The 72,089-nt window shown below is 37.8% G+C and overlaps 2 protein-coding genes across 4 annotated transcripts; both read left to right on the top strand.

Annotated features, from left to right (window-relative positions):
* Window positions 1-33,439: 33,439 nt before the first annotated feature.
* On the top strand, window positions 33,440-49,462 carry LOC122052551 (LMBR1 domain-containing protein 2 homolog A-like). Of its 3 annotated transcripts, XR_006132052.1 has the most exons (15): window positions 33,440-33,768; window positions 34,727-34,803; window positions 35,460-35,618; window positions 41,998-42,211; window positions 42,317-42,403; window positions 42,497-42,636; window positions 42,898-42,978; window positions 43,253-43,317; window positions 43,730-43,905; window positions 44,655-44,785; window positions 44,861-44,948; window positions 47,121-47,157; window positions 47,255-47,334; window positions 48,196-48,302; window positions 48,650-48,719. XR_006132052.1 is itself a non-coding variant. In XM_042614126.1 (14 exons), the coding sequence occupies exons 1-14, from the start codon at window positions 33,601-33,603 to the stop codon at window positions 49,157-49,159; spliced, it is 2,217 nt and encodes a 738-aa protein (XP_042470060.1). In that variant the 5' UTR covers window positions 33,440-33,600; the 3' UTR covers window positions 49,160-49,462. The 3 variants fall into 3 exon arrangements, 2 of the variants coding, with proteins under 2 accessions (XP_042470060.1, XP_042470061.1); XM_042614126.1 differs by having other exon boundaries at window positions 47,121-47,334; window positions 48,650-49,462; XM_042614127.1 differs by having other exon boundaries at window positions 33,704-33,768; window positions 35,482-35,618; window positions 47,121-47,334; window positions 48,650-49,462.
* Window positions 49,463-53,231: 3,769 nt separating this feature from the next.
* LOC122054078 (putative clathrin assembly protein At4g40080) lies at window positions 53,232-54,448 on the top strand. Its single transcript, XM_042615920.1, has one exon. It carries the CDS (start codon window positions 53,313-53,315, stop codon window positions 54,324-54,326), a length of 1,014 nt encoding a protein of 337 aa, XP_042471854.1. The 5' UTR covers window positions 53,232-53,312; the 3' UTR covers window positions 54,327-54,448.
* Window positions 54,449-72,089: the final 17,641 nt, after the last annotated feature.

Here is a 72,089-nt window from a genome sequence, read left to right as displayed (position 1 = left end):
AATTAATATCTAACTACTCTACTCAACTTTATTGTCATGTCAGACTAGGTCCACCTGTAGGGTTTAACATGACAATCCTTATGAGCTCCTCTTGGGGACATTCTCAACCTAGATAACTAGGACACAGATTCCTTCTATAATCAACAATACACACTATAAGTAATATCATTTCCCAACTTATCGGACATATTGATTTATCGAGCTAAACCTCACCCTTTGATAAGTCAAAGAAATAAATATTAAATATATGTGCTTGTTATTATATTAGGATTAAGAGCACACACTTCCATAATAACTAAGGTCTAGTTCTTTTACTAAGTCAGCACAAAAAGAACATACCTAAATGATCCTACTCAATATACTTAAAGTGTATCAGTGTAATTTATTAGTCAAGATAAACTAATACTTAATTACACTACGACTATTATGATCGTTTTGTTTCTTTCCATCTTAATCGCGAGCAACTGTTTATAATTTATAGAGAACCGACAACATGATCTTCTGAGTGTGACACCACACTCCATGTTATCTACTATATAAATTAATTGAACAATTACATTTAACAAATAAATACAAATGCTGACTAATGTGATTCTTTTATTTTAACAAATAAATGTTTACAAAAGCTAGGCTTTTAGTATACACTCTAACACCTCCCTCCACAACGGATGAGTTTGTTACAGATCACTAGATCAAATTTCCTTAATGGATGGTTATAGGAAATTATTTAGGAGCGTGTGATCTTCTCCAACTGAAGGGGCACAATCCTATTTAATGGACTTAGTATCATGTAATGGTATACACTTAGACGCATTCAATAGTATCCTCCCTAACGGAGTTACTACTATTGTATTGTGTGACCAAAGTGAAACCAACTATTAATTTTATTTGTCATAAAGTTAGGATGACAAGATAATAAAATTAATGGGCCACACCCTCCTCTTACAAATGTTGAATTTGTATACGCCCACACTAACGTGGCATGCAATGTTCACGGTGATTTAAGGTGTTGGTTAATTTAAAATAGTATTGTTTGAGGAATCAATATTATTCTAAATTTAGAGTCTTGACCAAAGTTTATTTTATGATTCTTAGGATGACTTTCAACCCACTGGCCATTATACTGAAAGAGAACAAACTTACTGGACCCAACTATATAGATTGGAAAAGGAACCTAGACATTGTTCTTACTGCCGAGAGCTATAAGTTTGTACTAACTGAGGTTTGCCCTGATGCACCTAACGGTGACTCTACCCCAGAGGAGATTGAGTATCATAGGAAATGGGTAAAAGCAGATGAGATGATGCGGTGTTACATTTTGGCTTCAATGTCAAATGTATTGCAACATCAGCATCAAGATTTACCAACAGCTTATGATATAATGAACAATCTCAAAGAACTCTTTGGGCACCAGAGTCGGACTACTAGGCAAGAGGCAATGAGAAAGCCAATGATAGCCACCATGTCTGAGGGGACACCCGTAAGGGATCATATCATCAAAATGATGGCTTATCTGAATGAAATACAAGTCCTTGGAGGAGAAATCGATGGGGAAACCCAGGTCGATATAATTCTCCAAACGCTACCCAGAAGTTTTGAGCAGTTCCGCCTGAACTATAATAAGAACAAAAGAGAGTATATGTTGGTGGAACTTCTGACAGAACTACAGGCAGTAGAAGGAATATTTCGTCACAGTTCTCAAATTCACTATGCTGAAAATGGTTCTACTTCTAAATCAAAAAGGCAAGAAGAAGAAGAAACAGGTCTTTCCAGCAAAGAAGGTGAATAAACCTCAGGGTACATGACAGAAAGCTGGAATGAAGAAGCCAAAGGGCAAGTGCTTCATCTACAACCAGTCTGGACATTGGAAAGCGAACTGTCCTCGTAGGAACCAGAACAATAAAGGTATATCTCATACTCTAGTAGTTGAAACATGTTTAACGGTGTTATCTACCAGCACCTGGTGTGTAGATACTGGAGCCACTGATCATGTCTGTAATTCTTTGCAGGGGTTCTAGGAAACCCGGCGACTATTTGATGGAGAGATAACTGTCTACATGGGTAATGCTACTAAAGTGGCGGCTGTTGCAGTGGGAGACGTCTACTTATCATTTGATAGGATTAGAAATTTGATTTTAAGAAATTGTCTTTATGTACCCAGTTTTAGAAAGAATTTAATTTCAGTTTCTAAACTGTATTTGGATGGATATTCAGTTTCCTTTAGTAACAATGTCGTTATAAAGAGAAATAAGGTGATTATCTGTTCTGGTGCATTGGTTGATAATTTATACACTTTAAATCCAATTTCTCCCACAAAGCAAAATATGGAAATTAATAACATATCTTCTAACTCTAATAAGAGAAAAGAACCTTCAGAAATGAATCAAACGTATCTTTGGCATCTAAGGCTTGGACATATTAACTTAAATAGGATTCAAAGGCTTGAAGAAGATGGACTCTTAGGTTCATTAGAGTTGGAAAACTTTCCAACATGTGAATCTTGCTTGGAAGGAAAAATGACCAAGAGACCTTTTAAGGCCAAGGGGTATAGAGCTAAAGATGCGTTAGAACTGGTTCATTCTGATTTGTGTGGTCCTATGTCTATCCAGGCAAGAGGTGGTTATGAATACTTCGTCTCCTTTATAGACGATTATTCAAGATACGGATATATTTACCTGATGCGCCGCAAGTCTGAATGCTTTGAAAAGTTCAAAGAATATAGGGATGATGTGGAGAAATATCTTGGTAAAAGTATCAAGACACTACGGTCTGACCGTGGTGGCCGGGGGTTTCGGGGTTTCCGCAACGCAAAAAGCGGTTTTTGCGGCCCGAAAAACCCAACAGTGGTATCAGAGCCACGTGCGAAGCGAGTATGAGTTTTAATTTGTATTTTTATGAAAATTATAGATCTGTTACTTTTTGTGAAATTATGATTTTTGGTATTTTTATGGGTATTTTTCTCGTAGAAGCGAAGCACAAGTGTTTAGACACTTGTATGCTTCGACTACCGAGAAGATTTTTCCAAAACGGCAAGGTTTCGCCCCAAATCATTTTGGGACAGCCGACTAAGGCGCTGTAGGATCGCTTTGGAACACTCGCGATGGTTATATCGTGAGTAGGGGTGCTGCCCCTAACCCCGCAAGGGGCTTCGTTCCGCGATTGCGCCCGAAAATCGCTAAACGGGACCGCCGGGAATTTTTACTCATAAAAAATTGTAAAAATTGTAATAAAATTTATAGAAATTGCATAATTTAGAATTATGTATTATTTTGTGATGGTCATGGCCCAAAAAACCCAATTAGATTGAAAAATTGTGTTGTAATTCATAATATGGCCTGCGTACCATTTTGTGTTTGTGCGTGTTGTACTTGATTCGTGACCTGCGCGTCGTGTCTTCCTCTATTTTATATTTCATGTTGTAAATTAGTTTAAACTCGAATGTAACTCGAGTTTCACTTTTGTAATGTACAAAATGGATCGGTGGAAGGTCCACTCGAGACGGAGTTACGAGGAGGGCGCGAGCAACACAAGGTGGTCAAAGGGAGGAGCTTGAGAAGCTGTTGACCTTAGGTTGACCATCCGATCTTCTCATTGGCTTGAGAAGATCGTAGTAGGGCCATAACTAATCATAAAATATTTAATTAATTGCTTGTGTGTGTATATGTGATGCATGCTAGAATAAGTAATTAATTAGCGCCTTAACGATTCGATTCGATCAATCGCGTATATGATACACCTCGACGATTAGATTAGATCTAAATCACGTACATGATGCGCCCTAACGATTAGATTAGATCTAAATCGAGTATATGATACACCTCGTCGATTAGATTAGATCTTAATCGCGACAACTCGTAATGTCTACCATGCCGTGATACCTATCACTACCTCGATCACATGTAGTTGTTGAATCTGCCAAAGCAGAGCAACACATACTATCTTGGTAGGGTACGGAGGGACAATTTTGGTCCCGCCTATCAATGCATGGGTGAGTACAACTCAATTAGATTGAGTAACTAGTTAACTCAATTGGATCGAGTTTAACTATAGGCATTTTCCAATGGTTGGTATATAGGTCAAAATCACGTTTATATTAACTCTTAGGCGTATTAGCCAAAGCTAACTCGAGTTTTAATATAAATGCGGATCTTGATCCTATAAACAAGAGTTGCATAGAGATGTAATTGGTAATTAGTTACCTACCGATCATACTAAGTCTTGGGTGATTTAGCCAAAGCTAACTCAGGGCATAGTATGATGTGGATCTTGTCCCACATGAATTATAGAATTCAGTGGGAGCATCATTTAGTTAAAGGCCTAATTAAATGATTAATAGAATATGATTTTTATTTTTCTGTATTTTTTTCTGTTGTAGATTACCATGACGTCAAACACAAACACCTTCTCTCTGCGTTCTGTCCTTGACAAGGACAAGCTCAACGGAGCAAATTTCCTGGACTGGTACAGGAATCTGAGAATAGTTCTCACCCAAGAACGTAAACTGTATGTTCTAGAGCAGCCCATTCTGGAGGCTCCTCCTGCCAATGCCACGCGAGCAGACAAAGATGCTTACAAGAAGCATCAAGATGACACATTAGATGTATCATGTCTAATGCTCGCGACCATGAACTCTGAGCTTCAGAAGCAACATGAGTTAATGGGTGCTTATGATATGGTTGAACATCTTCATCAATTATATCAAGGACAAGCGCGACACGAGAGATTTGAGATCTCTAGGGCATTATTTCAGTGCAAGATGTCAGATGGGGCTCCTGTAGGTCCATATGTACTCAAGATTATTGGGTACATAGAGAATCTACAGAGATTGGGATTCCCACTTGGCCAAGAGCTGGCCACTGACCTGATCTTGCAGTCTTTGCCAGAGAGCTACAATCAGTTTGTCATGAACTACAACATGAACGAAATTGACAAGTCGCTGCCCGAACTGCTTAGCATGTTAAGAACTGCTGAGCTCAACCTTAAGAAGGTTAAGCCCAACTCCATTTTGATGGTGCAAAAGGGCAAAGGCAAGGGTAAGCCTAAAGGTAAGGGAAGGTCCCAAGCCAAGGGTAAAGGCAAGGCACTGAAACCCAAAGGAGGAGTCGCCAAGGATGCTACCTGCTTCCACTGCTGTCAGACCGGGTACTGGAAGAGGAACTGCAAGGTGTACCTGGAAGATTAGAAGAAGAGAAGTGAGACTTCCACTTCAGGTATATATCTTATAGAAGGCAATCTATCTATTTCTTAATCATGGGTATTAGATACCGGATGTGCTTCTCACATTTGTACTAATGTGCAGGCGCTGAGAAATAGTAGGGCATTGACGAAGGGCGAGGTGGACCTATGCGTAGGCAATGGAGCACGGGTTGCTGCTATTGCTGTAGGGACTTATTTTCTATCTCTGCCCTCTACGCTTGTATTAGAGTTGGATGATTGTTGTTATGTGTCTGGTTTGACTAAGAACATTATATCAGTTTCTTGTTTAGACAAGAAAGGGTTTTCATTTATAATAAAGAACAAATGTTGTTCAGTTTATTTAAATGATATGTTCTATTGTAATGCACCTCTGATGAACGGACTCTATATTATAGACCTTGAGAGCCCTATCTATAACATAAGTACCAAGAGGTTCAAGTCAAATGACATGAACCAAACCTATCTTTGGCACTGTCGCTTAGGTCATATAAATGGCAGACGCTTATCCCAGCTCCATAAAGATGGTTTGCTGGACTCATTTGATTTTGAATCATATGAGACATGCGAGTCATGCCTTCTAGGCAAGATGACCAAGACTCCCTTTAGTGGACACAGTGAGAGAGCGACTGACTTGTTAGGTCTTATACATAGTGATGTATGTGACCCTTTCAATGTCACTGCTAGAGGTGGCTATAGGTACTTCATTACATTTACTGATGACTTCAGTAGATATGGCTATGTGTATTTGATGACACATGAGTCATAATCCTTTGAAAAGTTCAAAGAATTCAAGAATGAATTACAAAACCAGCTTGGCAAGAGTATTAAGATACTTCGATCAGATTGAGGTGGTGAATACCTTAGCCATGAGTTTCGTGACTATCTAGCTGAGTGTGGGATTCTATCTCAACTCACTCCTCCTGGAACACCACAGTGGAATGGTGTATCTGAAAGGAGGAATCGTACCCTATTAGATATGGTACGGTCTATGATGAGTCATACAAATCTTCCTACATTCCTTTGGGGCTATGCTCTAGACACATCAGCCTTCATTCTCAACCGAGTTCCATCCAAGGCTGTGATAAAGACACCATATAGGATATGGACTGGGAGAGATGCCCATGTGTCTTTTATGAGGATTTGGGGTTGTGAGGCTTACGTTCGACGTCAAGTCTCAGATAAACTGGGTCCCAAATCCGACAAGTGCTATTTTATCGGATATCCCAAGGAAACTAAGGGATATTACTTCTACATTCCCAGTCAACACAAGGTAGTTGTGGCTAAGACTAGGGTATTTCTAGAAAGATATTTTGTTTCTAGAAAGACTAGTGGGAGTACGTTCGATCTTGAAGAAGTTTAAGATGCGAACAATAGCACTAAAGCCGCGATGGAAGTTGAACTGGAACCACAAAGTGTTGTGGATGATGTTGTTCCATAAGGAGTTGAGGAACAACAACCAGTTCAAGTAGACATACCTCTTCACAAGTCTGATAGGGTACGTCATCAGCTTGAGAAATACTCATTTCTCTTGTCTGACCATGATGACGTTGTGCTCATAGAGGATGAGCCCACCTCCTATCAGGAAGCTGTGATGAGACTAGATTCCGAGAAATGGCTAGATGCCATGAGATCCGAGATGGAATCCATGTACACTAACCAAGTATGGACTTTGGTTGATCCACCTGAAGGGGTCAAACCCATTGGGTGTAAGTGGGTCTTTAAGAGAAAGACTGACATGGATGGACTTATTTATAGGGGTCGCTTGGTAGCTAAAGGTTTCAAGCAGATTCATGGTATTGACTATGATGAAACCTTTTCACCAGTAGCGATGTTTAAGTCCATTCGGATCATGCTTGCTTTTGCAGCATACCATGACTATGAGATATGACAGATGGATGTCAAAACCACGTTTCTGAATGGAAACCTGCTCAAGGATGTGTACATGACACAGCCTGAGGGTTTTGTAGATCCACAGCATACTAGCAGAGTATGCAAGCTGCATAGGTCCATTTATGGACTAAAGCAAGCTTCTCGGAGCTGGAATCTTCGATTCGATGATGCAATCAAACAGTTTGGTTTCATCAAGAATGAAGATGAACCTTGTGTCTACAAGAAGGTTGTTGAGAGCACAGTTGTCTTCCTTATATTGTATGTGGATGACATACTACTCATTGGGAAAGACATCCCTGTTGGTTGCTACTCGGAAAGCCTAGAGGTTCCACTGTACAAAAATTTTGTACAAAGGTCTGAACCTTTTCCTAGCTACCATGTGTTCTTTTAAATTAAATTTTGGATCGCCTGCGGAACTTAACACGTTTGATCCAAAACTTAATCTATTTGTTCTTTTAGGTTTTGACTTGGATCTCCTGCGGAACTTAACACGTTCGACCCAAGTCACCTTAAGTGATTAATTCCATTAAATATTAATTTCCATAATTGGTTCCCAGTACTGACGTGGCGAGGCACATGACCTTCTTGGATATGGGAGGAACCACCACCGACTAGACAAAACCTTTTATAGAAAGCTAATATTTAATTTCCTAAAATAACTTTAGGTTAACCGAAAAGAACAATCAAATCACAAGGAAAAACAAACAAAAGAACACTATATCGAAAACAAATTCGAAACTCTAGAATCGTATGCCTCTTGTATTTAGTATTATTTCCAAAAATAACTAGTATGATGCGGAAAGAAAAATTACTAGTTATACCTTTTAGAAAAACCTCTTGATCTTCTACCGTATTCCTCTTCTAACCTCGGACGTTGTGTGGGCAACGATCTTCCAAGATGAGAACCACCAAGCACCTTCTTCTTCCTTGCAAATTTCGGCCATCAAAACTTCTTCTAGGATGAAGAGATTCGGCCACCACCACCATGCTCCAAGGGATGCTAGAAACAAAGCTTTCTTTCTCTCCTTCTTCTTCTTCTTCTCTAAACTTGATCCGGCCACCATATGGGTCTCCACAAGAAGGATGAGGTTCGGCCATCAAAGAGAAGAAAGGAGGAGAGGATGGCCGGCCACACCAAGGAAGAAAAAGAGGGAGAAAATAGAATAGAGTTCTTGTCATGAAGGCACCTCTACCCCGTCTTTTATAATCCTTGGTCTTGGCAAATAATGAAATTTTAATAAAAACTTCCTTAATTCCTTTGCCATGAAAAATAAATTTAATTGATATAAAATCAATTTCTCTTTTATTAATCAACATGGCCGGCCACAATAATCTAAGCAAAGGAAATTTAATTCAATCAAGAATTAAAACCTTCCTAATTTGTTTCCGAAAATTTTAAAAATAAAATTTCTCTAACAATTTATCCCTTCATGGTGATTTGTAAAAAAGGAAACTTATAAATTAAAATCTCTCTTTAAACATGTGGATGATTTATAAACAAGGATAATTTTTAATTAAAATCTTCCTTAAAAAATATCTCCACAACAAGAAAGATTAAAACTTATTCTCCTCTTAATTCCATGTGACACATCAGCAAAGTTTCTCACGTTGATATAATTTGCAAGCAAGCAAAAAAAACATGAGTTGGTTTAAAACTTCTCATGTTGACTTAGTTGTCAAGCATTTCTCACGTTGATTGCAAGCAAACTAAAAACGTGAGGCAATTTGGAGTTGCTGTTCTTGTTTTAAACAAACGGCATCTCACAGCAATCCAAGAATGAACTTGTTATTCACGTTGATCAGAACAACATGAAACACCCTTGGATAGCAACGCCAACAGCACGGACTAGTAGATGGACTTAGATGGATATAAAATTTTATATATAGAGAGGCTACGATAGGGACCGAGAGGAGGAATTGATTTTGATCTCCTGATAAAATTAAGCATCCCGTGTTCGCCCCGAACACACAACTTAATTTTATCAATAATAATTCATTCCACTAGAGAACTATTATTGAACTACCGCACCAATCCCAAATTACATTTTGGGCTCCTTCTTATTATGAGTGTGTTAGTCTCCCTGTGTTTAAGATAACAAATGTCCACTAATTAAGTAAGTTACTGACAACTCACTTAATTAATATCTAGCTCCAAAAGTAGCACCACTCAACTTCATCGTCATGTCGGACTAAGTCCACCTGGAGGGTTTAACATGACAATCCTTATGAGCTCCTCTTGGGGACATTCTCAACCTAGATTACTAGGACACAGTTTCCTTCTATAATCAACAACACACACTATAAGTGATATCATTTCCCAACTTATCGGGCTTATTGATTTATCGAACTAAATCTTACCCATTGATAAATTAAAGAAATAAATATCAAATATATGTGCTTGTTATTATATTAGGATTAAGAGCACACACTTCCATAATAACTGAGGTCTTTGTTCCTTTATAAAGTCAGTATAAAAGAAACAACCTCTAATGGTCCTACTCAATACACTCTTAGTGTACTAGTGTAATTATATAGTTAAGATAAACTAACACCTAATTACACTACGACCTTCCAATAGTTTGTTCCTTTCCATCATGGTCGTGAGCTACTGTTTATAATTTATAAGGTACTGATAACATGATCTTCTGTGTGTGACACCACACACCATGTTATCTACAATATAAATTAATTGAACAACTACATTTATCATAAATGTAGATATTTGACCAATGTGATTCTTATTTCTAGATAAATGTTTATACCAAAAGCTAGGCTTTTAGTATACACTCTAACAATCCCTTTGCTACAGTCTGTCAAGACTTGGCTAGGGACTTGTTTCTCAATGAAGGACTTAGGTGAAACATCCCGCATTCTAGGCATACAGATCTATAGAGATAGATCTAAGAGATTGCTTGGCCTAAGTCAGAGTACATACATTGACAAGGTATTACTTCGGTTTGCCATGCAGAACTCCAAGAAGGGATTTCTGCCGATGTCACATGGCATGAGTCTTTCGAAGACTCAAGGTCCCTCTTCTAGAGAGGAGAGAGATTGCATGGATCAGATCCCCTATGCCTCAGCCATAGAATCTATCATGTACGCCATGCTATGTACTCGTCCTGATGTCTCGTATGCTTTGAGCATGACGAGCAGATACCAGTCAAATCCAGGTGAAAGTCACTGGATAGCGGTCAAGAATATTCTTAAGTACTTGTAAAGGACTAAAGAATATTTCTCGATATATGGAGGCGATGATGAGCTAGCTGTAAAGGGTTACAGTGATGCCAGCTTCCAGACCGACCAGGATGATTATCGATCGCAGTCAGGGTTCGTGTTTTGCATAAATGGTGGTGTTGTGAGCTGGAAGAGTTCCAAGCAGGACACAGTCGCTGATTCTACAACAGAGGCCGAGTATATTGCTGCATCAGAGGCAGCAAAGGAGGCAGTTTGGATCCGCAAGTTCATCACTGAACTTGGGGTGGTTCCTAGCATCGCCCGATTGAGCTCTATTGTGACAACAATGGAGCAATAGCACAGGCTAAGGAACCTCGTTCACACCAGCGGACCAAACACATACTATGGCACTTCCATCTCATTCGAGATATTATCGAGAGAGGAGATGTGAAGATTTACATAGTACCGACAGAGGCTAACATCGCAGATCCCTTGACCAAGGCTTTGGCACAGAGAAAGCATGATGGTCACACTAGGTCATTAGGCCTTAGAGCCTACACTGATTGGCACTAGTGCTAGTGGGAGATTGTTAGTTAGAGTCCTAGAGCCAATCATTTGATGATTGCTGTATGGACTCATTGTATCATATTCTTCTATATATAAATAAAGGCATTTGTTTTGGATATTATACTTACTTGTATTGGTGCCAAATAACTAAGTATAATAGCGTCCTTGAGTAGAAGGTTCTTACCTATATCAATCGATTGGTTGAATCGATAGTGAGATGATATAGGGAACACTACTCTTAATCATTCCTAGTCGAGTATTAACATTCAGGGATAATGTTAATGCGACGAGACTAGCATGTAGGTCAAGTCGATGACTTGATCTCACAAGTCATGGATATGGAGATATCAAGTTGACACATGGGTATGCATTGGAGAATGTATATTGAATGACCCGCCATGAGAAAGTATCATGGATCGTTATATGGGTGTCATATACTTTCTCATGTGGCTATTAGTATGACTACTAGTCCTTGGACCTGAAGTCACCATGGCTCCCTACATAAGGAGTTACGTACTTTGGCTTCGTCAAACGTCACCCATAACTGAGTGGACTATAAAGACGATTACTGGGTATGTAACAAATTATGCGGAGGGATGTGAGTGATGTAGATGGGATCTATCCCTCCTATATGACGGGAGAGACATCGATATTCTTGATAGAGTGAGACCACTAAGTGCATGGTCATGCCCAAATGAGTCAATATGAGATATTGAGCTCATTTGATTGAGTGAGTCTACTTGGAGTTCAAGATTTAGATTAATTAGAGGATGACACGGTCTATGCCTCACATTGATCAATCTAGATGTCAAGGATAGAAGGGCACTTGTCATATATTGTGAAGAGTCACAATTAATAGTCACAAGGTGATGTTAGATCTCAACATTCTTGTAACTTGGGTAGTAATGATGTGTTGCTAGATACCGCTCATTACTTATGCTTCTAAATGAGTTTAGAAGCATTGTCAATGTTACAAGAACCTATAGGGTCACACACAAAAGATAATTAGATGGAGATTAGGTTCATTTGATGAACCTAAAGAATTATGTTCATTTGATGAACCTAAAGGATTAAGTTTATGTGATGAACCAAATTGGATTAAGAGTAATCCAAATTGTGCTAATTGAGTTGGACTCAATTTGGTTTATGTGTTAAGTGAGTCTAATTTGGACTTAGACTCATTTAATTAATTTAATTCAATGAATAGAGATTCGTTAAATTAAAATTGACTTGAACCAATGGTTAGATTAGATCAACCAAGGGAGAGAAGTGGTCAAGTTTGACTTGACTTAAGTAGGAAGATGAAGAGTCAAGTTTTGACTTGACTTTGACTTGACCAATGCCACATCATCAAGGCTGCTTCATTTGGTAAAGTTTGACTTTACCAAATGCCACCTCATGGGAGTTACAAGAGTTGTGACTCTTGATATTCCATGGGGGTTATAAGCCTTGAAGTGGCCGCCCACTTAAAGCGGAAATTTAGTGCATTTTGTGTGCTAATTGATTTCATCTTTTTCCTCCTCTCAAGCTCTCATCTTCTTCTCCCTCTCCTCCACCTCCTTGGCCGAAACTTCTAAGGGTGCTAGCACACCTTTAGTTGTTTTCTCCATCATTTGTTCGTGTGGATACACATAGAGAAGTATCTACTTTGATACTTTCGAGATCCGGCGAACCTTGGACGAGCGGGATTACGCGAAGGGCTTCGCATCAAGGGTAAACTCTTCTCCTTTGTAGATCTAGTGTAGATCTAGTGTAGATCTAGGTTAGAAAACTCATACTCAAAGTTTTACGAAATTTTATTCTTCGCACGGATCCGGTGGCCGGGGGTTTCCGCAACTCAAAAAGCAGTTTTTGCGGCCCGAAAAACCCAACAGTTTAGCGGTGTTATCTACCAGCACCTGGTGTATAGATACGGGAGCCACTGATCATGTCTACAATTCTTTGCAGGGGTTCCAGGAAATCCGGTGACTATTTAATGGAGAGATAACCGTCTACATGGACAATGCTACTAAGGTGGCGGCTGTTGCAGTGGGAGATATCTACTTATCTTTTGAAAGGAATAGAAATTTGATTTTAAGAAATTATCTTTATGTACCCAGTTTTAGAAAGAATTTAATTTCAGTTTCTAAATTGTATTTGGATGGATATTCTGTTTCCTTTAGTAACAATGTCGTTATAAAGAGAAATAAGGTGATTATCTGTTCTGGTGCATTAGTTGGCAATTTATACACTTTAAATGTAATTTCTCCCACAAAGCAAAATATAGAAATTAATAACACATCTTCTAATTCAAATAAGAGAAAAGAACCTTCGGAAATGAACCAAACGTATCTTTGGCATCTAAGGTTTGGTCATATTAACTTAAGTAGGATTCAAAGGCTTGTAGCCGATGGACTCTTGGGTTCATTAGAGTTGGAAAACTTTTCAACATGTGAATCTTGCTTGGAAGATAAAATGACCAAGAGACCTTTTAAGGCCAAGGGGTATAGAGCCAAAGATGTGTTAGAACTGGTTCATTCTGATTTGTGTGGTCCTATGTCTGTCTAGGCAAGAGGTGGTTATGCATATTTCGTCTCCTTTATAGACGATTATTCAAGATACGGATACATTTACTTGATGCGCCACAAGTCTGAATGCTTTGATAAATTCAAAGAATATAGGGCTGATGTGGAGAAACGTCTTGGTAAAAGTATCAAGACACTACGGTCTGACCGTGGTGGCGAATACCTCTTTGGAGAGTTTAGGAATTACTTATCAGAAGCCGGGATTCAATCTCAATTGTTTGCACCTGGTACACCCCAACAGAATGGTGTGGCAGAACGAAAGAATAGGACTCTTATGGAAATAGTTAGATCGATGATGAGTTATTCAGAATTATCAAATTCATTTTGGGGATATACTCTGGAAACAGCAGTGTACATTCTAAATATGGTACATTCTAAAACAGTTCCTTCTACTCCCATGGAATTATGGAATGAATGTAAATCTAGTCTGAATCATATCCGGATATGGGGTAGTCCAGTACATGTGCTGAAGGGAGATACTGACAAGTTGGAATCACGTACAGAAGTTTGTCTGTTTATGGGATATCCTAAGGGAATGAAAAGTGGTTTGTTTTATAATCCTAAAAATCAGAAGATCATTGTTAGCACCAATGCTCGATTTTTAGAAGAAGATTATGTAATGAACCATAAGCCCATGAGTGAAATAGTTCTAGAAGAAATTAGAGAGGACGCGTCTACTTTAGTACCAACAGTACAAGATGAAGTACCACAAGAAACTGCAACACGTGTCACACATGATACACAGCCAGAGACAGTGCCTCGTCGTAGTGGGAGGGTTGTGAGGCAACCTGAGAGATTCATGTTTTTGGGAGAGTCTTCGGACTTGATCCTAGGTAAACATGAACCTGATCCCCGAACATATGACGAAGCACTCCAAGATATAGATGCAGTATCTTGGCAAAAGGGAATGAATTCCGGAATAAAATCTATGTATTCTAATAAGGTCTAGGAGCTTGTAGAACCACCTGATGGTGTAAAAGTCGTTGGATGCAAGTGAATCTACAAAAGGAAAAGAGGGACAGATGGGAAGATAGAAACCTTCAAATCAAGGCTTGTTGCGAAAGGGTATACTCAGAAAGAGGGAATCGATTATGAGGAGACTTTTTCACCGGTAGCCATGCTTAAGTCTATCCAGATACTCTTATCCATTGTCGCTCATATGGATTATGAGATTTGGCAATGGATGTCAAGACAGCTTTCCTTAATGGAAGTCTTGAAGAAAACATCCATATGAAGCAACCAGAAGGGTTTATTGAAAAGGGCAAAGAGCATCTAGTGTGCAAGCTTAATCGATCCATTTATGGACTGAAGCAAACTTCAAGATCTTGGAACATCCGGTTTAACGAAGTAATCCAGTCATATGGATTTATTCAGTGTACGGATGAGTCTTGTGTATACAAGAAGTGTAACGGAAACGTGATGGTATTTCTTGTACTATACGTAGATGATATTTTGTTAATTGGCAACAATGTCAAGGTATTATCGGATGTAAGGGTATGGTTGTCCAAACAATTTGATATGAAGGACTTAGGAGAATGTGCACACATTCTTGGGATCAAAGTTATAAGGGATCGCAAGAAAAGAATGTTGTGCTTATCCCAAGCTTTATATATAGATACAATCCTTGCTCGTTTTAGCATGCAAAACTCCAAGAAAGGTTTCTTACCTTTTACGCATGGAGTAACCTTATCTAAAGAGATGTCTCCAAAGACATCAAAGGAGATAGAGGGCATGGAGTAACTCTTATTCTTTTGCTTGGAGATCTCTTGGTGGCCGGCCCCTCTCTCTTCTCCCTTTCCCTTTGCTCTCTTCTCCTTGGTGGTGGTGGTGGCCGGATTTTAGAAGAAGAGGAAGAAGCTTTTGGGTGGTGTTCATCTTGGAGGATCGTCGCTCACACGACGTCCAAGGCGAGGCGAGGAATACGGCAGAAGATCTTGAGGTCATTAGCTTACAAAGAGAAAGTATAACTAGTAATTTTCTTCCGCATCATACTAGTTATTTTCTTTGTAAGAATTCTAAATACAAGAGACAATTAGATCTAATTTATCAAATTTATTTTTCGAGTTTGTGTTTTCTTCTTTTTCGAATTTGTGATTCGATTGTTCTTTTTGGTTAACCTAGAGTTATTTAAGGAAATTAAATATTAGCTTTCCTTAAAAGGCTTTGTCTAGGCGGTGGTGGTTGCTCCCTTATCCAAGAAGGTCATGTGCCTCGCTATGCAGTCCTGGAAGACAATTTTGGAAATTAATATTTAATAGAATTAATAACATAGGTGGATTTGAATCAATAGTGTTAAGTTCCGCTTGCGATTCAAATCTAAATCATTAAGAACAGATAAGTTAAATTTGGAATCAATGATGTTAAGTTCAGTCTGCGATTCCTAATTTAACTTCTAAAGAACACAATAGGTTATTTAAGGAAAGGTTCGACACTTGTACAAAAATTTTTGTACAGTGGAACTGGTACGTTTTCCTAGGACTAACCAACAATTCCTACTTAAGTGGGGGTTGATTGAGAAATTAACTTAGGGTTTAAGTAATTAAACCCTAAGTATTAATAGAGTTAATCCCTCACTTCTGTCGAAACCTATTCTCGCGAACACCGAGCTTTTCTCCTCTTTTTATCCTTTTTTTCTCTCGCGCGACCTCTCCTTCCCTGATCTCGCTCTGCCCTCACCCACTCGCCCGAGCGTCGCGCCGCCTTAATTGTCGATCGCCGCCCGCCTTGGTGTCGCCACACCCTTCGCGTGAGGCTAGGTCATCACTACCGATTTCCCCATCTGTCGGCGCCGAGAGCCGCTCGTGCACCACCCGAACTTCCTTCCTTGTGTCATGCCCTAGACCTCTACCGTTGCACCGTCGCCATCTCTCAGATCGCCGTTGTGTCGCCGTAGTCGTTGGCTTGGTGAGAGTCGTCGTCACCCTTTCGGCAGAGCCACGCCCAGCCGATCAGTCCAGCACCTCCTCTTCGTTGGATCTTGGACCAGGGAGGTATACTGTCTTCTACTCTCCACTGGATTTTGATTCCTCTTCCTCACCAGCATAGATCGATGTCGAAGATTTGATCTCGTTATCACTTCAAAGCTTATCACCAGCATAGCTCTACATTTCTCCATCGTCGACCCAGATTCACCGTCGTCTTGTGCCCTAGTTCTCATTCTGCCGCAACAGTGGCCACCACAGCCACTCCCAAATTCTGGCTACACTCCATCATTGTCGCACCAGCATAGCCTCGCTTGGTTGTGAGTTGCTAGTACTTCACCGTGGTCTGTTACCACAATTAGCTACTGCGGGACAATCATCTGCCACCATTGCCGGTGAGAATTGGGTAACGATTTATTTAGTTGTTAATTACATTGAATTACATATTAATGGGCAGTGATTAATAAAATATGGAATAATGGTGGAATTCTTAAGGATAGGTTAATCCAAAGTAGTTGTAATTGATTGCCATCCCATTGGTTCATCATGCTTGTAGTTGATACGATGGATTGAATGATGAGTTAATTGATTATAAAATTGGATTTATTTGTACTAGATTGATTAGTGGATTGGTTGATTTAGAGGAGTACATGATTATTATCAGAATCATTAGATTGATATTGGGATTAGTGGTGATGAGTTGGAGTTATACAATTTCTTGTTGGCAGTACTGAATGAATTGTAATTAAGGATCCATGGTTGAGAGTAATCGACGTTGATCATTGATTAAGGATAATTAATGATCGATTTGAATAGGATTTCCTATGGGATTGGATATTTTGATTTAGCTAGTTGTTGCTTATTTGATTAGTTAAATTGTACAATATATGATTTGCAGGACGTCAACTGAGACGAGCGTCTTGACGTGGGATTATCTATCACGATCCATGTATAAAGGTGGGTACTTCTTGCTTTATCTCTTTAGTATTTTGACCCTAGTGCATGAGCTTTATATTCAGATAGATATTGTGTTTATCTTGACTCCACTCTTATTTTTCCTGCGTTTGATACTTCCACTCAATCTTTGAGCTACTCGTTTCAGTATCTATACAGTCTCTCATTGTTACATATGATATTTAGCAGATGCCAGACACCAGATACTAGATACTGGATTTATAGATATCGAATACCATACTTACTTGCTTTGATTGCTATTTATACATGTTTCTTATTGAGCATGTTGACTTCATGTAACATACCTGATTCTTTGTGTGTGTGTGTGTGTGTATATATATATATATATATATATATATATATATATATATATATATATATATATATGATGGCTGCTGCATTGTATGAATCACGTCATTGCATGCATGCCAACGATCATGTCTCCCTTGTGGTTGAGAGGGTCATTGGCTAGGGCCGCACGCTCGGCCACTCATGGGTAGTGGCGGCTGGAGCATGCCGCTTGTCCTGTCATGCCGCACTCGGCTACTAATGGGTAGTGGCGGCTGGAGTTGTGAGCAGCAGGGACCCTATTGCTATGTAGCTCGATAGCTACTATGTAAACTGTTTACTCGGTCACTCGAGAGTAGTGGCAGTTAGAGTGTTGTACAATTATCATTGATCCGGCCTCTCGACCATACAGGAGTCGTGATGCAGAGAGGTGGGCGAGGTGACCATCCGTGCATACACTGTTGTTATTATACTTGTGTTGCTGGCTGCTTACTTATGTTGTTGCTTATTTATGCTGTTGTTGCTTACTTATGCTGTTATGCTGACATAGGTTGAGATATATACCTGTTATATGTGTTTAGACACTGGCTTACCTATGGTTATTATGTATATACCTCACATGTTACCCATGTAGATATGAGCAGTACTGTAACAGGTCTTTGCTATATCTTACCTTCTACTACTAGCCTAAGATATGGTTGTAAGGGATCGGTGATCGGCTATATATATATATATATATATATATATATATATATATATGATGGCTGCTGCATTGTATGCATCACATCATTGCATGCATGCCGACGATCATGTCTCCCTTGTGGTTGAGAGGGTCGTTGGCTAGGGTCGCACGCTCGGCCACTCATGGGTAGTGGCGGCTGGAGCGTACCGCTTGTCCTGTCATGCCACACTCGGCTACTAATGGGTAGTGGCGGCTGGAATTGTGAGCAACATGGACCCTATTGCTATGTAGCTCGATAGCTACTATGCAAACTGTTTACTCGGTCACTCGAGAGTAGTGGCGGCTAGAGTGTTGTACAGTTGTCATTGATCCGGCCTCTCGACCATACAGGGGTCATGGTGCAGAGAGGTGGACGAGGTGACCATCCGTGCATACACTGTTGTTATTATACTTGTGTTGCTGGCTGCTTACTTATGTTGTTGCTTATTTATGCTGTTGTTGCTTACTTATGCTGTTATGCTGACATAGGTTGAGATATATACCTGTTATATGTGTTTAGACACTGGCTTACCTATGGTTATTATGTATATACCTCACATGTTACCCATATAGATATAAGCAGTATTGTAACAGGTCTTTGCTACACCTTACCTTCTACTAGTAGCCTAGGATATGGTTGTAAGGGATCGGTGGTCGGCTTGAAGGGGGGTTGGATAGACGGCACCCCCAAATCCTTACTTCCTACGTATGTTAGCTTGCGCAGCGGAATACAAAACAAAACAAACATGCTAAACTAAAACAAAGAAAGGAAATGCAAACCGCTAAGCCTAGCTTTTGTAAACATTTATTTGTTGAAATAAAAGAATCACATTGGTCAATATCTACATTTATTTGTTAAATGTAATTGTTCAATTAATTTATATAGTAGATAATATGGAGTGTGGTGTCACACTCAGAAGATCATGTTATCGGTTCTCTATAAATTATAAATAGTTGCTCACGACTAAAATGGAAAGGAACAAACCATCAGAATAGTCATAGTGTAATCAAGTATTAGTTTATCTTGACTAATAAATTACACTGATACACTTTAAGTGTATTGAGTAGGACCATTTAGGTAAGTTCTTTTTGTACTGACTTAGTAAAAGAACTAGACCTTAGTTATTATGGAAGTGTGTGCTCTTAATCCTAATATAATAACAAGCACATATATTTAATATTTATTTCTTTGACTTATCAAAGGGTGAGGTTTAGCTCGATAAATCAATATGCCCAATAAGTTGGGAAATGATATTACTTATAGTATGTGTTGTTGATTATAGAAGGAATTTATGTCCTAGTTATCTAGGTTGAGAATGTCCCCAAGAGGAGCTCATAAGGATTGCCATGTTAAACCCTGCAGGTAGACCTAGTTCGACATGACAATGAAGTTGAGTGGTACTACTATTGGAGCTAGATATTAATTAAGTGAGTTGTCAGTAATTTACTTAATTAGTGGGCATTCGTAATCTTAAACACAGGGAGACTAACACACTCATGATAAGAAGGAGCCCATAATATAATTTGAGATTGGTGCGGTAGTGCGGTAATAACTCTCTAGTGGAATGAGTTATTATTGATGAACTTGAGTTGTGTGTTCGAGGCGAACACGGGATACTCAAGCTCATCGGAAGGCCAAAACCAATTTCTCCTCTAGGTCCCTGTCGTAGCCTCATTAAAGCCTCAAGTCCATCCAAAGAAAGACCCGTCTTGGTGTCCAAGAAGGGGGCCGACCCATTGCTTGGTGACCAAGCAATGGCCGACCACATCTCCTTTTAATAGGGTCGCCCCTATTGCTTGGTGACCAAGCATGTAGGGGCCGGCCACAATTATTTCAAATAGGAGGGGTGTTTTGAATTTTTAAAATCTTCTCTTTGTATAAAACTATAAGTTTTAAAAGAGAGATTTTAATTTTTTTTTTAAAAAACTTTCCTTATTTGAATTAGGTCACATGTTTTAATAGAGAGTTTTAAAAGTTTTAAAACTTTCCTTTTTTTAACCATCCTCATGGTTTATGAAAAAAAAAAGGAAATAAGTTTTAAAATTAAAATTTTCTATCATCATGTTAAAAAAGGAAATTTTGTTAGAGAAGTTTTAAATTTTAAAACATGGTTTTAATTTTTAGAACTTTCCTTTTTTAACTCCTACTTTAGGAAAGAGAGCTTGTAAATTTTATAAGAGGATTTCTTCTTGTAAAATTTTAAAAAATTATATTTCCTTTATTCCCTTGATGAGGTGGCCGGACACCTTGCTTGGTGCCCAAGCAAGGGGCCGGCCATAATAAAATAAATTAAAATCATCACTAAATCAAATTTGGTGATTGATTCAATCAAAAGGAAAGAAAAGGAAAAATAAAAGGGAAAAGGAAAAACTCTTGGATGATTTTATTTTTTGTAAAAAGTTTTTCCTTATTTACCTTGGGCAAGTAATATAAAAGAAGGGGTGAGGAGGCTTCATGAGACATAATTCTTATTCTCTTGCTTGGAGATCATCAAGTGGCCAGCCCTCCCTCTCTTCTCTCTTTTCCCTTTTGCTCTCTTCTCCTTGGTGGTGTTGATGGCCGGATTTTAGAAGAAGAGGAGGAGCTCTTTTGGGTGGTGTTCATCTTGGAGGATCGTCGCCCACACGACGTCCAAGGTGAGGCGAGGAATACGGCAGAAGATCTCGAGGTTATTAGCTTACAAAGAGAAGGTATAACTAGTATTTTTCTTCCGCATCATGCTAGTTATTTTCTTTGTAAGAATTCTAAATACAAGAGGCAATTAGATCTAGTTTTTCGAATAAGTTTTTCGAGTTTGTGTTTTCTTCTTTTTCGAATTTGTGATTTGATTGTTCCTTTTGGTTAACGTAGAGTTATTTAAGGAAATAAATATTAGCTTTTCTTAAAAGGCTTTGCCTAGGCGGTGGTGGTTGCTCCTATATCCAAGAAGGTCATGTGCCTCGCCATGCAGTCCTGGAAACTAATTTTGAAAATTAATATTTATGGAATTAATAACTTAGGTAGATTTGAATCAATAGTGTTAAGTTCTGCTTGCAATTTAAATCTAAACCATTAAGAACATATAAGTTAAATTTGGAATCAATGATATTAAGTTCCGTCTGCGATTCCTAATTTAACTTCTAAAGAACATAATAGGTTATTTAAGGAAAGGTTCGACACTTGTACAAAAATTTTTGTACAGTGGAACCGGTACGTTTTCCTAGGACTAACTAACAATTGGTATCAGAGTTAGGGTTTGCCTCTATGTGTTTAGAATTCAAATAGGTTATGCACATGGCATACATAATTTAGGCAGGAAAATTATAGGATGTGCTAACTCTTTGGTTGCATGCTCCAACTATTATGGCTTATTGATATTGTGTGTGATTGGACCCTTGGACATGTCAAGGGCATTATTTGTGTGCATGATTGTATGTATAAAATACAACAGGAGCTGTATTATTTTTAGAATTTTATTTTTGTTCGATCTAGAATACATGTACATTCCCTCGTGGAATATAGGATCGATATATGTAAAATTCTATTTTTATTGCCGATCGGATTCTAGCGATGCGTGGTACTTTTGGAGCACCAGAGGCGCAGAGGAATAAGAAGCAAAATAGATGCGACAACTCGACCCGATGGCGGTGGCTAAAGATGGCAGCAGCTAGGGTTGGAGCATACTAAAGACAGCGATGGAAAAGGCCATAATAGTTGAAAAATTAATTTCCAAATTTATTACTTTTATTTACTGTGATGTTTATATGCATGTGATGTATGCTAGGATAGGTTAAAAATCCTCATTTTTAAATAACTAAGTGGGAGAGGGATTTTAATAAATCCCATGGTCTCCATTACTGGTTTGTAAGTGATGCAACAAGCTTGCGTGTTGGCTCTGAGTTCCTCCCTCCACAACGGATGGGTTTGTTGCGGATCACTAGATCAAACTTCCTTTTATGGATGGTTATAGGAAATTATTTAGGAGCGTGTGATCTTCTCCAACTGAAGGGGCACAATCCTATTTAATGGACTTAGTATCAAGTAATGGTATACACTTAGACGCATTCAATAGTATCCTCCCTAACGGAGTCACTGCTATTGTCTTGTGTGACCAAAGTGAAACCAACTATTAATTTTATTTGTCATAAAGTTAGGATGACAAGATAATAAAATTAATGGGTCATACCCTCCTCTTACAAATGATGAATTTGTATACGTTCACACTGACGTGGCATGCAATATTCACGGTGATTTGAGGTGTTGGTTAATTTAAAATAGTATTATTTGAGGAATCAATATTATTCTAAATTTAGAGTCTTGACCAAAGTTTATTTTTGTGATTCCTAGGATGACTTTCAACCCACTGGCCATTATACTGAAAGAGAACAAACTTACTGGTCCCAATTATATTGATTGGAAAAGAAACCTGGACATTGTTCTTACTGCTGAGAGCCATAAGTTTGTACTGACTGAGGCTTGCCTTGATGCACCTGACGATGACTCTACCCCAGAGGAGATTGAGTATTATAAGAAATGGGTAAAAGCTGATGAGATGGCGTGGTGTTACATTTTGACATCAATGTCAAATGTATTGCAACATCAACATCAAGATTTACCAACAGCTTATGATATAATGAACAATCTCAAAGAACTCTTTGGGCACTAGAGTCGGACTGCTAGGCAAGAGGCAATGAGAAAGCTAATGACAACCACCATGCCTGAGGGGACACCCGTAAGGGATCATATCCTCAAAATGATGGCTTTTTTGAATGAAATACAAGTCCTTGGAGGAGAAATCGATGGGGACATCCAGGTCGATATAATTCTCCAAACGCTACCCAGAAGTTTTGAGCAGTTCCGCCTGAACTATAATAAGAACAAAAGAGAGTATACGTTGGCGGAACTTCTGACAGAACTACAGGCAGCAGAAGAAATATTTTATCACAGTTCTCAAATTCACTATGCTTAAAATGGTTCTACTTCTAAGTCGAAAGGCAAGAAGAAGAAGAAACAGGTCTTTCCAACAAAGAAGGTGAATAAACCTCAGGGTACAGGACAAAAAGCTAGAATGAAGAAGCCGAAGGGCAAGTGCTTTATCTGCAAGCAGTCTGGACATTGGAAAGCGGACTGTCCTCGTAGGAACTAGAACAATAAAGGTATATCTCATACTCTAGTAGTTAAAACATGTTTAACGGTGTTATCTACCAACACCTAGTGTGTAGATACAAGAGCCACTGATCATGTCTGCAATTCTTTGCAGGGGTTCCAGGAAACCCGGTGGCTATTTGATGGAGAGATAACTGTCTACATGGGCAATGGTACTAAAGTGGCGGCTGTTGCAGTGGGAGACGTCTACTTATCATTTGATAGGAATAGAAATTTGATTTTAAGAAATTGTCTTTATGTACCCGGTTTTAGAAATAATTTAATTTCAGTTTCTAAACTGTATTTGGATGGATATTTTGTTTCCTTTAGTAACAATGTCGTTATAAAGAGAAATAAGGTGATTATCTGTTCTGGTGCATTGGTTGGCAATTTATACACTTTAAATCCAATTTCTCCCACAAAGCAAAATATGAAAATTAATAACACATCTTCTAACTCTAATAAGAGAAAAGAACCTTCGGAAATGAACCAAACGTATCTTTGGCATCTAAGGCTTGGACATATTAACTTAAGTAGGATTCAAAGGCTTGTAGCCGATGGACTCTTGAGTTCATTAGAGTTGGAAAACTTTCCAACATGTGAATCTTGCTTGGAAGGAAAAATGACCAAGAGACCTTTTAAGGCCAAGGGGTATAGAGCTAAAGATGCGTTAGAACTGGTTCATTCTGATTTGTGTGGTCCTATGTCTATCCAGGCAAGAGGTGGTTATGAATACTTCGTCTCCTTTATAGACGATTATTCAAGATACGGATATATTTACCTGATGCGCCGCAAGTTTGAATGCTTTGACAAGTTCAAAGAATATAGGGCTGAAGTGGAGAAATGTCTTGGTGAAAGTATCAAGACACTACAGTCTGACCGTGGTGGCGAATACCTCTTTGGAGAGTTTAGGAATTACTTATCAGAAGTCGGGATTTAATCCCAATTGTCTGCACCTGGTACATCCCAACAGAATGGTGTGACAGAACGAAGGAATAGGATTCTTATGGAAATGGTTAGATCGATGATGAGTTATTCAGAATTACCAAATTCGTTTTGGGGATATGCTCTAGAAACAGTAGTGTACATTCTGAATATGGTATCTTCTAAAACAGTTCCTTCTACTCCCATGGAATTATGGAATGAGCGAAAGCCTAGTCTGAATCATATCCGGATATGGGGTAGTCCAGTACATGTGCTGAAGGGAGATACTGACAAGTTGGAATCACATACAGAAGTTTGTCTGTTTGTGGGATATCCTAAGGGAACGAAAGGTGGTTTGTTTTATAATCCTAAAAATCAGAAAATCATTGTTAGCACCAATGCTCAATTTTTAGAAGAAGATTATGTAATGAACCATAAGTCCATGAGTGAAATTGTTCTAGAAGAAATTAGAGAGGACACGTCTGCTTTAGTACCAACAGTACAAGATGAAGTACCACAAGAGACTGCAACACGTGTCACACATGATACACAACCACAGACGGTGCCTCGGCGTAGTGGGAGGGTTGTAAGGCAGCCTGAGAGATTCATGTTTTTGGGAGAGTCTTCGGACTTGATCCCGGGTAAACATGAACCTAATCCCCGGACATATGATGAAGCACTCCAAGATATAGATGCAATATCTTGGCAAAAGACAATGAATTCTGAAATAGAGTCTATGTACTCTAATAAGGTCTGGGAGCTTGTAGAACTACCTGATGGTACACTCAGAAAAAGGGAATCGATTATGAGGAGATCTTTTGGCCGGTAGCTATGCTTAAGTCTATCCGGATACTCTTATCCATTGCCGCTCATATGAATTATGAGATTTGGCAAATGGATGTCAAGACAGCTTTCCTTAACAGAAGTCTTGAAGAAAACATCCTTATGAAGCAACCAGAAGGGTTCATTGAAAAGGGCAAAGAGCATCTAGTGTGTAAGCTTAATCGGTCCATTTATGGACTGAAGCAAGCTTCAAGATCTTGGAACATCCAGTTTAATGAAATAATCCAGTCATATGGATTTATTCAGTGTCCGGATGAGTCTTGTGTATACAAGAAGTGTAACGGAAATGTGGTGATATTTCTTGTACTATACATAGATGATATTTTGTTAATTGGCAACAATGTCAAGGTATTATCGGATGTAAGGGTATGGTTGTCCAAACAATTTGATATAAAGGACTTAGGAGAATGTGCACACATTCTTGGGATCAAAGTTATAAGGGATCGCAAGAAAAGAATGTTGTGTCTATCCCAAGCTTTATATATAGATATAATCCTTGCTCGTTTTAGCATGCAAAACTCCAAAAAAGTTTTCTTATCTTTTAGGCAAGGAGTAACCTTATCTAAAGAGATGTCTCCGAAGACATCAAAGGAGATTGAGGACATGAAGGCAGTTCCTTATACTTCGGCTGTAGGAAGCCTTATGTATGTAATGCTGTGTACGAGACCTGATATCTGTTTTATCGTGGGCATGGTTAGCAGATATCAGAGTAACCCTGGACAAGGACATTGGACTGCTGTGAAGCATATTTTAAAGTACCTGAGAAGGACTAGAGATTATATGCTAGTCTACCAAGCAGATGATTTTCTCCCTGTGGGTTACACGGATTCGGATTTCCAATCAGATGGGACAATAGTAAGTCTACATCAGGCTATGTGTTTACTCTAGGAGGTGGAGCCATTGCATGGAGGAGTGTTAAGCAGAAATGTGTCTCGGACTCAATTTTTGAACTACTCGTTTCAGTATCTATACAGTCTCTCGTTGTTACCTATGATATTTAGTAGATGCCAGACACCAGTTACTAGATACTTATAGGTATCGAATACCATACTTACTTGCTTTGATTGCTATTTATACATGTTTCTTATTGAGCATATTGACTTCATGTAGCATACCTGATTCTTTGTGTGTGTGTGTGTGTGTATATATATATATATATATATATATATATATAATGGATGCTGCATTGTATGCATCACGTCATTGCATGCATGCCGACGATCATGTCTCCCTTGTGGTTGAGAGGGCCATTGGCTAGGGTCGCACGCTCGGCCACTCATGGGTAGTGGCGGCTGGAGCGTACCGCTTGTCCTGTCATGCCACACTCGGCTACTAATGGGTAGTGGCGGCTGGAGTTGTGAGCAACAGGGACCCTATTGCTATGTAGCTCGATAGCTACTATGCAAACTGTTTACTCGGTCACTCGAGAGTAGTGACGGCTAGAGTGTTGTACAGTTGTCATCGATCCGGCCTCTCGACCATACATGGGTCGTGGTGCAGAGAGGTGGGCGGGGTGACCATCCATGCATACGCTATTGTTATTATACTTGTGCTGCTGCTGCTTACTTATGTTGTTGCTTATTTATGCTGCTGTTGCTTACTTATGTTGTTATGCTGACAAAGGTTGAGATATATACCTGTTATATGTGTTTAGACACTGGCTTACCTATGGTTATTATGTATATACCTCACATGTTACCCATGTAGATATGAGCAGTACTGTAACAGGTCTTTGCTACACCTTACCTTCTACTACTAGCCTAGGATATGGTTGTAAGGGATCAGTGGTCGGCTTGAAGGGGGGTTGGATAGACGGTACCCCCAAATCCTTACTTCCTACATATGTTAGCTTGCGCAGCGGAATATAAAACAAAACAAACATGCTAAACTAAAACAAAGAAAGGAAATGCAAACCGCTAAGCCTAGCTTTTGTAAACATTTATTTGTTGAAATAAAAGAATCACATTAGTCAATATCTGCATTTATTTGTTAAATGTAATTGTTCAATTAATTTATATAGTAGATAACATGGAGTGTGGTGTCACACTGAGAAGATCATGTTATCGGTTCTCTATAAATTATAAATAGTTGCTCACGACTAAAATGGAAAGGAACAAACCATCAGAATAGTCGTAGTGTAATCAAGTATTAGTTTATCTTGACTAATAAATTACACTGATACACTTTAAGTGTATTGAGTAGGACCATTTAGGTAAGTTCTTTTTGTACTGACTTAGTAAAAAAACTAGACCTTAGTTATTATGGAAGTGTGTCCTCTTAATCCTAATATAATAACAAGCACATATATTTAATATTTATTTCTTTGACTTATCAAAGGGTGAGGTTTAGCTCGATAAATTAATATGCCCGATAAGTTGGGAAATGATATTACTTATAGTGTGTGTTGTTGATTATAGAAGGAATCTGTGTCCTAGTTATCTAGGTTGAGAATGCCCCCAAGAGGAGCTCATAAGGATTGCCATGTTAAACCCTGCAGGTGGACCTAGTCTGACATGATAATGAAGTTGAGTGGTACTACTATTGGAGCTAGATATTAATTAAGTGAGTTGTCAGTAATTTACTTAATTAGTGGACATTCGTAATCTTAAACACAGGGAGACTAACACACTCATGATAAGAAGGAGCCCATAATGTAATTTGGGATTGGTGCGGTAGTGCGGTAATAACTCTCTAGTGGAATGAGTTATTATTGATGAACTTGAGTTGTGTGTTCGAGGCGAACACGGGATACTCAAGCTCATCGGAAGGCCAAAACCAATTTCTCCTCTAGGTCCCTGTCGTAGCCTCATTAAAGCCTCAAGTCCATCCAAAGAAAGGTCCGTCTTGGTGTCCAAGAAGGGGGCCGACCCATTGCTTGGTGACCAAGCAATGGCCGACCACATCTCCTTTTAATAGGGTCGCCCCTATTGCTTGGTGACCAAGCATGTAGGGGCCGACCACAATTATTTCAAATAGGAGGGGTGTTTTGAATTTTTAAAATCTTCTCTTTGTATAAAACTATAAGTTTTAAAAGAGAGATTTTATTTTTTTTAAAAAAAAAACTTTCCTTATTTGAATTAGGTCACATGTTTTAATAGAGAGTTTTAAAAGTTTTAAAATTTTCCTTTTTTAATCATCCTCATGTTTTAAGAAAAAAAAAGGAAATAAGTTTTAAAATTAAAATTTTCTATCATCATGTTAAAAAAGGAAATTTTGTTAGAGAAGTTTTAAATTTTAAAACATGGTTTTAATTTTTAGAACTTTCCTTTTTTAACTCCTACTTTAGGAAAGAGAGTTTGTAAATTTTATAAGAGGATTTCTTCTTGTAAAATTTTAAAAAATTATATTTCCTTTATTCCCTTGATGAGGTGGCCGGACACCTTGCTTGGTGCCCAAGCAAGGGGCCGGCCATAATAAAATAAATTAAAATCATCACTAAATCAAATTTGGTGATTGATTCAATCAAAAGGAAAGAAAAGGAAAAATAAAAGGGAAAAGGAAAAACTCTTGGATGATTTTATTTTTTGTAAAAAGTTTTTCCTTATTTACCTTGGGCAAGTAATATAAAAGAAGGGGTGAGGAGGCTTCATGAGACATAATTCTTATTCTCTTGCTTGGAGATCATCAAGTGGCCAGCCCTCCCTCTCTTCTCTCTTTTCCCTTTTGCTCTCTTCTCCTTGGTGGTGTTGATGGCCGGATTTTAGAAGAAGAGGAGGAGCTCTTTTGGGTGGTGTTCATCTTGGAGGATCGTCGCCCACACGACGTCCAAGGCGAGGCGAGGAATACGGCAGAAGATCTCGAGGTCATTAGCTTACAAAGAGAAGGTATAACTAGTATTTTTCTTCCGCTTCATGCTAGTTATTTTCTTTGTAAGAATTCTAAATACAAGAGGCAATTAGATCTAGTTTTTCGAATAAGTTTTTCGAGTTTGTGTTTTCTTCTTTTTCGAATTTGTGATTTGATTGTTCCTTTTGGTTAACGTAGAGTTATTTAAGGAAATAAATATTAGCTTTTCTTAAAAGGCTTTGCCTAGGCGGTGGTGGTTGCTCCCATATCCAAGAAGGCAATGTGCCTCGCCATGCAGTCCTGGAAGCCAATTTTGGAAATTAATATTTATGGAATTATTAACTTAGGTAGATTTGAATCAATAGTGTTAAGTTCCGCTTGCGATTCAAATCTAAATCATTAAGAACAGATAAGTTAAATTTGGAATCAATGATGTTAAGTTCCGTCTGCGATTCCTAATTTAACTTCTAAAGAATACAATAGGTTATTTAAGGAAAGGTTAGATACTTGTACAAAAATTTTTGTACAGTGGAACCGTTACGTTTTCCTAGGACTAACCAACATGCTACACCTTACCTTCTACTACTAGCCTAGGATATGGTTGTAAGGGATCGGTGGTCGGTTTGAAGGGGGTTGGATAGACGACACCCCCAAATCCTTACTTCCTACGTATGTTAGCTTGCACAGCGGAATACAAAATAAAACAAACATGCTAAACTAAAACAAAGAAAGGAAATGCAAACCGATAACACGTTCGTTTACGTGGTTCGGAGATAACTTGCTCCTACTCCACGACGTGTCCGTAAGGTGGGTGATCCCTCAATCCTTCGGTGGATTAGTCCCCAGCAAACTCCGGTTAGCTCAACCTCCTTGAGGGTGGAGAAACCTCACCACAACCGTCACAAGAGCTCCTTTGACGCTAGGGTAAAGGTAGACTACTAATAGAGATTAACCACCTCTATTTCGTCAACCATAACCAAGCTCCTAAGCTTTGGTTATATAGGTCGCGAGTTGAAAACCCCGCCTACCAGTCGACTGCCAAAACATGCAGTCAACTGCCCTCTATGAAAATTCGACCATTACATTCCAGCGGCTCGATACCAGTCGACTACTAAAACTAGCAGTTGACTACTCCATACTAGTTGAGCGAACAAAAGTATTCTGTTCCCTCCCAGTCGACTGCGCCAGTCGACTGATGAAACATGCAATTGACTGGAACCAGTACATTCTCTCACAGCACTCGGACTCTCACCCTTACGACTCATTTGACGCTTCCTTCGCAGCCTTGACCTTTTGCCTTCAAGTCTACTTCCTCTTTGGCTCTCGTCCCTCGGATGCATACAAGCCTGCAGCTCATCCCCAATGTCATCCTTCGCGTATGCCTCGAAGTCGCTTCCCTCAGCCCTTGTCCTTACTGCCTTATCCACGATCTCTCGGATGCTCCATCCTTCACCGGACCCGAAGCCGTCAACCTGAGTCACATGTGTATCCTGCAATCCTGCACAACTCAAGTACACATATCAAATACAAAGGTGAACTTAACTTTAACTCTTTGCCCAAACACCAAAACACATGGTCCCACGGACCATTGGGATTGTTCCAACAATGGCTTCAGGTATGAACACTTATTAGGTTATCACTGTAGTATCTGCTATTTCCCTTACTAGACTGTATACCTTTGTATCTCTAGTTCTGTATTATGTTCATGCACTATTTGTCTATTACCCACTGAGTCTTTATACTCACCACCCTGTAATTAGTTATTTCGCCAGGTAGCAGGTAAAGGATTGATGGAGTCGCTTGGAGATCCTGTCCATCAGTCCCACGTCACATTCGAGAACGTTCTTATGGTTTCGGTATTTCTTACGCTATTAGTGTTTTGATTTTGTACTTGTTCTTGTAGTTGTGTATTCTGTTATTTGGAGTATCGTTTGTGGTATCTTGTATTTGATTTGTTAATATTGTGTCAAGCCGAGCCGACTTGCAGTTAGTTGTATTTGTGGTTTTGTGATCGTTATTTGTGGTTTCCGCTGTGTTTTACTTTCAGCCATGAGGGTTGTTTAATATATATATAACTGCATGGTTGTGCTTATTTTTGTTCCAACCGAGTGGGCTGATTATATAACTGCGTGGTTGTGTATATATTCCAGCCGTATGTGGCTGATGTATTTTGTTTGTATATATGTCTCAGATAGTCACCGATACAGGGGAAATGCTGCCGGAATTTTGTCGGTAGGTACTCCTCTGGGGGCGTGACACCTCCTATTCGAGTGGAGGTACCTCAGCTGCCTTAACCAAAGACTCGCATAGAAAGGAGCGAAGGCACCTCCCATGTGGTTAGAGGCACCCTAGAGCATGGCGCGGAGGCACCTAGGAGTGCTTTGAAGGCGCGCTCGCATAGATAAAGGCAGCAGGTTGTTGAGCTTATTGAGTCTGAAGCTCAAGGGATAACTTTTGCACTTGGAGGCGCCTCGGACGAGGATTGAAGGCGCCCTTAATAGTTAATAAAATGAGAGTTCAGCCAAGCATTCAATAGAACTGGAATACAACTCTTTTACATGATCATTCAACGTTCCAACTGCTCTGACATTGTGCTACTATGATACTACTACGCCCGACTATTGTAGATAGACTGACACCAACACACAAACACTTTCATTTAAATATCTTCGTGTTGGTAACGACTATTTCAATTTGTGTTTACTTTACATACTTGCAAAAGGAAAATATAGGATTATTACACTTTCCCATTCGCTTTTTTGTATTCAATTACTCTTCTAGTATTTTTGGAAGAGAATTTAGTGGATTACCCATTGATAGGTTTGAGGGATCTGAGTCTTCGAGTAAGAGTCGCTGAAGGTTCCGAACTAAGTAAACCGATTGTGTTCTTATGTTCACTTTTTTCTTTTTGTTTTATTCCGTTGTGCACTTTATTTTTAAAAGAAGAAAAAGATAAAATTTTAAAATACACATGATTCACCTCCCCCTCTTATGTACACCAATCCTACAATTTCCGTAGCTTTCGTCATGACGCTTGCGTAATCCTCGATCTCCCTACACAACGATTAGTCTGAGAATCACCTCGAATCAATGGCGCCCCAGAGCCATGGACCACGCATAGCCAGGATTCGGGCATAGTCGAGAGTCGAGAGTCGAGAGTCGAGAGTCTGACGTACTTAAGAGTCGAGAGTTGGGTTTGGGCGTAGCCGAGTGTCGAGAGTCGGGCATAGTCAGGAGTCAAACCCGGTTGACCTATGCCTTCCATCCTAGTTTAATTATTGATCTTTTTATCCACGTGACCCTTAGTAAATATCCCTACATCAATTAATATTTTTGATTACTCTATAAATTAAATCTATAATAATTTCCTTTAAAAATTTTAAAACCATGTTCTTTGCAGTCACAACTAAACATAACAAGCACTTTTCTGTTCTTCCTCCCAACTCCTCGTTGTCTTCTCCAAATTGTGCTTTCTTTTTCTTTTTTCATCCCATGGGTCATATACAAATTGTGTTGTCGACTTATGAGCCTCTTAAATTAAGTATGATGAATCATGTAATACTCTCGTAAAATCTGATGACTCACCCCTGGAACTATGGTACATGTGTCAAATTGTCAGTAGTAAATACCAAATCATAATTGTGTATATTCCATTTAAGATTCTTAATAAATTTATTATTAGAATGTTCCTAATAAAAATAGTTTTTCTCACGTATCTCTATCAGTTTTTCAAATTAATCCTACGGGTATAAATAATTCAGAAGAGTATATAAGTGATTCCTATACATCTCTTTGGTTTATCAAGGTTCCATCTATTGATATCTTTCTATAAATAATTTAAATTTAATTTTTTATCAATGTCTTCAAATTTAAGAAACTTATGAAATTCTTTTGGGAAGGCCTCATTAAAAAACCTATAAAATCCCTGAGATTGGATTAGACTAAATCCATGTCCCTCATTTTTATCATTTCAGAACATCTTAATTTTTAATTTCTCAACTATGATATATTTATATAATTTTTTTTTCTAAATAGAGATGTGAAATCACGAGATACTAAACTTTTGACCCTCACGTCACAAGTGTTTCTCTATTTACTCTAGTAGCCGATATAAAATTTTTATGGGGCCAAATCGATCGCCCATATTTGATATTATCTTGTTAATCATTTTGTGAAATTCAACGATATATAAGACTGTGAACCCGTATCACAGTTGAGTCTCATTGTGTACTTTGACCTCTTGATCTAGTTGAACCTAACTCAATGCATAGTATAATGCACTGTGTTAATAAAAAAAAGATGATTAATCTTGTCAGGAACGTTAAATCTGGGATGACTGGGATGATCCCACGAAGATTTCCCACCACTATATTAACACATTTAAGCAAGCAGGGTATATGTGCAAATATGGAAAGTATTTGAAGTAAAATATAAGTAATTCTTTGTCTTCGTTCCGTGCTTTTCTTTTCTTTGCTCTTCCACCTTCACATCTGGTCCGCTCCTCTTTACCCACCCGTTCCACCTCTCGCGGAACGAGGAGAAGATCGAAGAGATCGCACATAGGAGGAGGAGGAGGAGGAGGAGGAGGGCAGGCATCGCCGACGACGGAGACGGAAGGGAGGAGGCGGTGGAGAGTTTGAGGTCGAGATGTGGGTGTTCTACCTGATCTCGCTCCCCCTTACCCTGGGGATGGTCACCGTCACGCTGCGCTACTTCGCAGGCCCGGACGTGCCCCGATACGTTGTCCTCACCGTTGGATACGCCTGGTTCTGCTCCCTCTCCATCATCATCCTCGTCCCCGCTGACATCTGGACCGTATGATTTCTCCTCTCTCATCTCCCTTCCCCTCCCCCTCCCCCTCCCCCTCCCATTTGGTTTTATTCCATTATTCGATACAATCAAAGTTCACGATCCGATTTGGTAGAGATCTGTTTTTTTGGATCATAACATGCTGAATACGGGTGATTTGAAATCCTCTGATTCTTTTTTTTTTTGTTCTCCTAATTATCTATCGTGTATTGTTATTTTATTATTGTTTTTAGATTTTCGCAATTGATTTAATCTGTAGAATCGGAAGCACCAAACTGTAGCTTGATGTTGTACCGAGGTCACTTTGTTGTATTTAATGTAATTTCTGTTGGTAAAAGAAATTGAATGACTTCGTAAAATTTGATATCACGGAAAAGCTGAACCTTATTGTTTTTCCGTCTTCGTGCATATTTGTGATACGAGCAATTTCAATTTCTGGTTATTCGGGCAACCGTACATGTAGACACCAACATTTTTTTGGCATTTGCAGATACATTTTAGGTTGAGCTAATTTTCCCAACTCAATTCTCTCTGCTGAATGTGCCTCAAGATTGAATATAGTCCATTCGTAATTTACATTATCTTTCTTTTTTGCCTGAATAATTCTTAATTTTAGATTGTTGAACTCTATTGGCGACACTAGAGTTACTTGTTGCATGAGGTTACAGTTCCTGGATTATTTCATCCTCAAACTTCTTTGATCATCTCGGAGATCATATCTAGTTATTCTAGTTTGAGGATGTCTGTGCCTATGGTATGACTGATGGTAGCTTAAGACAGTTCCATACATCTGTTTGCCTATTTATTTCCTCAATAAAGAAGTTACCACAGCCAGGCTATAGCAATAGTACAGAACTGTCTACTATATGTGTGTGTGTGTGTGTGTGTGTTTTTTGTAAAAGGTCTATCTTATTCTCTCTGTTTTTTTTTTTTAATTGAGAACTATAACCTCATTGATTTGCAGACAATTATTGGGCACTACAATGGAGGCATTGCTTTCTTTTGGAGTTGGTCATATTGGAGTACGTTTTTGCTGACATGGTAAGCTGCATTAAGTCATCTCATATTGGAGTTCCTTTTATGATTTGTGCAATTTCTTGTGTTTCTGTTCTGCAGTACAAATGCTTTGGACTGTAAGACTTGTATAGGTTAGGAATAGGAGTATCTTATTTTATGCAGGATCTTGGTGGATGTCTAATTGCTTTTATTTTGACTTACGACCTAACTTATCAGCACGGAGAATCCGTGGGCACTAATTTGGACCTAGTCGGTAGTGCTTCATTGATATTATGCAAAGTGAACAACCAATCACTTGCATTCATTAGGAGTTATAGGGGAATATTTAGCATCTAATTGGTATTGCAAAGTGACTGACCAAGTACTTTTATTTTGATGGCTTCACAGTGGTCAACGCCCTCCCCTCTCAAGGCATTTGCACATTTGTATATTGTAGACTATTCTTTTGGATTACACAATTTGCTAGGTGAAAGTCTGAGAGGGTTTTGGTAGTAGGTTGGCATTCTAGACCTTGCTGCCGCCTGGGTTCTAGAAGGCACATATATTGACAGCTAATAACTTTACCTTCAAATAATTTTAAAAATGCTTATATTTTTAATTACATTTTAAAGATATCTGTATTTTAATTACAATCATGTTTATAGTCAAGATTTTTAAGTTATGTTTATCTCTCTAAGCAGGGCTGTGGTTCCTACTATTCAGGGTTATGAGGACGCTGGTGATTTCACAGTCAAAGAAAGATTGAGGACAAGCCTGCACGTGAACTTGGTCTTTTATATAGTTGTGGGATCCATTGGCCTTATCGGGCTTATTCTACTTATCATTATGCACAGGGATTGGTTAGTACCATATAACCTATTAGATTGTTTTGCATTTCTTCTTTTAATTCTTTAGACAAATCCAACAATACCAAGTCAGTAAAAATGCATGCCATTCTATAAGTACTTAGGGATTTCCTTTTTGAGAATCATGAGGTGCTTTTCTTGCTTTGTATTTGTGTAACTTTTCAGGAATATTGGTGTCAAATGAACGTCAAGCATTTTTTTTTTCATTTTATTCTTTTATTTTATGGATCTTTGTCTTACTAAAAGTTCTATGTTTAGTAGAGATAATTATGGATGCTAAGACGGTTACATGGAGTTACTAGAAACTATTAAATGAAATATGTTAATATCTGAGAGCATTTAAGTATAACGTCCATAGATTGAGAAAATGGAAGAAAATATGTTGAGATGGTACGAACATATTCAAAGGCGAATGAAATTTCTCTAGTTAAAAACATGTGCTTACATTGATCTAAACTAGATGCATGCTAATAGATGAAAAATTTCGGGTTTAGATTGAACTAAATTGACCTAAGCACACGAGATATTAATTTTATGCATGTGAATATGTGATACATACGATCTATTCTACTTCATTGATTAAAATTCATTGTCGCATTACATGGTTGATGTATATTTTTTTCTATGCGAAATATGTATTGGGTGTATTGATTAAGCTAATTTCTTGTCTATATGTCAGATATTATAACTAGTTTTTACTAATTTTAATACTGATTCCATATGCCCTTGCATAAACCTTGCATATTATATATGCGGTATGCAGTAAGTCAATGATCTACTATCTGCATATGTTTTTTTAATTTCTAATTAAATGAGTTGTGTCAATTAGAGTAAGAGGTGTCTGCTGTAGAAGGAGATGAAAGAAAGCTTTATTTTGTCACTCATGAGATTTTTTTTTTAAAAAAAATTGTACTTTACCAGTGGTATAATATTGCATAAAGCTCAATGAAGTGATAAGATTTATGTAGCAGGTACCAATAATTAGAACAAACTTGACATAAGGTGTTCAATATATTCTAACATGAGAGAGAGATTAAAGACTTAAATGAATGTAATGAATAATGGATTTACTTTATTTGAATATTAGTGCTTAATGGAGGGATATACTCCATGTGGCCAATCCCCAATAGCTGGGATGAATATGGCTCAATGATGATGATGATAGTCCCCTGATAAGCTTTGGAGATTTTGGGGAACAGTGCACACTGTCTCTAGGAAGTTTAATTACAGGATCATTCCATTTTAGGCTAAAATGGTGGACTTCAATTATTGACCAAACTGTGCCTGTTTGTTGTTACAATAAAGAATAAAGGGAGCCCTGACTGGCCATGGAGGAGAAATAAGGAGGGTACATGATCTTGCTTTTCCCTTAATGCTGACTTCTTTCTCTCAGTTTTGTGAGGAAGACAGAGATCATTCTCCAATTGGTTGGTAGGTATATAGGATTGATCACCATTCTTTGAACTTTTTTGCTATCACTTGTGGAGGCGTTCAACTGTACTGGATGAGTCCATGTTCTCAAGCCCTTGTTTCTGTTCTAGATGAGATTTGGTGCTGCCCTAAGATGTAACCTTCTCTCTCTTGAAGTGAGAAAGATTGGAAATTATGATAGGACCAAACCGGTTGAACTTATGCAGGAGTAAAGTTCTATGGAATTTTCAAATTGTTTTATTTGTAGTATATATAACACAACATAAAATACAACAACCAAGCGTTTATCCTCATCTTTATTCAAATGAATTTTATCTTCCTCGATTAAAATGATAAAATACAAGAGAAAAACGATAAAAAAGGCAACCAGACAAAAAATGATCTAAAATAATTAAACCTATTTTCTGCATCAAAGCTATTTTTTCCCCCAAAGTCTATCTTTTCTGTGACTTTTGAATTTAATCCATTTCTTCATGTAGTTTGGTTTTGACCTTTTGCCGTGGATATGTACCACTTAGAAAATGAGGAAGAAATAATTTCTTTTATACAAAAGAATAGATACAAGGCTCTCTTGTTTATAGAGAGAATTTACAATAGAAAGGAAACTAATTAAAGCTAATATTTGACATATTATCCTTTCCTATTTTTCTTGATTTGTATATCTTTGACTTTAATGACAGAATTTCCAACACTCTCCCTCAAACTGATTTGTAGATATCTTTCATAACCAGCTTGCTAGTCAACTTATCGAATTGTTTCTTGTGTAGTCCCTTCGATAATACATCAGCTAATTGTTCATTTGTTGGAAGATATGTCATACATATTATTCCACTGTTGATTTTCTCCTTGATGAAATGTTTATCTACTTCTATATGCTTTGCGCGATCATGAAGAACAGGTATGGAAATAGTAGCTTTGTTGTCGCAATAAACCTTTATAGGAGTTGAGTAAGAAAACTTCAATTCCTCAAGAAATTTTTTGATCCACATCACCTTACAGATTCCATGGGCAACAACTCTGAATTCTGCTTTAGAATTACTTCTGACTACCACATTTTGTTTTTTACTTCGCTACATAACTATGTTCCCACCAACAAAGGAACAGTAGCTTGATGTTGATCTCCTATTCGTAACACTCCCAGCCCAGTCTGTGTAGACTTCGACTTGAAGATGTCCATGTTTCTTGAATAATAAACCTCTCCCTGGAGTCCCTTTCAAATATCTCAATATCCTATAGACGACCTTGAAATGTTCTGCTCTTGAGTGCATGAACTGACTTATCATGCTAACTGCGAAAGCGATGTCAGGCCATGTATGAGACAAGTAGATCAATTTTCCTATGAGTCTTTGATAAAGGTCCCTGTGCGTTACTTCTTCAGCCCTAGCAGCTTGTAACTTCAAGTTAGGCTCAATCGGAGTCTCATCCATTTTACACCCTAGCAAACCTGTTTCTCCAAGGAGATCGAATATATTTTCTTTGATTAACAAATATACTTTCCTTGGATCTTGCAAATTCCATTCTGAGGAAATACTTGAGGACTCCCAGATTTTTTAATTTGAAACTCTTTTGCGAGTCTCTTCTTTAGGACTGCTAATTCTGTTTCATTATTGCCGGTTAAGATAATATCATCAACGTAAACAATTAAAATAACAACTTTACCATTTTTTTAATGTTTATAAAATATTGTGTGATCTGCTTGATTCTGCAAGAAGCCATAACTGACAATAGCCTTTCCTAAGCATTTAAACCATGCTCTTGGTGACTGTTTGAGTCCATATAATGCCTTGTTTAATTTGCACACATTTTCACTGCCAAGCCTCCTTCTCAAATCCTGGCAGTAGATTCATTAACACCACCTCTTCTAGATCACCATTGAGAAATGTATTTTTAATGTCAAGTTGATGTAGAGGCTAATATGAATTTAGTGCAAGAGATGACATAATTCTGATAGAGTTTATCTTAGCACAAAAATCTCTTGATAGTCAATCCCATAAGTCTAAGTGAAGCCTTTAGCCACTAGCCTAACTTTATACCTTTCAATGCTTCAATCAGCCCTACATTTTATTGTAAACACCCATTTACACCAACTTGTTTCTTGCCTTTGGGTAGATCAACTATCTCCCAAGTGCCACTTCTCTTTAAAGCATTCATCTCTTCCATGACTGCTAAATTCCAACTCGGATCATCCAACGCTTCCTGTATATTCCTTGAAACAAACAAGTGTGAAATCCTAGATGGGAAAGCTTTATGGTTTTTTTGACAGTCTTTGATAGGAAAGATAATTTGCAATAGGATGATTAGTGCAATTTCGGATACCTTTTCTAATTGCTATAGGAACATCAAGATCAGGAATAGTAGGTGAAGAATTAGACACAATAGGAGGAATCAAAGCTGGACTTGTGATAGGGTTACCTGAAATTTTGGTGTCATAGCTTAGATTTTCAGACTGGTGTTATGCAGGCTTGACATTTGAGTCCTTATTCCTCAAATGAAATCTCTTCCTAGTATAAACCTGAAGCTCAAAATTCAGATCACAGAGACTAGTTTGTAGTATTTCTCCCCCTATCGAGAGTTTTCAACACTAGGCACTAGAGGTAGGTGATTGTTTTCAAGATTGTAAGCAAAAAATGAAATTGGGAAGTGGGATAGAAATATCCAAAAAAAATTGTCTTTTTCTTCACTTGTCGCCCCTTGAAGAGAATTTTTGGTAAAATAGGGGTTTGTTTCTAAAAAAGACACATCCATGCTCACAACAAAATTTTTTGTTTGAGGATTGAAACACTTATACCCCTTTTTGTTTGACGAATAACCCAAGAATATGCATTTTATAGCACACGGTTCAAGTTTTGTGAATGAAATTGACATGGAACATGAATATAGATAGTACATCCAAAAATTTTGACTGATAAATCATAAAACAATCTAATTTCGAAAAAAAAAAATTTAAGACAATCAAGAGGTGTTTTGTATTCTAACACCTTAGTAGGCATCCTATTTATCAAATAAGAGTCTGTTAAAATTACTTCACCCCATAAATACTTAGGAACATTCATATAAAACATTATGGCACATGCTACATTAAGTAAATGTTTATTTTTTTGTTCTACAATGTCATTTTGTTGAGGGGTGACCCGACAAGTAGATTGATGAAAAATGTCTTTTTCGTTTAAAAGATCACCAAGTGCTCGTTAAAATATTCTTTTCCATTGTCAGAATATAAAATACAAATTTTGGTTTGAAATTGGTTTTCAATCAAAGTGTAAATTTTTGAACAAATTTCTCACTTCAGATTTTTTTTATTCATCCGATAAATCCAACATAAACGTGTATGGTCATCAATAAATGTTACAAATCATTTTTTTTGCAGAAAGAATAGTAATTTTAGATGCGCCCCAAACATCACTATGAATCAAATAAAAAAGTTTGGAGACCAGTAATTTTTTGGCAAATAAGTTGAACGATGAAATTTTAAAAAAAACAAGTTTCACAATGTAAATAAAAACAATCAATGCCTTTAAATAATTCTGGAAATAAGGTTTTTAGATAAGGAAAACTAGGATGCCCTAGTTTATAGTGTCATAGCATTATTTTTTCTCGAGCTGAGCTTAAACTAATACTGTTAAAGCTCTGAGCTTTTTTTTAATATTAACAGGTATTTCATCCAAGTAGTAGAGACCTTCAATCATCCTAGCACGCCCAATCATCATCCCTAAGTTCTAGTAATGAAATTCACAATGTGATTCAAGAAATCTAATACGACAATTAGAATTTTTAGATAGTTTACTAACCGACAAAAGGTTACAGGCTAATTTAGGAACATGAAGAACATAATTGAGATTAATTTGTTCGATCAGTTTGATAGGTGAAAAACTACCATCAGCAATTCTAATTTTCTCATTTCCAGAACAAGGGGAATAAGTATCAAATAAGTGAGAGCAACTAGACATGTGACCTGTGGCTCTAGAATCTATGATCTACTGAGAGGAGTTTAAACATGAGAGAGCTTTAGAATTGTTACTTGTTTGTGCCAAGGAAACACTAGGAATACTAGATGAGCAGTTGGATTTATCAGCTTCAAGAGTTGATCCATTTGCTCTTTGTTGAAGGGACCTGAGTCGGCTTCATTAGCATAGGAATTCCACGATTCTTCTCTCCTTGATTGACTTTTGACATGACTACTACAATTTTATCGCTACTCTGATACCAACTTAGAAAATGAGGAAGAAATCTTTTCTTTAACACAAAAGAGTAGGTACAAGACTTTTTTGTTTATAGAAAGAATTTACAATAGAAAGGAAACTAATAAAAAGGAAATTAAATAATAGGGAAATTAATTAAAGCTAATATTTGACATATTATCCTTTCCTATTTTTCCTGATTTGCATATCTTTGACTTTAATGACAGAATTTCCAACAGTACCTAAAGTATGCAGCCTTTTATCCTTAAATAAATAAATATATGAAACACTAGCATCCATGTCATACATCATATTTGATACTTATGCTTTTGAATTTTTTACTAAGATAAACTTTGTTTTTTGAATAAATAATCTACCATGTATTTTCTTATATAGTTGTAAGATATATCTGATGTTTTTCAGCATCTCATGTTTAGTTTTTGTTTGCTGCATCGGATTTGTCTATGTTCTGTGTGGTTCTAACATTTTCCTCTGATGTTATTAATATCTATGCATACATAATAGAAACAGTCTCTTCTCAGTCTTGGTTAAAGCAAAAGTAATTTGTATCCTTTTGATATTCATCATAGTGTATTACTAGAAAAATTGTTAACAATCTTCTTCATAGAAACGGAATGCCAATAATATACCAACCTATGATTTTATTTAAAATGCTCTGGTGTGAATTAACTTTTATTTTCATCATGGTTTGTTTCTAATACCGATAAATTTTATTTTAAAAAAGTTAATTACTCCTGTGACAGGGGTGTTGGTATTTTGGGCTTAGCCATGGCTTGTTCAAATACATTTGGGCTTGTGACCGGTGCATTTCTACTTGGTTTTGGTCTTAGTGAAATCCCAAAAAGCATCTGGAGGAATGCAGATTGGAATTATCGTCAGAAGGTCCTTTCACACAAGGTTGCAAAAATGGCTATAAAGCTTGACAATGCTCACCAAGAATTCTCGAATGCAATTGTGGTTAGTGATTTTATTTGTTCTTGGAGGTTCATGCTGTGCGGATATTTCTAACGATCTTTTGCTATCTTGCCTTCTTATATTCTATGCTCCCTATTTCCTCTATAGGTTGCACAAGCCACATCTAATCAGATGTCCAAACGTGATCCACTACGGCCTTATATGGATATTATTGACAAAATGTTGCTTCAAACAGTAAGTTTTCTAGAATTACTAATAAAATCCATTGACTGAATGCTAATATGGAAAATTTGTTTGCCTATAATTTTGATATGACTTATTTTTTAGCTCAAGGAAGATCCTTCTTTCAAGCCCTCTGGTGGTAGGCTGGGAGAGAATGATATGGATTATGATACCGATGACAAGACAATGGCCGCACTTAGATGCCAACTCAGGAGAGCTCGAGAAGAATACTATAGATACAAAAGGTATGCTTGTTTAAGTTTAGCTTCATAACTTTTTAATAGGCTGGTAAAATTCATGAAGCATTATGCTCTTGCAATATTGTAACAGAGCATTATGTTCCTTAGATTTTTCACTCTTTACTAATTAGCTGCTGATTTGGGTCAGAGGCCAGGCCCAAAAACCCTAATCTAAATGGTTTGCTGTTAAATGGACTTGTGAAACTCAAGATGGAAGTACATGTATTTCCAGTTTAATTCCTAACTATTGTTTATAACCTTTTGCAGTGAATATATGACCTATGTGATGAAAGCCCTTGAGCTTGAAGACACCATAAAAAATTATGAACGTCGTGATTCAAATGGATGGTTTGTCTTCAATTCTCTGATATCATTTATATTATATTTCATTTATGCATAATTTGTTGGCTATGGAACCATTTTGCTCATGGATTCCCATCTTGGTTGCATTTACCTTGAAGTAGACTGGTGTAGGCTTAATAATGGAACCTATGCTATCATTGACTGGAATTGGCCCCAACTAATTGATCTATTTTTTGCTTCATTAGAGGAAATAGACCAGTGTATGATAATATTGTTTTAACTTGCAAAATAGTGATGTTTTCCTCATAATGTGTTGTAGGAAATTCACCTCAAGCTTTAGAGAAGACCGAAGGGGAAACCTAGGATCTTTTCTTGATATTGTTGGTAAGTTCCTTTTTCCAAGGATTAGCTTTTCCTGTTATTCTTTCCTTACTTGGAAGATTCGAAGCTTAAACTTAGAAGTATGATTGTGTCAGCTTTCAGATTCATTTTTAACTGTTGAGAATGTAAATTCTAAGATTGATCTTTTTCCTGATAGCTTAAGCTACTGGGATAAATGATCAACCACTTATGTTATTAGACTATGTATGGTGTTTTTGGTATAAAAAAATATGTAAATTTGTTGCCTAGTTAGTCAACATCTTGGTCTACCCACCTACATGTGTGGAGAATGGAGATTATTAAGAGTGAACAATTTTTTTTCTGTGAATCAAACATAACATGATAATTTTTATATAAGAATATGATTATATAATGCTGCTATTTGAATTCTGTATTGATACTTATTATATTTCAGAATTATTGTGGCGTTGCATACTTAAGAAGCAACTACAGAAAGTGTTGGCCATCACACTCGGGTGCATGTCAGCTGCTATCCTTTTAGCTGAGGCCACCTTATTACCGAGTGGAGTTGACTTGTCCCTCTTCTCTATTCTTATAAATGCTGTGGGAAAACAAGAAGTCCTGGTCCAGGTAAAGACTGATTAGATGCAGAAAAACCTCAATGACTTTGCATCCATTTTTATCATGAATATAGAAAGTGATTACAAACGAAGTATGCATGACATAAGATGACGAACAACTAAATTCATCGCGCCTCTATGTTATTAGTGGCAATATATAATCAGTGAAGTTACCTTTTTGAGAAATTACCATTATTGCATATATAGTTTTGGAGGTCAGTTATGTATAAATAAAAGGTTAAGAACAATATATTTAAATGTTTCAGAATTGAAAATGAAAATGAGAAAAATTATATTTAAATTTATGATGGTTTGCAGTTGGGTATTGGAGCAGTATATAAATAAATGAAATCCATAAGGAAACTTGTATCACAAACCCAAGTGCAAGATCTAATTTAGAGGCATTCCCAATGAAGCTCATTCAAACATGCCTTTGATACATATGACATAGTTTTCTATCCATGGAGCCTTAAGTACCTCTAAAATCTATTTTGTGATGGTTTGTGGTTGGGAATTGGAGCAGTATATAAATAAAACAAATCTATAAAGAAACTTGTGTCACAAACCCGAGTACAAGATCTAACTATGAGGCATTCCCGTTGAAGCTCATTCAAACATGCCTTTGATACATATGACATAGTTTTCTATCCATGGAGCCTTAAGTACCTCTAAAATCTATTTCGTTATTGACTCATGGAGTCTGTCACTTTGCTTGTGTTATGTTTAGGGCTGTTCAGTAATTGTCAATGTGCTTTGCAGATAGCTGCATTAATTCCTCTCATGTATATGTGCATTTGCACGTATTATTCACTATTCAAGATTGGAATGCTTATGTTCTACTCCTTCACTCCAAAGCAAACTAGCTCAGTGAGTTTGCTTGCGATATGCTCGTAAGTATTTTCTGCTTTAATTTTTTATGAGACCATCTTATCACATTCGTTGAGTATTTCTTATTGTTTTTCCAGAATGGTCGCTCGTTATGCAGCTCCAATTTCCTACAATTTTCTTAATCTTATCCGTCTTGACGATAATGCAAAAACTATTTTTGAAAAGGTAACTTCTCCTGTAAATCATCTCTTATCTGCATCTTTTGCATGAAACATTGTGCCTGATCATCATGCTACTATTATCCTCATAGTTGCAAATAAGGGGCAAATTCAAATGAATGCTTGTAGGGAGTAAGTGAAGTCAATCAGGTTTTAATTGCTGTCCTACACTATGAATTATTAAAATCATCAGGGCTAATTGAAGTATATCATTTTAGAATCGTTAGTTGCTTTAATGCATCACTTGTACAAACGCACATAGTATGTCTAGAAGGCAAGAAAATTTTGGTAGTTGAATAGATCATTATATTAAGATGTTTCCAGTCATGAGACTTCCTTTGCAACCAAAGGCAGCTACAAAGTAGGCAAAAAGGATTTGAAAATGAATTGATTTTTTCTAGAAAGCCATGCAACGCAGTTTGTAGCTCAAAATTATAATCCATCTTTACTAGTTATTGTCTTTTTTCTTTAACCAAGAAACTTGGTAGCCATTCTGATGTTATGGGGAAAAATAAAGTTTCATGAAACTATACTGGTATGCATTTTACGTCAGATGTATTCCAGCATTTCATGTAAAAATCCTTAGACCTTATTTGGAAAGAAATGAGAGGAAATAAGGTGAATAGGATACTACAGTTAGATATCATCTGAAAAAAGAGAGATCTAGCTCCTGTCAAAGTACAATAAGCTAAACTTTTCTGTCCTTCCAAGTTCCACATCTCTTTCCTCTATTCTTTCCAGATAAACAGACCAGTAGAGTACATAGAGGACAAATAAGGTATTATATCTCACATAATCATCGCTGTCTTTCCCCAGGAAAGCTGACAGCAACTAGAAACCCTTGAGAGAGTAAAAAAGAACTAAAATCAAGATAAAAACTACAGGAAAGAATGATGGTGAACTCGTTCACCACAAGAATCATGTCATATATCAAAAATAAAACATTAAAAAATATAAGACACTGGGTGATGATAGTGCTGAAGTGCTGTGAAGGAATCCACATAGGTCAGTAAATTAGATTGAGTTGTCAATTGTTATGTAACATGTGAAACAATGCACTGGCCATCCAACAATATCACCAGAAGTGGAAGACAAGTATGAAAGGCAAACAAACTGATTTTAATGCAGCCAAGCAGCCCAAGCCTGTTCTGACCGTCACACAAACAACATGGTTTGCTTATCAAATTTGTGAGGGAAGTCTAAGGTTACCCAATGTGATGAATATGAAGGCAACTCCAAAGATATTTTGGTCAAGAAGTGAAGAAACTACTAGTTTATAAAATTTGAAATCCTTGAGAGAAAGGCTAAGCTTTAATAGGGACCCTTTGCTTTCCAACTACCCATCATAATATGGATATTGTTAGATGAATTTTTTGCATTTGCCGATAATTTCTGCAGTTCTGCCTACAGAATTCGAACTACTTGCTAGGAAAGAGGTGAATAGAAGGACGTAAATGGGAAGATACCTGAAATCTCACACTACCAGTAGGCACTATGATCGCGGTCCAAAAATAATGGTTGATCAAAGTCTGGAACAGTCCAAAATTAATGGTTGATCAAAGACTAGAAGTCCACGAGTGGTCCTCTGGAGTGAGGCAAGAGTTCCAAGATGGAGTACAAGGATCATCAGATCAGAAATTTATGAAAGAGCCCAGGAAAAGAACAGGTAACAAAGATGACAATAGTGTGGAGCAGCATCACAGTAACTCCCAGACCTTTACATTCGTCCATCACCAATAGGTAGCTAACACTGATGTTGAAAGCAATGGTTTAAAAAGCAGCCACATGAACCTTTGCAGCAGGGGATGATATCACATATACCATATGCAGCATGTATCGCATGGGTCGCTTAAAAACATTCACCATTCATTATTTCATTCACAAGCAATTAGGTCTAGTGCTGATAGTAGACATGACGGTTGCTTATCCTTTTTCTACATGCTTCTATGTCATTATCTCAACATTGTGGTTAATTTCTCAAAGTGAGATTATGTTCTTTACCTGGAAATTGAAAGGGCTCTGCTTTTTATCTTTCTGCTTTTATTTAGTAAATTATACTTTGTCATCCTCATTCTAATATCAGTTAGTTATTTACTTACCTATTGTTGTTTTGCTAGATTGTGTATCATATTATGTAATATTTAATCCATGATTTTTTCTCCTAATTATGCAAAAACAGAGGATGGGCAACATTGATGATGCAGTTCCTTTCTTTGGTAAAGGGTTTAACAAAATCTATCCACTTATTATGGTCATATATACCCTATTGGTGGCTAGTAATTTCTTTGACCGAGTAGCTGACTTTTTTGGAAGCTGGAAATGGCTTAAGCTTCAAACTGAGGATGCAGATACAGATGGTTTCAACCCTTCTGGAATCATAATCCTGCAGAAAGGTAGGACTGCCCCTTGTTAGCATGATTTGGATTCTTGGAACCATATGTTCTTATCTGTTCTGTTTGTGTCTTCTCATTAATTCTTGCTAAAATGTCAGCATGAATTTGAACAAATTTATAAGCCTTTTCACTTCTAAAATTGATACTTGGATAACTTTCAGTTTGGTTGTGACCACATTCTTTCTTCTCGAATCTAGTAACAAGTTTTCTTTTTTAGTCTTTTGTAACATGAACTAGTTAGCATTCATTGTTCTTTTGTTTGTTAAGATCAGAGCAGGGAACATACATATGAAAGGTGGATGAAATTGAAATTCCTCCTAGCAAATGTTTTAAATATTGTTTATCTATCATTCAATAAGAAATAGATATTGATGAAAATATTATTAATAGTTAGGGCTAGAATGACGAGAATGATTGCGATCATAGTCAAACCCATCTCTTTGTCCATCTTTGCTTGGTTTTCACTTCTAGGTCAATGTGTATGCTTAGACTCTTTTCATATGGTCGGAGAATGCTTTTTTTTTAAAAAAATAATATTAATGGAAATATTATTGATCTTTAGGACTACAGTGACAACAATGATTAAAATCTTAGTTGAATCCATCTCGTATCCCATCTTAGCTTGTTTTTCACTTGTAGACTAATGTCTATTCTTAAATTAATTCTTTCTGTATGGTTGGCTAATGTTTTTATTTCTCCTTTCCTAGTTAGATGGTGTGCTATTGGCAATCTTTAACCCTATATATTTTACATAGTATGTGATAAATCTAGCAAACAAATCTCACTAATTACCTTCTTGAGAAAAGTGTTCAATAGATGCGTCTGTGGAAGCTAGTATCTGACTTCTTTAAATTTCCCCAGAGAGATCTTGGCTTGAACAAGGGCGCAAAGTTGGTGAGCAGGTTGTGCCTTTAGCAAGAAACTTTAATGGTGCAAATGTGGATATCGAGTCCAGCATTTCACCTCCTGTAAGTAATCTCCTTAGTTAATTTTGGTTATAGAAGCATGTCTTAGTATCTATCTTAAGGAAAAACATGAAACTGCTTTTCCATTGTGTTTGTTATCTGCTGCCTTCATCAGTCTTTCAATTGGGCATCCAGTTTGTCGCTTCGGTCAAAATATCATATTCTACTTGGATTAAATGTTAGAATTCTTAGAATAGTAGATGAGTTGATCTATCAGAATTGTCTTTTAGGTCCGAAAAGGATGATATCATTATTGTGCCCCAACAAAGAGTTTCCTTTTTAGATACAAGTCCATTATAACTTATTCCCTGTAGTTTTTATTCTACTAATTGGACAGAAATCATATACAGTTCAGAGAGGTTATGGAGATGAAAGCAACAGCAACTCCACTGGAAGATGCAGGAACTCCTTCAAAACCTCTAAAAGACGATTCTCGCAAAAGCACCGCAAACCGTGGATCCATTGTGAATAAGTATGCCACAATAAGGGAACAGCAGGGACGGCAATCACTGAGCCTTCCAGTGGAAAAGGCTACACCACCAGCTTCCGTATCATTGCTTGAGGCGAATGACTCTGATACACACTCAGACAACCTGGCCGCCAGTAGCACCTCCCGTTTAACTTCGACATGGGCATCCATGAAAAGCAGTTTTCAGAACATGAAGACCAATTTAGGTGCTAAGAAATTTCTCCCATTGCGCCAAGTTCAGGAGAGTGCCCCCCACAGCCGAGCCGCTTCCTCCGACTCTCTGGACGAAATTTTTCAGAGGCTGAAGCAACGCCCTAGGAAAGACGACAACATGGAGTTTGATTTCGATGAGGACGGTATGGACATCACACCTTCTGGATCAAGCAGATAACAAGATGAATATTTCATTAATGAAGCAATCAATCCAAACAAATCTTGAGATAACGATGTTCTTGTAGAAGTGTATAGAGTCGAGTAAAGTCAATTTTTTTTGGTTGGAGTCAAAACCCTTAGTTCATGGGAAGACTCCAATGATATAGGACAAAGTCTATACGAACTCGCATGAACTATTGGATAATTAAAAAAAAAGAACAAACTAAACTGTTTGGAGTTCTTAGCATGTACAAAAATCCACATTTGTACGAATTGAATCTTTTTTTATAGTCGGAAGGAACTCTTATCAATTAGGACGATATTTTCATTCATTCAATTCTTAAATTGCTTTGATGATGATGCTAGGCTGGAGAATCCTTTTCATGCTAATAATTAGTTTTCTTAATGATACATTCGTTAATAGACATTGAGAAGTTAATATTCTAATTATTACTTTCGATATTCGAATAGTATTAGGGATGTAAACTTTAACTTAGGCTTTATAATTGAGTAGAATCTACATGGGAATGAACAAATCAAATGGATTCCTATAAAGTACTTAGGAGAACAAATAAAAGTTTGAATCTCAGGGGCAAATATTTTCGAGGTCAATCTCTAACTGTGCATGAGTTGTGTTTCAAATTTATCTGATAGATAAATCAGAGAGCTCATCTACCTCCAGAATTAATCGGGAAAGATTCTCACAACCTATTAATGCATAGTGGTTTCACATTAATTTTAGATAAGATCATATCTCCATTTCTATCATAATACAACACACCACCAGTTAGTCCTACATTATCACCAAATATTAATCAATTAAATGCTACAAACAGGTTGTTGGTATTCTTTTAATTATGTGTTTTTTTTCTTTAAATATGTTTCAACTTGTCATACAGAAACAATTAATAAAATAAAATACTTGAACTGGCTTGTAAATAAATAAACCCAATAATTTAAATTGACCCATCATCGTCAAATCAATTAATATTTGTCCAATCTATTCCTGATCTACCACCTACATTTTATCATATCCATTGACATTGTAAAATTATAAATATAGTAACATATTAAAAATATATGAGAACAATAAAGATATATCTTATTAGTATAAAGTCTTTTAGATATAGTCCAAGACAAGATCGGCTCAAGTCTATTTGAGACCCTAAGCGGGAAAAAAAAATTTAAACTTTTGACATTATTTTTTTTTAAAAAAAATCCTCACTTTTGTCATTCAGACTTGGTATCAAAAATATGTATTAATTTTTTTTTTAACAAATTAAAATATTATTTTCTATAAAATTGAATTTTCTCACTTTTGAGACAAAATTATTAAATAAATGTTTATATTCATATTTTGATAACCTAATTCAGATAAGTATAAATTTTACTGTATTAAATAGAGTATTATTATTAGATATAATAATATACCTCTAAGTCGATAATAAGTTTATTATTTATTTAGCTAAAAAAATAAATAAATATATTCCAAATTGTTTAAAAAAATAAAGAAAGATAAAAGTATGTTAATTACTTAAATGAAAGATGGAGAAAACATCACTTACAAAAGGAATAAAATTGAGGAAATAGGATAACAATAGAAAAACTCTGCTCACATTCTCAACTCATCATAATTGGCAAAGCACAATAAATATATATATATATATATATAATGACAAAACTCAATACGATCCTTAGAAAATAAAGATAGCAATGAAACCAAACCAACTATTATCATTTATCAAGAACTAAATGGGAGGCTTTTTAGGCTCAAATCAAAAGAAAAAATAAATTATATTTTTCATTACTAAAACCAGAATAGTTATAAATGATAGAATGAAGATAAAGAGAAAATCAAACAATTTATATCTGTAAATATATCTAAATAAAAGTTAAATTTAATATCTATCAAGGAAGTGAAAAGGTCGAGCTACCTAACTCGTTATTGCTAAAAAAATAATAAAATCTTTCATTTTAATTAGACACAATATGGATGAATGCATCACATTTGAATTTAATCAAGTATGTAGCATAGTAGCACCAACCGGATCAGCATGTTAATGTTAGATGCAGTTTCTCTTCTCCAATCTCAATGAGCAAGAGAAGCATAGAGAGGGGAGTTGGAAAAGAAGAAGAGGGGGAACTCCAAAAAAAACTAGTTTTTTTATTTTGCATTGTCTAGATAAGATAAAAATTTCTAATTTGTGTTCTTATTGATCAAAGGAGAAAATTGTTGGAACCTCAAGGTTATTTTAATGTGATCAAACAAGTTAAGTTAGGTCCTGTTGGTTTTTGATCCCTGTGTCTAAGTGTGCAGGAGCTTAGGCGCACAGGAAGTCGAGTGGAAGATGCGGTTAGCGAGAAGGATGGCACGGGAGAGAGCCGACGGGCTCGGTGCATCGGAGAGATGAGGCACCGTGGAAGAGTACACCGGTGGACGAGAAGAACGTGTGCGACGTTCAAGGGACGAGAAACCGGAGCGGAAGCTTGCTCTAGGAGAAGGCCGAAATTGGGTTCGAGTGAGCCTTATTTCGGTTAACCGAAATCACCCAAGTGAGCGGAGCCGGAGTGGAAGACCCGGACCGAGGCGAGCAGCACTTGAGCAGAGGGCCCAGAACCCGATTCTATCCACATCACGTTTGATCACGATCCGTTACGGAGGGGATAAAGTTTTATCCCCTCCAGACACCTGGAACCCTTCCAGGCGCCCCGACCAAGGCTATAAATATAGCCTTGGTCCAAGAAGCTAGTATCAACAAGCATTCTTGCAACAACATTTGGACACACTCTAGTTTTCATTTATCTTCTAATTTTTTTGTACTTACACTGCTGTAAAGAGACTTCTCCGTCTGAAGGAAAGTTAGTGCATTTCACTTCCTTGGATTAATAACCTTCCCGGTTGTAACCAAGTAAATTCAGGTGTCTCTTTTTTTAAGTTCATTTTCTATTCTATCTTTATGCCAATATTCATTTAAGGCCGAGAAGGGTATTTTCTGTTTTATTTTTAGCAGGGCTATTCAACCCCCTTTCTAGCCGGCCTAACGACCCTAACAAAAACATCATCAACGAATAAGAAACATAATAAAAGTAGGAAGGATTGAGAGATGTTGAAGAGGAATACATTAGATTTTATAAAACCACATCCATAATTAAAAATAAATTTAATTCGTTAAAAAAAAGAGCCCCTTTATGACTCTGTCCATTGGAACCACAATAATTTTATATTCTTTTCTATTCTCTTAAAAAAAATATACATAAAAATGTATTTAATATATTAAAAATAATTATCCAAATTTTTAGAGAATGAGATTGTGTAATTTTTTATCACATTGGCCTATCTTTTTCATTCTCTTTTAAAAAACACATAAAAATATATGTAATACACTAAAAATAATGAGCCCCAATAAAAATTAAGGCCCTAGGCAGAGGCTTTAATGGTTTATGTCTAAAGTCGGCTTTGGTCTAAGAATAAAATCATGAGACATTAAACAGGTCAAGAGTGACCCGATACTCAGGAGAAATCTTGAGTAGATTAACAGTAACTCAATATTTGAGAGGATCCTATGATCCTTTTAGATAGAGCCTAAGAATAAAGTAATAATATTTCAAACCTAAAATGACTCAATACTTAAAGGAATTCTATAATTTTTTGAACATAGTCCATAAATAAAATCATAATAGCTCAAGTTAAAATGAACCACATCATGTTTCAAAATACCTCACAAGATTTAATAATTTCTAAATACCTCTAAGATTTTATTAATATTAAAATGCTCTATTATTTTCTTATAAAATAAATGCTTATTTTGTTTTTGTGAACTACCGTTAATGCATTTCAGAGAGTAAAATAAAATTGCTTAAGAACATTTTAATATGAATTAGATTTGAAAAGATATTTTAAAGTTTATTAACATTTAAAAAAAATTACCTAATGATCATATCTTGATTTGATTCAAATGAAAAAATATATATATCTGAATTTGATAAATCCGTTGACTTATATTTTACGCTGTTATGAAGTAAAAAACTATTCCGTGCGATAAAAGGATAAGAGTTCCGGACGTTGACTGCTGTGTTTTCGTTTTATATTTACTGGTACTCTACTTGTAACTCGGACCCGATCTTAATGCACGCATAGAGAAACAGAGAGACGCATAGACAGAGTCAGAGAGATGGGTCGCAAGCTCCGCGGCCTCGTCGGCGCGCTCAAGGACACCGCCTCCTTCGCCGCCGCCGCCGCTGCAACCCTCTCCCCTTCCTCCGCTGCCCAGATCGCTGTCCTTCGCGCCACGCCTCACCAGCCCGCCGACGAGCCCCCCCGCCCCCGCCACATCCGCGCGCTCCTCTCCTTCGGACACGGCTCCCGTCTCTCCGCCGCGTCCGCCGTCGGCGCCCTCGCCGACCGCCTCCGCTCCACCCGCGACCCCGCCGTCGCCCTCAAGTGCCTCCTCGCCCTCCACCACGTCTTCACTCGCGGCGCCTTCATCCTCCGCGACCAACTCCCCATCGCCCTCCTCCGCCACCCCACCTCCGGCCGCAACCCACTCGCCCTCTCTGCCTTCCCCCTCGGCTCCTCCCCCGCTTCGTTCGCCCTAGCCTCCTGGGTCCGATGGTACGCTCGCCTCCTCGAGCTCCTCGTCTCCGCCTCCCTCCTCCTCGCCCCCTTTCACCCTAACCCTAATACAGGCGACGACCGCGTCACCACCCTCCTCGACCGCGACCTAATCTCCGAGCTCGACTTGCTCGTGGAGATCGTCGAAGTGATGAGCCGCGCCCCGGAGATGGCCGTCGTCGAGGGGAACAATCTCGTCGGCGAGGCGGTGAGGTTGATAGAGGCGGATCGGATCGCCGCGGAGCACGAGATCGAGATCCGAGTCCGGGAGATGAGGGAGCGGACGACTTCGCTCGGCTTCGCCGATTCGGTGGAGCTGGTCTGCGTGCTGAGGCGACTCGAGGAGACGAGGCACCGGCCGTGGGATCGGAAGCCGACGATCGGAGACTGGTTCTGGACCGGCGTGCGTCACCTGTCGGAGCAGGCGGAGGCGGCGGCACTGCGGGATGAGGAGGAGGAGAAGAGGAGGTTCGGGCGAGATAAGGTAAGCGAGTCGGCTCGGATCGTGGGGCGCGTCGCCGACGAGTCGACTCAGCTGGTGCATTTCGGATCGAGACGGTGGTTCAACCATTGATCAAGTGGATGTGGATCTTCTCCAATGTTGCTTTTAAAATTGTCATGTATAAAATTCTATAATATGTGGGGTTTTGTATTATTTTTTTTTTTTATGTTTTTGAAATGAACTTCACTTTCTCCTTTTTGATTTCTTATAAGAAATTTTATCCTTGCTTATAAGAGAATTAGAGTTTAAATTTTAAATGGAATAAATATATTATTGATCAAATTTTAAATATGTATAAATTATATTTTAAATTTATTCGATAGATAAATTAAGTGAAAATTCTTTCAATTAGTAAAATTTATACATTTAAATTATTAAAAAAAATCAAAATTAATAAAAATAAAGAGTTAAATAATTAATATTTTATTTAAAAATATCATTACCAAAAACAAATGAACATGCTCTAAGAAAATTTTGAATTTTCTTATTTAAGTTTTAAAAAAAACAATGTAAAATAACGCATTCCTTCTATCTATTGATCCTTTTGTCCAGCAAATAAATTCTTAGGAAAAATGGATAATTAATTAATAATTAGTTAACGAGATTTAAGAATTTTTTTTTTATTAATATATCGAGTTTGATTCTTTATAATATACCTCTTGTAAAGGTTTATTTTTTTATATTTTCATTTTAAATAATAAAATATCCTCTTATTTAATGCGAAGATAGAGAGAAATAGTTATTGCAATGGGATATGGATGGACAGATTTTAATTGAAGATTAAATGCGAGAGGTTGATTAGTTTGACTTGGCAAACACTTAGAAATTTACAAGAACAAAAATATCTATTACAATCATACAATGCTATTACAGACAAGTATATGATCCTTCCTTCTTTAACTCATGCTCAATGTCCAAAGAAGAGAAATTATGAATAATTATTAATCATTAGTGTAACTCTGTGTTCTAAAAAATGTCATTAAGCGTCACTTAAGCACAAAGCGAGGAAGAAAAGTTTCACTGTAGGTGAAAGCGGGGAAAAAAGCTGTCAAAGTATGTTTGACCAAATTAAGCATGATTAAACGCGCTTAATAGCGCTTAAGCGCGATTTTTTATTTATAATTTTAGTTTATTTGTAAATTTTTAAAGAACATAAGGAAAAAAATTTAGAGAAAACGAAGAGACACAACGTCTCAACTCTTGAGAGAAAAACCATAATCTGTCATAAACCCCCTATCTGCCTGCTATCGAGAAAACCTAGAAAAAGTGATCGGAAAGTATTACAACTTGTCACCAACTTCAAATTTTGCAAACAAATCGGTGGTGGGGCGGTGGTGACAGCGATGGCGACAGGGGAGACGGTTTCTGTCCGATCTTGTCTTCTTGTTTCCTACCCATTCTCCGCTTCTCTGCACGGTTAGTCTCCCCGACGATTTATTGAAATTTCATTGATCGACCTCTCGCTCGATGAAAATGAGTTTGTATCGGATAATACGGAAGATGAGATGAATGAAGATGAGGAGATCGAATTAGAATCAGACAAGGAATTAGATAATATTTAGTTTTTTATGTTCTTTTATTGTGAAAACTGAAAACTAATGAATATTATAAACTTTATGACTTTTGCCTTTCTAAACATGTGAGAAATTTATGCATGAACATTAAATTTATCATATTTAAGTATTATTTGATCTATTTATTTGTTTAAAATAATTAATTTTTATTTAAAAATAAAAAATACTTTTTTATGTTTAAAATTGTCCTAAGCTCGTTTAAGCTTATAAAGCTTGAAGCTTGGACTCGACGCTTCGTCGCGCTTCGCGCTTTTTAAAATATTGAGTGTAAGTGGTTAAGATATGAAAAAAATACGTTCCGACACGTCAAATTTTGACCATAAAATTTTATATGATAATCTATCATATCTTAACCATCGCACCATTTAAGAAAACTAAATCTCTTCTTAACGTGAAATTTTTGCACATCCATCTTTTTAGTTTTACTATTGAAACCATTTTATTGCTTTCAATTCACAAAATAATTTCACTTATTGTGGAATATTTTATTTTTAAATGGATGAAACTTTGAACGAAGAATGAGGTAATAATTATGACTTGGCGCATTAAATTCACAACCAACCATACACCATGTGATTGACAATTAGATATTGACATGTTTTTAATGTGTTTTATAAGAATTGCAAGATCAAGTTGTCTGTATTTGTAGACATTTTTAAAAAATATTTTAAAGAGCCTTTTTTTTTTTTTTTTTTTTTTGCTATGGACAAATCAACCAAAATGTCCTCAACATTAAATATATATACTTGACATCCTACCATAATTTCATCATTCAACCTCAGCCCTGCCTGAGCATGACTGAGATGGCTAACATGTTATAGTATTACTGCAATGGGCACGAGTCAAATCTCATTAAAACTATGAATAACATTCTCTTACATGCTGAGCAACTATATTTTCCTAATTTATCTCTTTAGTGATGACTACGAAATTAACCGTGTTGGATGCCTATAGGACCTTTTACTGCAATCATTCAACCCGGACCCTTCTATGACTCATACCAAATACAAAACTCAACTTTGATAGAGTATACTCAAGCAATCGGAGTGTGCCAAGTTAGGCCATGGATGACCAAGTTTGCTAATTGAAATGGACGTAGCATGCCCCTCTCAAAGTCCAACCCTAATTTGCAATTACAACTAGTACAATCGTAGTCAAGAGGCCACACAATTTAGACGACACTTCTCAATCGGTTCATTGCATGTGGATCCATCCTACATCAAGAGATTCAATCGTAGCGCTAATGTATTGAATTAAAACCCTAAATCAATCTCCCCTCCACATTCTTTGTATCTATTTGTCCCAATTAAATCGATTTTTTTTAAAAAAAAATCTTCATCCGTTTACTAGTTTTATTAATGTAACTTTATGATTTAATTAATATTAAAATACCCTTAATAATTTTTATGATACTCCCATTCTTAGTATATTAGGAAGGTTGAGCTGGTTCTCAGGGTCGTGTCACGGTAGGACATTCAGATTGTCACTCAGACATCCGCAGTTCAAACCTCAGTTACGGTATATTTACAGGAATTTTTTCTCCAAATGGAGGGCGTAACCAAAAGATGCTGGGCTTCTAGGCTGACCGTGACGTGCGCTTCCTGATTTACTCTGGTGGCCAGTGGAAACTTCCGTGGGATCGGGTCGGTCACCCCAGGGATAGTCAATGAGGTTAACTGAGATTATTATTATTTTTATTAGGAAGGTCAAGTCGTCTCTAGGCTATGGTGTCACAGTAAGATATTTAGGTTGTCATTCATGTACTCGTGGTTCAAACCCTAATTATAGCCTATTTGTAGAAATCTTTTCTCCAAATAAATGACACAATCAAAAAATGCAAGACTTTTGAATTGGTCATCATGTGTATTTTTCGATTTATTCTGATGATCGATAGAAAATTTTTATAACATCGAATCGATCTTTAAAAATAATTAATAAAATTAATTATGATTATCATTAGAAAGGTCAGCTTCTCTTTATTTTATCTGTCTAAATCTAAAATGAATTTATGATGAATATTAAAATATAATATTTTAAAAAGAATAATTGCACATAGATACAGTTTGTTAATATGTACAAGTTTTAGTAGCACTTAGAACCATAAACGCAATCCCAAATTGTCAATATTTTAACTGGATACTTTTAATCAACTTTTGAATTGAAGCATGCAGACTTTTCTTCATTGAATATTCAAGTTGATTGCATAAACACAACCACTAAATTTTTTACATTTGACTAATTGACTTGTTACTTAAAGATTCATGTCCGAATCAATTTTTAAATTCGTGTACGGATATACGGCTAGAAAAAAAGCATTCTTCACGTAATTCTATTTGGTGACACTTTATATGACTTGATGAAATTTTCATTTTTACTTCGAAAATATTTATTATAACAGTGACAATTAATTACTATAATATATAAAATTAACAAATAACTATTATAATAGCATTATATTAAATAAGAGCCTCTGCATCTTATTTGAAGAAGATATTTCTCTAAATATTACTAATCTTAAATATTTTTTATTGGAAAGAGATATTATGGAGGAGATTTGAAATGGTGTTATAGAGTTATGTCCAATGATTTCACTCTTTATTTTTTTAATAAAAAAATTAAAAATATATTTAATAGTAGAATTTAGAATATCTAATAGTAGGATATTTAATAGGTGGATCATATAAATATTTAGTTTATGGAATATTTAATTATGAGATTTGAGATATTTAAAAAAATAAGATATTTGATTAATGATATGAATAGGGACCATAAATATCTGAAAGGAATATTATATAAATTCTCTTAGAATATTAATTCACTTAAAGCAAAAATATTCTAATTGGATAAAGAGACCAGGTGTTAGTTCAATAAAATAATACTATACTAGTTCTTCTAGCATTTTTACACCTGACTCACTTTATTAGAAAATAAACTATTTCAAATTGAAATACAAATTCACAAAACCACTAAAACTAATGAGTGGAGAGAAAGTATAAACTTTAACAAAGGATTTGAGGAAATTGTCTATAGGAAATTTTATCCTTAGAAGACAACCCAAAACTTATTTCTTCTTAACTTATACCAAACAACACAATGAATCCAACATAAACATAGACTAAGTCATTCACAAGCCTCTCACAGACAATAAGAAGACAAACGGAGTCAAATATGATCTCTTGGTTTGACAATATCATCATAACCAAACGACGTAGTATTTCCACTTACCTACTAGAAGACCTGATAGATGTAGAAAGAAACTTAACAACTTTCTCAAATGAATAGCTTACTTCTCTAAATCCTAGGAGATTATACAATCAAGGAATATCATCCTTTATTGCATCACTCTATTGTCATCATAGTACACAACCGCTTCATCTTCTAGATGGAGGAGAAGAATGGCTGAATCTTACGACTGAAGAATCAACGAGAGCACTTCTATAATGAAGACATAATTATATACATTGAAGATTAATAGTATTTGACCTTAGAAGCTTAACAATAAAGAGCATAGGAGCCAAAGTCTTTCTAGTACTATATAACACTAGATTATCAGATGATGAAAAAAGTCATAGGACTTATTAAAGTAGACATGAACAACAACTTAGGTATCACCTATTTCTGCCCAAACATCAAGATGACCAAATAATAATAATTAATTATTTTTTAGAAATTATTTAAAAACTCTCTTTCAAACTTATTTAAAAATCATTTTAAAACTTATTTAAAAATCATTTTAAAACTTATTTTAAAAAAACTTTTAAAAACTTTTTTAAAAATCATTTTAAAAATCTTTTAAAATCATTTTAAAAATATTTTAAAATTTATTTTAAAAATCATTTAAAAATTTTTTACAAATTTTTTTAGAATTTTTTTAAAAAATTATTTTAAAATCATTTAATAATTACTTTAAAAATCCGACAATTGAACCTATGTTTTGATTATGTCAAAGAGTTTAAATTAAGTTGTTTTGTTATCTAATGTGCTTGAATGAGATTGTAGGAAAGCCCTAACTGTTGTTAGGCAGGTGGAAAACCATAGGAGGTGATAACCCTAGGTCCTAGGGGGTGATAACTCTAGGTGGTGAAAAATCCTGAGGGGTGGTAATCTTAGGTCCTAGGGGGTGGTAACCCTAGGTGGAGGAAAATCCTAAGGGGCGGCAACCTTAGGTCCTAGAGGGTGGTAACCCTAGGTGGTGAAAATCCTAAAGAGGGATAACCTTAGATCTTAGGGGGAGGTAACCTTAGGTGGTGAAAACCCCTAGGGGATGGTAACCCTAGGCGAAAAGTCCAGTCAGTCTGGAGGACCAGACTGGCATCAAGTACGCTCTCCTGAGTGGGGTAGGTCAGGACGCGTTCCCCGGAAGAGGGAACAATAGGCGTCGGTTCAACCTAGGGTTTCCGGTCGAAAATCCGAAGTCAGAACTGGACAGTCTGGAGACTGTCAAACACTTCATGTATTTATATGTGCTAACTTTGTTTTGCAGGATATGTTTGTGTTTTCGGACTAACATGTCTTGCAGGTACAAAAGAACAAGGCTTTCCCTCGGATGAAAAGTATCCGAGGCGCCTTCATGGAGCTTGGAGGCACCTCGGGTGCAAGGGGTAAGCTAACTGCGAAGTGGAGTTGGAGGCGCCTTGAGGGAATCTGAGGCGCCTTAGACCGCTCCTTGAAGGCACCTTGGACTGGCATGGAGGCGCCTTCAAGAGGATCAGCGACGATGATTTTAGCTCTCATCCACGCGACTGACTCGACAACATTGAGGCACCTTGGAAGAGGTTTAAGGCGCATCCAATGACCTTTATAAAGGGGTCTCGAACAGCATGTTCAAATAATCAATTCAAAAGTGATCTATCCATTGTTTGCTGCCCAAGAGACGCCCAGAAGTGCTGTTACAAGTCTCTGACGACCCGGAGCTTCAGAATCTACTATTCTTGTTGTCGGTATAGTTTTTAATTACTATTAAGTTGTAATACTTGTGCAAACTTTTGCGCAATATAGTTGTTACCCAAAGTAAACGCTCAAAGAGCGTGTGCCTTGGAGTAGGAGTCGCCCTAGGCTCCGAACCAAGTAAATACCTTGGTCTTCTGTGTGTGGTTGTTTATTTATTTCCGCTGTACTTAATTCTCGATCATTTTACGAATCCGAAACGCGTGAAAGCCACGAGCATTATTCACCCCCCTCTAGTGTGGTCTCGATCCAACATGTAACTCTATGATAAGTCCTAGGCTACTTCATAAAGATAAAATATTTTTGAAACAGTTTAAAAATAAATTTTTAAAAGGGCAATTTTGAAGACAAATTTTAAAAACTAATAAGTAATAATTTTACTAAAAATTACATATTAAAAACTAGTTTATAAGACACATTCCTAATTATCTTCTTAAATTACTAAATTCAGATTCAGGTACTGGTTTGGTGAATATGTTAGCTAAGTTAGATTTAGATTTAATCTAGCTAAGTTTAATTTTCCTTTTGTGCCATGGTCTCTAACAAAGTGGCGTTTGACTTCTATATGTTTAGTTGTAGAGTAATGAACTAGATTTTTAGTTAGATTTAGAGCTTATGTTATCAAGAAAAGTTTTAACATTTTTATATTCTAGATTAAAGTCTTTAAGGTATGAGGCATCCATAAGAATTGAGCCATACATTTACTCATTGTTATGTATTCTGCTTCAGTATTAGATAAGGGAATATAATATTACTTTCTACTAAACTAGTTAACTAAAGATGGTCCTAGCAGTTAAATATCCTCCACTTGTACTCTTTCTATCTAACTTACAGCCAGCATAATCTGAATCAAAATAGCCAACTAACTCAAAGTTTGATATTCTTAGGTACCACATTCCTACATTTACATCTACTTTTAGATATCTAAATATTCTTTTAACATTTGATAAGTGAGATTATTTAGCACATGTTTGATATCTAGCGCACAAACTACAAATAATATATCAGGTCTGCTTGTAGTTAAGTGAAGTAAGCTTTCTATCATGCTTCTATAATGTTTTAAGTCAACTAAATTACCATTTGGGCCACTATCTATGTTTGTGGTACTTGCCATAGGTGTTTTTAGTTTTTAGAGCTTTTCATACCAAATTTCCTAATTAGTTCTTTTGTATGTTTGTCTTAGTGAACATAGTTTCCTTCTTTAGTTTGTTTAGTTTATAGTCCTAAAAAGTAGTTTATGTTGGGGATTTTATGGCCGGCTAGAAGGGGGGTTGAATAGTCATTGTCCCCAATTGATCGCTTCCTACGTATTTGTTAGTTGCACAACGGAAATCTAATACTAAATACAAATACGAAAGCTAAAGACTAAAAGAAAGGAATGCAAATCACTACACGCTGATTTACGTGGTTCAAAGATAAAGTTTCTACTCCATGGCTATTCGTAAGGTGGACGATCTCTATCCGTCGGTGGATTAGTCTCCGGAAACTCCAGCTAGCACAATCCTCCTTGTTGGTGGAGATACCTCACCACAACTTGATCAAGAACACCTTTTTTACAATGAGAGCTTGGAGACTCTAATTAGACTTTAACCAAGTCTAATTTCGTCAACCAAAGCCAGCTACCCCAAGCTCCACTATATAGAGCTTGGGAAAACTACCTTGATGTTTTATCGTTACCAATCGACTGGTGTCTGTTGGTGCAACCTTAGGTCAAGGTTGACCTGGTTGACCCGACTCGAGGTGACTTGACTCGAGTTGTATTTTGATGTTTGACTTGGGAAGATTGTCGGTGCAACCTTAGGTCAAGGTTGACCTAGTTGAGTTGCATGTTGATGTTTGACACTCGTGAGAGAGTTCTATTCTTGATATGGGACAACAATAGATGTTTGGGAGATTATTGGTTCAACTGTAAGTCAAGGTTGACTTGGTTGACCTGATTCGGGAAAAGTCCAAGCAGGGAGCTTGGCACGCGAAAAGTCCAAGTATGGAGACTTGGCACTGGAAAAGTCCAAGTACGGAGACTTGGCACGGGGAAAAGTCCAAGCAGGAGCTTGGCACGCGGAAAGTCCAAGTATGGAGGCTTGGCAGGGAAATCCAAGCAGGAGTTTGGCACGGGAAAAGTCCCGTGAGTGAAGCCGGGCAAAATCTGGTGAGTGAATCCGGTGAAAATCCTAGTGAGTGAAGCTAGGTGAAGGTGAAAGTCACAGGTGAGTGAAGCCGGGCATTCGGGAAAATCCTGGTGAGTGAAGCCGGTGAAAATCCTAGTGAGTGAAGCTAGGTGAATGAGAAAGTCCTAAGTGGGATATTAGGCGGTTGGAAAGTCACAGTGAGTGAAGCGTAGAAAGTCCTAACTGGGATGTTAGGCGGTGTGGAAATCCTGGTGAGTGAAGCCGGTGAAAGTCCCGTAAGTGAAGCGAAGGAAAATCCAGATGGATCGAGGGTGATCGGACATCGGTGATGGGAAGTCCAAGTAGGTCATAGGAGTGACCCGATACTTGACGGAGAGGAAAGTCTAAGTGGGTCAAAGGGATTGACCGGACACTTAGCGGGAAGTCCTAGCAGGTCAAGGAGTGACCGGATGCTAGGCGCAACGTACTAACAGTCAAGATTGACCGGATGTTGGTTTGGACTTGGTTTGGGCGAAAACCATGAGTGGATCGATCCGGTGATCGATCCAGTGATCTGAGAATATTCTGATCGGTCGGTGACCGATCGAACACATCGAGCATATCAGTGTGTTAACGATCGATCGGTGACCGATCGAGTCGATCGGCCGAACAGGATCGAGGCGCAAGAGGTCTGATCGGTCCGGGACCGATCAGCCCTGATCGGTCCCGGACCGATCAGAGGTTTCCGATCGGTCCATGGACCGATCAGGATGGAACAGCGAAGGCTTCCCCGATCGGTCTGCAGACCGATCAGATATTCGATCGGTCCACTGCCGATCGAGCTCTAGCTCGCGACGCAACGGCTAGTTTCTTCGCTGTTTCGCTGTTTCTTCTTCGCAGGTATAAAGGGGTCGAGGGCTGCTGCTGTATAGTACTACTTCTTCCTCTTCTCTTCTGCTACAGAGCTGCTGTTCTGGTGCTTGAGCTTTGTTGAGCTCTTCTTCGCAAGCTTCGCGTGAGCTTCTCGACTAGGATATCCTGCTGTTGTAGGTGTTCTGAGGAGCTGCTGCTTCAACGAAATCCAGTCGGCGAGGAGGCAAGAAAACCTGTGTTTTTACATTCATTGTTCTTGTCTTCTTGTATTTCTTGTTGTATTCCTTTCTTGCTGTTGCAAGAATATTGTGGCGAGGTTTCTCCACCCACAAGGAGTATATTGTATTAGCCAGTTTTTCGGGGACTCATCCACCGACGGATTGATAGGCTTCGTCCACCTTACGGACACGCCGAGGAGTAGGAGTTTCATCTCCGAACCTCGTTACATCCTTGTGTTAAGGTTTGGTATTCTTCCTTTCGTTTCTATTTGTATTTTCCGCTGCGCTAACAAATTGTAGGAAGAAACGAGCGATTTGGGGCGGCTATTTACACCCCCCTCTCTAGCCGTACGAAGAGATCCTAACAAGTGGTATCAGAGCAAGGTCGCTCTTCATCGGATTCACACCCGTGGGAGCACAAGCGCTAGAGAATGGATCGGTTCGGAGAAGATGTCACAATTCCGCCTTTCTACGACCGCGACGATTTCGCGTTTTGGAAGGTAAGAATGAAGTATTTTCTTATGACTAACTTAGTGCATTGGAGTTGTGTACAATTAGGGTTCAATCCTCCGATGGATAAAGAAGGAGGACCTTTAGAAAAGAAGAAGTGGACGGAGGAACAAATCCACCAATCCGAGATCAACGATGAGGTAACGAAAATTCTTGAGTTTTCATTACCTAATGACATCTTGTGTGAGATAGGTGGTTACAACAACGCCAAGGGGTTGTGGAACAACTTGGCCAAGTTCCATGAGGAGAGCTCCACTTCAAGCCATGAAGAGGAGTCAAGTGAGCTAAGTAGCTCACACCATGGAGGAGAGGAATTAGAAGTTGAGGGTTACTCAACATCTAAGGAAGAAGAGGATGAGAGCACTTCTTCAAGATTGGAGCAAGAAGAAGAAGCATCTACCTCCGGAAGGGATGAAGAAAAGAGCATTCATCCATCTTCAAACCTAGGTAACTCAAACATGTTAATTTCAAGTAAATTGCATATAATGTGTTTTGAGTGTAGGGAATTTGGGCACTACAAGAGTAAGTGTCCAAAGAGGGTAAGAAAGACTCCACCGGCACCAAAGGTCAAGAAAGCCGAAGTCCCGATACGCAAAGGCAAGGAGCACGTAGTGTGCTTCCAATGCAAGCGAAGGGGACACTATAGGAGCCATTGTCCAAGGGGGAGGCAACCTCACAAGGACAAGGGATGCACATCGATAGGGGGAGCTAAGGCAAACCCTAAGGTACCTTTTAAGGCATACTATTGCAATTCAAATAAGAAACATGCTAGTAGTTTTATTGCTATTGCAAATAATGATGAGCATGTTAACACTAGAAATCAACACATGTGCTTAGGTGCTAAACATGTCAACCTAGATAGGGATACTACTAGGAATGCCAACCCTAGAATTACCTCATCTAAGGTTAAGGAGAACCTAGGTAGGAATCCCAAATCAACTAGACACATGCCTAGGAATGCCTCAAAGAAAAATGACAAATCAAAAATTGAGGTATTAGAGAAGGAGAATCAAGTCTTGAGGTCAAGACTTGATACTTTGGAAAAAGCTCTTAAGAACTTGGAGAAGTCATCTCTAGGGTTTAAGGGTCAAATTTCAAAGCCCAAGGACAAGAAAGGTTTGGGTCACAAACCTAAGTCCCAATTGGTCAAGCCCACTTACCATAATGTTTCATTCGATTATGGAACAAAATCTAGGACTAGGAAGACCACCACCAAGGTCACAAGGGAAGTCACCCCTATAGTTGACCTTGATGAGACCCAAATGACCAAGGCTTTAAAGCCTAAGAGGGTCATTAGGAGGGTTGCTAGGGAAGTCATCCCTAGTGAATATTTAGTGAACCCAATGAGCTCTAATAGGTATTGGGTTCCTAGGAGCATTTTCTCTACCCCATAGATGGGTTAGAGAGTGTCAACTCCAATAAGAAGGGTAGTTAACCCAACTTTGAGGAAATTGACACTCAAGGAGCATTTTCAAGGTTTTTGGGAACCTTTGAAAATGAAATGGAATAATCTTTGTCATTCACTCCTTGGAAGAGTAAGTTGTGTCAAAGTGAGAATATATTAATCTTACTTTAAATTGACACAATTTGGAAAAACCTAGAGAAATATCAAATTGGGATTTTGATATTCTCTTAGGTAATCAAGGCAATCCGGGCCTTAACTTAGAAGTGCTACTCTTGTAGAATTTTAAATGGTATAAATCAAACAAGAGATCAAGAAATGTCAATTTGGGTTTTGACATTTTCTTGGAGCACTTTGGGCAATCTAGGATTAGAATTTAAGTTAGCTAAGTGATTAAGGATACTTAGATAGGTAATCTAGGTATTTTATTTGTGTTAACTTACCATGGTTGTTTGCCATATGCCATGTCATGACATCATATTTAATTTATGATCATTTGAAATGCCATGATAATGCTTAGGTTATTATATGTCATGTGTTAGTTTAGTTTCAAACTTTATGCCATGACATCATGACATTGGCACATGTTTTTACTTATGATATCATTATATGCCATGTCATCATCTCTTGCATTATAATCAATGAAATTGATTTAAGGACAAACATATAATTTGATATTGAGATCAAATTGATGTTTAGAAAATGCATGAGAACTTAGCCTAAGTTGACCTTAACCCATATCTCACATCAAATTGACTTGAATGTGGGTTGATACACCTTAGATGTGTGTGAGATATTAGGATCATGAGTTAGGATCAAGGTGCATAGTTTTTGTACCTAGATGAGCCTAATTCAAGAAAAGGAGGATCATAGGGAAAGCTTGTGTACAAGTCATGTACATCTAGCCCTAAGATTATGGTCCTAAATTCAAATGTTTTTAAAAGCATTTTAAAATTGATTTGAAAAACCTTGATGAAGCTTTCCTAGTGATAGCATTCATCATTGAACATTGTGATACAAAGTTGAGTTAAACTTGAACTTTTTCAAAGTTTTTGAACTTTGTATCAAGATTGAAAAATGGAAACTATTTTCATAGAAAATTATTTTTCCGTGATAGTATATGGTATGAGGAGTGTATCCTCAAAATTTTACGATTTTTGGAATTTTCTGGAATTTAGTAGGAGTTTCTGAATTTCCGGGAAGGGAAATCAGAAATCTCTGATTTCAGAGTGTGGATCGGTCACCGGACCGATCCAGGGAAGTTCTGATCGGTCTGGTGACCGATCGAGTGCGATCGGTGAAGCGTGGATCGGTGCGGGGACCGATCGAGGGGGATTCTGATCGGTCCGGGACCGATCAGTTCTGATTTTCAGCTGTTGGTCTGAAATTTCAGCTGGAAGTTGGGTTTTGTGGATTTCTAAAGGTTTGAAACTCGCCAAGACATTGTTGGTGCAATGGTCAAGGGGGAGTTGACCTTCAGGGGAAGTTTTACCTAATTGTCAAGGGGGAGTTGACTTTTAGGGGGAGTTTTTACTCCAAAAGACTTTTAAGGATTAGTGATATGGGATTATCACTAAGTCGATTGTTGAGTTTAGTATCAAGGGGGAAATTAAGAGTTTCAAATGAAAGGTATGGGACTTTCATTAGGAAGAAACTCTTGACCTTGATACCCCCCTTTTTCTTTTTGATGTGTGTCAAAAAGGGGAGAGTGTTCATTGGAGAATTATTGGAGAACCCAAGTTAGGTTATCGGGTTAACCTAAGCTAGGGAAAGAATGTCAAGGAATGTTCAAGGAAGAACATTGGTAATCTTTTTTGATGTGTGTCAAAAAGGGGGAGAATTATTGGAAAACCTAAGTTAGGTTATCGGGTTAACCTAACTTGATTATGGTTTTGTCAAACATCAAAAAGGGGGAGATTGTTGGTGCAACCTTAGGTCAAGGTTGACCTGGTTGACCCGACTCGAGGTGACTTGACTCGAGTTGTATTTTGATGTTTGACTTGGGAAGATTGTCGGTGCAACCTTAGGTCAAGGTTGACCTAGTTGAGTTGCATGTTGATGTTTGACACTCGTGAGAGAGTTCTATTCTTGATATGGGACAACAATAGATGTTTGGGAGATTATTGGTTCAACTGTAAGTCAAGGTTGACTTGGTTGACCTGATTCGGGAAAAGTCCAAGCAGGGAGCTTGGCACGCGAAAAGTCCAAGTATGGAGACTTGGGCAAGGTCCACCTGGATGACTTGACACGGGAAAAGTCCAAGCAGGAGCTTGGCACGCGGAAAGTCCAAGTATGGAGGCTTGGCACGGGGAAAGTCCAAACAGGGAGTTTGGCACGGGGAAAAGTCCTGGTGAGTGAAGCCAGGCAGTCGGGAAATCCTGGTGAGTGAATCCAGGTGAAAATCCTAGTGAGTGAAGCTAGGTGAAGGTGAAAGTCCTGGTGAGTGAAGCTTGGTGAAAATCTGAGTGAAGCGGTGAAAATCCTAGTGAGTGAAGCTAGGTGAATGAGAAAGTCCTAACTGGATATTAGGCGTTGGAAAGTCCCGTGAGTGAAGCCGGGAAAGTCCTAACTGGGATGTTAGGCGGTGTGGAAATCTGGTGAGTGAAGCCGGTGAAAGTCCCGTAAGTGAAGCCGGGCAAGGGAAAATCCAGATGGATCGAGGGTGATCGGACATCTGGTGATGGGAAGTCCAAGTAGGTCATAGGAGTGACCCGATACTTGGTACGGAGAGGAAAGTCTAAGTGGGTCAAAGGGATTGACCGGACACTTAGCGGGGAGTCCTAGCAGGTCAAGGGAGTGACCGGATGCTAGGCGCAACGTACTAACAGGTCAAGATTGACCGGATGTTGGTTTGGACTTGGTTTGGGCGAAAACCATGAGTGGATCGATCCGGTGATCGATCCGGTGATCTGAAATATTCGATCGGCGGTGACCGATCGAACACATCGAGTAGCATCGTGTGTAACCGATCGATCGGTGACCGATCGAGTCGATCGAACAGGATCGAGGCGCAGAGGGGCTGATCGGCCGGGACCGATCGGCCCGATCGGTCCCGGACCGATCAGAGGTTCTGATCGGTCCATGGACCGATCGGGATGGAACAGCGAAGCTTCTTTCCGATCGGTCTGCAGATCAGGATGTTACTGATCGGTCCACGCATCGATCAGGTTCTAGCCGTTGCGACGCAACGGCTAGTTTCTTCGCTGTTTCGCTGTTTCTTCTTCGCAGGTATAAAGGGGTCGAGGGCTGCTGCTGTATAGTACTACTTCTTCCTCTTCTCTTCTGCTACAGAGCTGCTGCTGGTGCTTGAGCTTTGTTGAGCTCTTCTTCGCAAGCTTCGCGTGAGCTTCTCGACTAGGATATCCTGCTGTTGTAGGTGTTCTGAGGAGCTGCTGCTTCAACGAAATCCAGTCGGCGAGGAGGCAAGAAAACCTGTGTTTTTACATTCATTGTTCTTGTCTTCTTGTATTTCTTGTTGTATTCCTTTCTTGCTGTTGCAAGAATATTGTGGCGAGGTTTCTCCACCCACAAGGAGTATATTGTATTAGCCGGTTTTTCGGGGACTCATCCACCGACGGATTGATAGGCTTCGTCCACCTTACGGACACGCCGAGGAGTAGGAGTTTCATCTCCGAACCTCGTTACATCCTTGTGTTAAGGTTTGGTATTCTTCCTTTCGTTTCTATTTGTATTTTCCGCTGCGCTAACAAATTGTAGGAAGAAACGAGCGATTTGGGGCGGCTATTCACACCCCTCTCTCTAGCCGTACGAAGAGATCCTAACAGTGTCAACACCAGTCAATCGGTGCCTGGCCAACGCCTCTCTCAACGACTTTTTACCAGTCAACTGGTGTAAGGACTACTCGACTGATTCTAGTCGTTCAGGCACAGAACCTCTCTGTGCTCACCCCGAATCGACTGGTCCCAGTACTAGTCGACTAGTCCCAGTACTAGTCGACTGGTACAACCATAAAACTAGGGTTTCCCTTTCTGAGTACATTTCTCTCACACTCGAACCCTCATGACTCACTTGACTCTTCTTCGCAGCTTTGACCACTTGCCTTTAAGTATACTTTCTTTGGCTCTCATCCTTCGGATGCATTCAATCTTGTAGCTTGCCCCTAATATCATCCTTTGTGTATGCCTCGAAGTCGCTTCCCTCGGCCCTTGTCCTTGTTGCCTTGTCCACGATCCCTCGGATGCTCCATCCTTCACCGAACCCGAAACCATCAAGCTGAGTCATATGTGTATCATGGAAACCTGCACACTCACATTCACATATCAAATACAAGGGTGAACCTAACTTAAACCCTTTGCCCAAACACCAAAACACATGGTCGCACGGACCATTGGGATTACTCCAATAATCTCCCCCTTTTGATGTTTAACAATACATTTTAAGTTAGGGAAAACATAATAGCAAAACAATATACTAATAAAAAATGGACTTACGTTGTCAATGCTACACACTTGGACTTACACCGCCGAATGGACTTATGTTACAAAGGCTACACACTTGGACTTACACGACCAAATGGACTTACGTTGCTAAGGCTACATGATAAGAATGATTTTACTGTATTATTTTGATTCATATATGCATGGTTTGATGTTGATTTCATAGGTTTAAATCATGGTTACATCACATTTCATACATTGTCTTTATTTTGGGCTTAATTGTAAATTATCTTATTTTTGGTGTTATTTGATGCTAATATTTGATTCTTATTTTGTAGGTATCAAAGGATCTTAGATTTGGATCTATTCGAACCGAATTTGTGCTCGAATCGGAGCTTAAACGAGAAGATCAAGCAGCGGAGCATTATGGGTCGTTCATCAAAGATTTGATAGATCTGAGCCATCCAGTGAAGATTGGTCAATCCGACCTAAGGGAGAGTAGATCCAGACCCTAGATCAAGATCAGCACATTCGGATCAGATTTTTAGTGACTTTTTACCATTGATCAAGCTCCAAATCGATTTCAGTCGTCCGTTCAGATCTGTGATTTAAAACAGAGAAGCTACAGTGTTCGTGGTTGTCGATCTCCTCACATAGCTGCACGTCTCGCGGCGTTCATCTCCAACGAGATTCCGACCCCATCTCTTCTTCTAGATTAGTTTTCCGGCCAACTTCATCGGCGATGATGTTCTCAGACGCTTGCGACCAACTTCCGGCGATCTGACCTCGCTCCAAGGTGGTCCTACGGCGAGAATTCTATTTGCGATTGACTGATCTGTTGCCGCTGATTTGGAGGTGTTCTTCTGATTGGTGGTTCCGTTTTCCATCCGTGAGCTTTGGCGATGTTCCTCCACTGCTACTGGACCATTCCCGACGACATTCCATCCATCATCTTCTCCACATCAGATCTGAAGTCACAACTCACAGATTGTCAGATTTCTTGAGGTTGGCAGCTCCGATCTTCATCAGATTGTTTGGAGAGGTCTCTGATGATGCTGGTGAAGGCTAAGCTGAGTTTAGCTACTGAGGTTGTCTTCCCCGATTGCTGAGATGAGGTTTCATTGATGCTTCCTTGTGTGACAGCAAGGAGAAGTTGCCGTGAGAAGTGGTTTGGAGTTGAGATGGTTTAGGGTTTACTTTTTGCATTCTTTTCATTGTTGTTAGACTTAGATTTTAGTTTATGTTATTTGGATTCAGTAATGATAGTTTTCTTTTAGCTTAATGTTTTCATTCAAGTGTTTTGAGTAATTTAGTTTCAATCGATTTTGAAGTTGTTGTTAATTTTGCTTTAGCTTAAATTTCAGTACTGTTGAGTAGTTTCATTACTGTAGTTAAGGTTTAAATGTTGCTTTAGATTGTATTCATTATTGTCTTATTGTTCACTCTTAGTTTAAGTGTGTGTTGATGGTTTAATCACACGTAGGGTGACAATGCGTTGTGATTTGATTATTGGCACATAGTTAGGGTTTCATTTCTGCATTAGATTAATTTCTTATTTGTTGTGCTTTTCATTTGTTAGATTTAAATTCAAAGTTTAAACCCCCATTTATATGTAAACCCCCAAAAATAGGAATAAAATACAATCCTAGATTACATCCTACCGTTGGTTCCTCGAGATTCGATCTTGGACTCGTTATTACAACATTATTGTATAGTTAAGGGGTTCATTGAATATACATTGTTAATTTGTTTTACGAGTGTGACAGACATCGTTATCAAATTTTAGCGTTGTTGCCAGGGATCATA

This window comes from Zingiber officinale, chromosome 3A, assembly GCF_018446385.1.
Source record: "Zingiber officinale cultivar Zhangliang chromosome 3A, Zo_v1.1, whole genome shotgun sequence".
Taxonomy (NCBI): Eukaryota; Viridiplantae; Streptophyta; class Magnoliopsida; order Zingiberales; family Zingiberaceae; genus Zingiber; species Zingiber officinale.
Note: the sequence above shows the minus strand (reverse complement) of the source record. Positions and strands in the feature narration are given on the sequence as shown.

What these genes read in the sequence shown, in the direction of transcription:
- LOC122052551 (XM_042614126.1), top strand. Translation starts at nt 33,601, where the DNA reads ATGTGGGTGTTCTACCTGATCTCGCTCCCCCTTACCCTGGGGATGGTC. An exon ending in TCCCCGCTGACATCTGGACC is followed by an intron (nt 33,769 to 34,726) that starts GTATGATTTCTC and finishes ATTGATTTGCAG; the next exon opens with ACAATTATTGGGCACTACAA. An exon ending in CAAAAACTATTTTTGAAAAG is followed by an intron (nt 44,949 to 47,120) that starts GTAACTTCTCCT and finishes ATGCAAAAACAG; the next exon opens with AGGATGGGCAACATTGATGA.
- LOC122054078 (XM_042615920.1), top strand. Translation starts at nt 53,313, where the DNA reads ATGGGTCGCAAGCTCCGCGGCCTCGTCGGCGCGCTCAAGGACACCGCC.